General features: G+C 43.3%; 3 protein-coding genes across 5 annotated transcripts in view; 1 reads left to right on the forward strand and 2 right to left on the reverse strand.

Annotated features, from left to right (window-relative positions):
* Nucleotides 1-5,547: 5,547 nt before the first annotated feature.
* ZNF830 (zinc finger protein 830) lies at nt 5,548-34,061 on the reverse strand. The gene is made up of 10 exons (XM_069958260.1): nt 33,879-34,061; nt 30,128-30,223; nt 28,861-28,984; nt 27,492-27,531; nt 24,290-24,513; nt 20,816-20,897; nt 15,025-15,088; nt 13,248-13,328; nt 10,818-10,894; nt 5,548-6,944 (listed from the first exon to the last, which is right to left on the reverse strand). Exons 1-10 carry the CDS (start codon nt 33,999-34,001, stop codon nt 6,767-6,769), a joined length of 1,089 nt encoding a protein of 362 aa, XP_069814361.1. The 5' UTR covers nt 34,002-34,061; the 3' UTR covers nt 5,548-6,766.
* Nucleotides 34,062-46,297: 12,236 nt separating this feature from the next.
* Nucleotides 46,298-62,547, reverse strand: BAG1 (BAG cochaperone 1). 2 transcript variants are annotated; one of them, XM_069958264.1, is made up of 7 exons: nt 62,246-62,547; nt 56,896-57,024; nt 54,736-54,818; nt 52,863-52,976; nt 51,630-51,737; nt 49,906-49,968; nt 46,298-49,134 (listed from the first exon to the last, which is right to left on the reverse strand). In XM_069958264.1, the coding sequence occupies exons 2-7, from the start codon at nt 56,996-56,998 to the stop codon at nt 49,045-49,047; spliced, it is 561 nt and encodes a 186-aa protein (XP_069814365.1). In that variant the 5' UTR covers nt 56,999-57,024; nt 62,246-62,547; the 3' UTR covers nt 46,298-49,044. The 2 variants fall into 2 exon arrangements, with proteins under 2 accessions (XP_069814365.1, XP_069814364.1); XM_069958263.1 differs by having other exon boundaries at nt 62,148-62,547.
* Nucleotides 62,172-72,089, forward strand: part of LOC138783493 (uncharacterized) — a 58,204-nt gene continuing 48,286 nt past the window's right edge. The window contains exons 1-4 of one of the 2 annotated variants that reach the window (XM_069958262.1): nt 62,172-63,050; nt 66,720-66,776; nt 67,862-67,930; nt 70,808-70,838. In XM_069958262.1, coding sequence (XP_069814363.1) covers nt 66,735-66,776; nt 67,862-67,930; nt 70,808-70,838 — 142 coding nt within the window. In that variant the 5' untranslated portion in view covers nt 62,172-63,050; nt 66,720-66,734. The remainder of the gene's footprint in view (nt 63,051-66,719; nt 66,777-67,861; nt 67,931-70,807; nt 70,839-72,089) is intronic. The other variant, XM_069958261.1, reaches the window with a different exon arrangement.

The raw sequence follows: 72,089 nt of genomic DNA on the forward strand, positions 1-72,089 counted from the left end.
CCTGCAGGACATACAGCAGCTGATAAGTACTGGAAGACTTGAGATTTTTAAATACAAGTAAATTAGAAATCATCAGTTGATTTAAATGAATTTTCTTTGCTGAACTACCCCTTTAAAGGAGAAGTTATACAAATTACCAATATACACTTTTTACGGGAAATGCACATAAAGTGCTCTTTTCCCTGCACTTACTACTACATAAAGGCTTCACTTCCTGGATAAAATGGTGATGTCACGACCCGACTTCCAGAGCTGTGCGGGCTGTGGCTGCTGGAGAGGATGATGGCAGAGGGATGCTCAGTGTCCCTCCAGTGCCCTGTGTCCCTCTGCCATCATCCTCTCCAGCGGCCACAGCGCATACAGCTCTGGGAGTCGGGTTGTGACATCACCATTTTATCCAGGAAGTGAAGTGCAGGGGGAAAAGCACTTTATAAACATTTCCCGTAATAAGTGTATATTGGTGATTTGTATAACTTTTGGGGAGGCAATGCAATACTTCAATAAAAATTTTCGCCGCACTTCTCCTTTAATGTTCACAACACATTTACAGCTTCTGATGTATATGTCGGGGGAAGAACCCTACATTTATTTTAAACAGCGACTTTTGTCAGATGCCATTTAGCATTTGACAATAACCCATAAGGTATGTTTTTGTTTTTTTTTAATGGATATCAATGTGTGGAATATCATAATCTACTACTACTATATTCCGTGCCTGTTTTACCGATGAAGGCCAAAATTATATTCCTTTGACCTCTGTTCAACTAAGGCTGGGTTCACACTGCGTTTTTTGCAGTCTGTTTTTTTTTTATTTTTCATTACGAACCCGAACCTTGGCAGGTTCGCTCATCTTTAACCAAAACACATGCACACAAACGCATCTGCAGTGTAAACCCACCCTAACAGATCTGTATAGAAAAGCTTAGTGTGACAGTCAGGAGCTTTTCCCAGCATACACGTTGGTACTGAGACCAAAAACATGACTTCAACAACAGGCAATATTAGGATAACTGAAATAGAACGCCTTAAATTCAGAAAAACTGACCTGTTGGTGGGCCATGAGGACTGGGGGGAAAAAAAACTCCACTTCCTCATTTATTTCAGCACAGGCAGAGGGCTAGCTCTCTGTGTCAAGGATGTTCTTGAAGGGGGCTGGCTGTTTGATTCAGTGGTTAGCTAAGCCAGTCTCCTTCTCCAGCATAGTTAATGCACAGTAAGGGTATGTTCACACTGAGTAAAATAGGCGGAATTTCGTGGCGGACCTCTCCACCGCGGAATTCTGCCTGCCTCAGGGTGTCTCTATAGGAAAGCGCGCGCGCGCTCCTCTGCTACCGCCACTCTCCGCTCAAACATGTCATGTCACTTCTTTGAGCGGAAAGAGGACGCGGATGCGCGCGCGCCCTCCCATTCACTCACTATAGGACACGGAGCACGGCTGGACTCCACCGTATTTGCTCAGTGTGAACATACCCAAAATGTAGAAAGCTGGCATTGCTAATGAACCTAAACAGACAGCTGCCTTCAAGCAAACTTAACTCCTTCATGACCGAAGCTCATTGATGCACAGATGTCTGGGTCAAATTAAAGCAATATTCCTCCTCGCCTTCTAAGATCCACAACACTTATTTTTCCACCTACAGGGCTGGTTGGGGTGTCATTTGCACTATTATCACTAGTTTTTATTAGTATCATATTGGTGTAAAAGAAAAATTGATTACTGACGGGAAGGGGTTAAATTTATTTATCCGAAAGAAAAAGCAATCTGTATATATACGTTCCTACTGCACATACACCTGCAGTAGGAATGTATATATACATTCCTGACTGAGGGGCTGACTGATGTGTGTGGGACCGCTGCAGTGAGAGTGGTCCTGCACACATCAGTGTGTCCAGGGCCGGAGGTAATGAGAGGCAGCTGCAGTCCTGCAGCTGCGTCTCATTAACCCCTTAAACGCCACGATCTATAGCGATATATCGTTTAAGCTACTCAGTGACAGAACAAGCTTCTGTCACTGAGTGATCGGGACCCCCGCAGCAATGCTGCGAGGGTCCCGATAGCATGTACTGACGGGTGGGGGTAAGCCTCTTACCTCTGTCCTGTCGTTTGGCGAATCTGCTTTCAGGCAGATCATAGATCTCTGATAACACTGATCTATGCTATGGCATAGCAAACCCCTTATAACCCCCCCCCCCCCCATAAAAGTTTAAAATACCCCCTTGCCCATTATAAAAATATCAAAAATAAAAACATATTACATATTGTAGCGTGCAGAATTGTCCAATCTATTAAAATACAACATCATTGTTCCCACACGGTGAACAGGGTAAATGAGGGGAAAAAAACACACCAGAATTGCTGATTTTATTAAATTATATATCACAAAAAAATTATTAAAAAGCGATCACAAATTTTCTGTTACACCAATATGATATTAATAAAAACTAGAGATCATGGGGCAAAAATGGCACCCCGACCAGCCCTGTAAGTGGAAAAATAAAAGCGCTATGGCTCTTAGAAGTCGGGGAGGAACATTGCATTAATTTAAACCGGACATCCAGGCATCAAAGGGCTCTGTCTTGAAGGGGTTAAAAAAACAGCAATCCTGATTTTTCTTTTTCTTTTTTTGTTTATGCCGTTCACCATGCGGGATCAATATTGTTATATTTTAATAGATTGGACAATTCTGCACGCTACTATATATATATATGAAGTTTGTTTTTTACATATTTTTATAATGGGAAAGGAGGTAATTTAAACTTTTATTGGGGCTTATTTTATAAGGCAAGTATATATATACATACACACACACTATATATATATATATATATATATATATACATATATACACATACATACACTATATATATATATATATATATATATACATACATACACACACACATATACAGTGGGGAAAATAAGGATTTTAGTCAGTCCCCAATAGTGCAAGTTCTCCCACTTAATAAGATGAGAGGCGTCTGTAATTTACATCATAGGTAGACCTCAACTATGAGAGACAAAATGAGAAAACAAATCCTGAAAATCACATTGTCTGATTTTGTAAGAATTTATTTGCAAATTATGGTGGAAAATAAGTATTTGGTTACCTACAAACAATCAAGATTTCTGGCTCTCACAGACCTGTAACTTCTTCTTTAAGTCTCCTCTTTCCTCCACTCATTACCTGTAGTAATGGCACCTGTTTAAACTTGTTATCAGTATAAAAAGACACCTGTGCACACCCTCAAACAGTCAGACTCTAAACTCCACTATGGTGAAGACCAAAGAGCTGTCAAAGGACACCAGAAACAAAATTGTAACCCTGCACCAGGCTGGGAAGACTGAATCTGCAATAGGCAACCAGCTTGGAGTGAAGAAATCAACTGTGGGAGCAATAATTAGAAAATGGAAGAAATACAAGACCACTGATAATCTCCCTCGATCTGGGGCTCCACGCAAAATCTCACTCCGTGGGGTCAAAATGATCACAAGAACGGTGAGCAAAAATCCCACAACCACGCGGGGGGACCTAGTGAATGAACTGCAGAGAGCTGGGACCAATGTAACAAAGCCTACCATCAGTAACACTACTCCGCCAGGTCAGATCCTGCAGTGCTAGACGTGTCCCACTGCTTAAGCCAGTACATGTCCGGGCCCGTCTGAAGTTTGCTAGAGAGCATTTGGATGATCCAGAAGAGTATTGGGAGAATGTCCTATGGTCTGATGAAACCAAAGTGGAACTGTTTGGTAGAAACAAAACTTGTCGTGTTTGGAGGAAAAAGAACACTGAGTTGCATCCATCAAACACCATACCTACTGTAAAGCATGGGGGTGGAAACATCATGCTTAGGGGCTGTTTCTCTGCAAAGGGGCCAGGACGACTGATCCGGGTACATGAAAGAATGAATGGAGCCATGTATTGTGAGATTTTGAGTGCAAACCTCCTTCCATCAGCAAGGGTATTGAAGACGAAACGTGGCTGGGTCTTTCAACATGTCAATGATCCAAAGCACACCGCCTGGGCAACGAAGGAGTGGCTTCGTAAGAAGCATTTCAAGGTCCTGGAGTGGCCTAGCCAGTCTACAGATCTCAACCCTATAGAAAACCTTTGGAGGGAGTTGAAAGTCAGTGTTGCCAAGCGACAGCCCCAAAACATCACTGCTCTAAAGGAGATCTGCATGGAGGAATGGGCCAACATACCAACAACAGTGTGTGCCAACCTTGTGGAAACTTACAGAAAACATTTGACCTCTGTCATTGCCAACAAAGGATAAATAACAAAGTATTGAGATGAAATTTTGTTACTGACCAAATACTTATTTTCCACCATAATTTGCAAATAAATTCTTACAAAATCAGACAATGTGATTTTCTGGATTTGTTTTCTCATTTTGTCTCCCATAGTTGAGGTCTACATATGGTGTCAATTACAGGACTCTCTCATCTTTTTAAGTGGTGGAACTTGCACTATTGGAGACTAACTAAATACTTTTTTTCCCCCACTATATGTGTGTATATATATATATATATATATATATATATATATATATATATATATATATATATAGGCAACAGAACCACATATAGCCATATATTCCTATTTAAAATTATCTTATTTATTATCAATTTTATTAATTATTTAAATGGTATAGACAGACATGACACTTAGAATAGAGGGCAAAGTTCAATTCTGTTTTATTAGATCAGGGAATCTTCTTTCACCCAGTCCAATAATAGTTTGGAGAAGCTGGATGCCACCCTAGGGCTGTCAGGAAAATATGAATACACCCTATAGCTATATTCATGGTTTCCAGGACTCAGACTTCTCCAGACCCTGGAGTCAAATCCTGAGCGTTTGGTTTCAGAGGACCTTGCTTAACCAGAACAGTTCGGTGCATCCATTAAAGGGGTAGTGCGTCGCTCAGCAATTATTCACAGAATAACACACATTACAAAGTTATACAACTTTGTAATGTATGTTATGTCTGTGAATCGCCCCCTTCCCGTGTCCCCCCACCCCCGCACGTGTACCCGGAAGTGTGGTGCGATATACATACCTGAGGCGTGTCGACCCCCGTCTTCTGTCGATGCAATCTTCGAGAGGCTGGCCGACTCGCTGCAGCCGCCCCCCCTCTGCAGCGTCATCAGCTGCGATTGGCTGAGCATAACTGTGCTCAGCCAATCGCGGCTGAGCACAGTTGTGATGCGGCAAAGGGAGGCCAGCAGGAGCGGGTCGGCCGGCCTCCCGAAGATGACGTCTTTGAAGAAGATGGCTCCTTACTGGCACTCTGATATAAACCCTAGAATGGTGGATTGTTACAGTGATGCTTGACCTTCTGGAGGTTTCTCTCATCTGCACACAATGGCCCAAATACATCAATGCATCAGGATTTTTGTATCTGATGTCTGGCTGTAATCTGCCTAATAAGTATCTGTTTTGTTTTTTTTTTTTGTCTCAGACAGATTGAAATATCTGGGCCAATATTGCTGGAGCTTAGCCATAATAACTATTGGGTTCTTGGTCAATTCTCTTATCAAGGCCCTTCTCCTCCAATTACTTACTTTAGTGGGGTGGCCAGCTCTAGGAAGAGTCCTGTTTATTTCAAACTTCTTTCCATTTCCAAATCCTGTCCAGTACCACAGGTGACTCCAATCAAGGCGCAGAAATATCTCAGACATGATCAAGAGAAGTGGGAGGAGCCAGAGCTAAATTGTGTCATAGCAAAGGGGCTGAACACTTATGTTCATGCAAAATATATTTTTCTTTGTTAATAAATTCTCACATTTTTTTACATTCTCATTATGGCTAAGTATAGACTAGATTTTTTTTTAGCAGAAGGCCTTAACACAACAAAATGTGAACAATGTAAAAGGGTCTTAAGACTTTTCAAATACATTTTAGCTACTGAATTATTTATAAGTTAATATACTCACATACATGGAAATCAGTATGTTCACATAACCACTAGATTGTCGAGATACTTTAAGGGGGGGAAAAATATACTATTACATATTCTGCCAAGCTGGTGTAGGTCTTACAGGCTACGCAGTGCTTCCTAAGAAAAAGTATCCATTGCAGCTTCCCTCCAGAGGAAAAAGCGCTGGCTCTCTAGTGCCACCTAATGGAGGAAAATTCCCTGTGTGTCAATGGCAGGTGTTTGTCTATAACTACCACAACCTTTTACATGTACAGTATGCAAATTATATTAACATTTAAAAAAATAAATAGTAAGCTAATTGTTATAAGTTGTCATCTTTCAAATATTCTTGTGTCCTCAATTTTTTCTTTTTAGTATGATACCGTTACAATAAATATTGCAGTATTCCACAGGAAATGCATGCATATAGCAGTCCCAAATATTCAAACAAAATGTAATAATTGAAGCTCTATATCACTATACAAATATATTTAAGCATTTCAATAATTAATACCTGTACAAAATGGTTACAAAATATTTTAGGAAATAGAATAGTCCTAGAGCCAAAAAATTATACATCTGCCAAAATAGAGGGCAAAAAAAAAAAGAAGAAAAAAAAACCTGGAAGATACAGTAAAATTCTGAGTTTCTGAAATCAAAGATTTTAAAGAGATCTTTAGAAAGAAAAAAAAAATGCAACCAAAAATTCATAGTCTGGAATTACAAAAGCAGGAGTCTTTTTCATAGTAATCTGAAGGTATTTCAAATAGAAACTTTTGACTTTCATAAAGCAGAGGTGAATAGAACTATCTGTAATACACAGGACAATTAGGTCAAGAATTTTTGACTAAAGAAAAACACCCTTTTCACGCCAGCTCTGAGTGAGCATAGTTGGCAGAATATCCTCATCACTTCCAAAATCATCATCTTCATCTTTGCTGGATTTTCCTTTTACAGTGTCCATCAGTGTATTATGCAGAACATCCTTGCGGTTTCTTAGGTGTTCAATTCGACGATAGCACTCACTAGAAGACAAAGCAATAAAGAGTCTAAATTATCATGTTTTTACTGTAAATTTTTAAAATCATTGCATGGAAGCATGCAAAAAAAACGCTCATTTTTTTACACCACGGTCATACAAAACCAGTTTAAGGGTAGCTTCACACGTACTGTATCGCAGTGAATTTTCTGCTGCGGATCCGCAGCAGATTTGACTAAATGAATGAGCACAGCATCAAATCTGCACCATCAAATCTGCTACGGATCCGCAGAAGATTTTTCAGTGCAGCTCTGATGCTGTGTTCGTTCATTTAGTCAAATCTGCTGCGGATCTGCTACGGATCCGCAGCAGAAAATCCACTGCGATACAGTACGTGTGAAGCTACCCTAAAGTCATAACGCAAAAAAAAAAAAAAAAAAAAAGCATGTTTGATGCCTTATCAATGCACACAGTGAAGTCCACCTACTTTTCAATACACAGTGTGCATGGTTTATAATAACACATGCTCAAAAATGTACAATCTAAAAATGTGTTATTTATTCCTACCACTGTGTACAGCAGTCATGTCAAACTGTGGCCCGTGGTGCCATTAATTTTGGCCCGCCATGCAATCCAGAATTTGGATTACATCTGGCCCACCATTGCTACTATATAAGAGACTATAGTTGAAGTGCGCTATACAAATAAAAGACTATGGGGGAGCACTAGCTACTATATAAGACTATGGGGGAGGGCTGGGTTCTGTATAAGAGACTATGGTGGAGGGCTGGCTACTATATAAGAGATTATGGGGGAGGGCTGGCTACTATATAAGAGATTATGGGGGAGGGCTGGCTACTATATAAGACTATAGAGGAGGGCTGGCTACTATATAAGACTATAGAGGAGGGCTGGCTACTATATAAAACACTATGGGGGAGGGCTGACTACTATATAAGAGACTATGGGGGAGGGCTGGCTACTATATAAGACTATGGGGGAGGGCTGGCTACTATATAAGAGACTATTGGTGAGGACTGGCTACTATATAAGAGACTATTGAGGAGGGCTGGCTACTATATAAGACTATAGAGGAGGGCTGGCTACTATATAAGACTATAGAGGAGGGCTGGCTACTATATAAAACACTATGGGGGAGGGCTGGCTACTATATAAGACTATGGGGGAGGGCTGGCTACTATATAAGAGACTATTGGTGAGGACTGGCTACTATATAAGAGACTATTGAGGAGGGCTGGCTACTATATGAGACTATTGGTGAGGACTGGCTACTATATAAGAGACTATTGAGGAGGGCTGGCTACTATATAAGAGACTATTGAGGAGGGCTAGCTACTATATAAGAGACTATGGGGGAGGGCTGGCTACTATATAAGAGACTATGGGGGAGGCCTAGCTACTATATGAGACTATTGGGGAGGCCTAGCTACTGTGCTGTTCTTCCCTTATATTTACAGTTTTTCAGCTGTTATTCTATAGCTCTACATTCATTTTTATCGTCTATTTTATGCATTGTTTCCTATGCTGCCATTTGCTGGACAGAATTTGTATCTGCTCACTCTTGTTCTTTAAAGTTTTTCAAACTGGGTGTGCTTTCACAGGTCTGTCTCCTAGCATCCTGCTCTGAGGTACCATTTTGGTCCTCACTGTGAGACAGGGAGTACACTTGTTCTTGGGCTTGTAAAGGCATCAATTTCTGACCAGCAATAGCCTCAGCAATAGCCTAAGCAATATCTCAGAAGTATCTCAGCAGAAACATTAGTAACTACAGAAATAACTACAGTGTTGTATCATCCATTACGGCTGTATCCAAGTTTAATAAACCAAATCTTCATATCATTCATATCACTGTGTACTATATGAGTCTTCAGAAGCTGAGCTGGTGCTGGTCCGGTCTGCTCTACATTCTGGATACCAAGGTAGGGGAGTCTCACAATCAGCCAGTTACACCTTCATTCGCCTCATGTGGGGACAGAACAACTACTATATGGGACACTTGGGGGGCTGGCTACTATTTGGGCACTATTGGGAGGGCTGGCTAATACATGGGGCAATTCTGGTTGGGTTGGCTACTACATGGGGCAATTTTGGTTGGGTTGGCTACTACATGGGGTAATATTGGTTGGGTTGGCTACTACACGGGGTAATATTGGGGGGGGTTGGCTACTACACAGGGTAATATTGGGGGGGGTTGGCTACTACATGGGGTAATATTGGTTGGGTTGGGTACTACATGGGGTAATATTGGTTGGGTTGGCTACTACATGGGGTAATATTGGGGGTTTGGCTACTACATGGGGTAATAATGGGGGGGGTGGCTATTACATGGGTTGGGGTTTATTCATATCATAGCAATTTATCATGTAATTTATCATAGTGCACAGCGATGGGAGACGCACAAAACTGACAGTGCTTCAATAATTATCAAGGTTGGCCCGCGACTTTGTCCAATTTTTTTATTTTGGTCCACTGTGTATTTGAGTTTGACACCCCTGATGTAAAGGGAGGAGTCCATGGCAGTAAAAGCACTTAGGGGATCTCAGAGTAAACACTACAGCACATCCTCTAGGCATGCTGGGAAAGGAAGCATGAAGAGGAAGTGCAGCATGTAAACATAAGAGTTCAGAAGAATACAGAGCTATGTTGTGATCATGCATTCCTTCTTCCATATGTTTTTTTTGTCATATGCAGCCAAGGAAAACCAAGACAAGCTGATAGGGCAGGATAAAGCTAAAGGCCTTATTCACAAATCCAGTGATTTTTAGGGACCGTGATTTCAGTCCACTATCTAGGTCTGTGATCTGTGGAAAACCATCCGTGATTACATCTGTTTTTACCTCCATGTCATTTATTTTTGTTAATGATGTGCATTACATCACCCCAGCCCCAGTAGGTACTGACTGCACTATGTGTAGGCACGCCCCCCCCCAGTATGTATTCCATGCACCCCCAGTATATTTTCCACATGTAGGCTTCCCCTTCCACCTTGGACAGCCGCTGGCAGCACATCCCAACAGATGTAGCAGGGCTGATCCCTATGTCACATGTTACACAGAGAGACCTGGCAGCGCAACCCCACAAAGCCCAGTGTTCTCCTGGTTCCTTTGCACAAGAGTGACTTCATTCGTGCACTGGGGAGCCAGAAGAAGGAAGCAATGGGGGACTATGGTGTGTGTGTGTGTGTGTGTGTGTGTGTGTCTGTTATTCTGCTCCATAATATTTTTTTTGCAGCTCAAATTGACACACAGATCACTCGCAGATCCGTGATCACGGACAATTTACCAGGATGTGTGACTAAGGCCTAAGAGATTAGTTAAGTGTGACCTTACTTTAAGGGGTTGTCTGAGGTTAAGATCCCATGGTGATCAGCAAAATCAGCGCTTGTTTGCTGTGGCTTTACACTGCACAACTAATTAAGCAGCGGGGCTGCATAAATGAATCCTTTATCGTTCATGTGGCCATTTAAATAGCTATTGGCCGCACATCCCATTTACAAAGGGATGTATAGCTTTGTTTGAAAGCATGATAACTAAAAAATAATAATGAACGTAAATTGCAAAGTTGCTTTATATCACGTATATAAAGCCATAAAAACTTATTTAAAAAAAAAACAAACTTTTAACGCGTTTCAATCTTTTATGTTCTAAGTCACAGCATACAAGTTTGGCATTAGTTTGGTACATCAACTATAAGATGTGTTTTACAGTTGGACTAAATAAAAGGAAGCCCCTGATAAGGTCTCAGATCTCTATTTTCTTACTTCAAATTAATGCTTACTACAGTTGGTCTAAACACATTCCAGAGGAAGACAAAGCCCAAAAGATAAGGAGAGGAGCACATCGGTTGGTTGTTTTGTAAATTTAATTATTTCTTTAAAAAGTTTCATCAATATACTTACATTTGCTCATCAATTTCATCAATTTGACGATCCAAGCGACCTTCCTCATCCTCTTCTGCCACAATTGCTTCAGAAACCTAGACAAACAAATTCCACAAAATAATTTCATATAAGTCTTACCAATGACATATCCATGATTCTTATCTGACAGTATTAGTGGTTTTGTGTCCTTCCACAAGGCAGTAAGGAACAAAGATTAATATATAGCAGCATGTTTACCAGTTAAGACTCCTCTTTTTCTGTTCCTATTTTAAAGAGGTACTTCGGAGCACTATTCAGAGTCAGGTTCCTGCCCCCCCAATCCTACGTACTGTATGTTTGCTGTAGCACAGTGTGCGGTGACTGTGTTACAGCTACAGGCAACTTACTGAGTGTATACAAAAATATACAGTAAAAGATGGGGTTGGGACCCTGTTCTGTATAGTGCTGTGCAGCAGCACTTGATCAGATCAGGTGTCTGGGAACTGCAGGGCTGTGCCACCCCTTACTACTGCCACTCAACCAACATGTGTGTCTGTATATATATTACACACACACACACACACACATAAAAAAGTATGCATTTATTTTAATAAAGTTATATTATAAGGTAATTAATTAAAGCAGTATAAAAGCAATGTAATAGCAAAACAATAGCAAATAGCAAATAATGTAATAGCAATAATGTAATAGCAAATGAAAACATTATATATTATAAAGTACGATTAAAAACGTTGCGAGTGGGCTAGGTCCTGGCAGATCACTTTCACTACATACACACAGCGGTCTGAACGACCGCTGCGTGTATGTAATTCTGCCGGCCGCTTAACCCTTTCAGCTGCCGCCCGTCTCCCACTCCGCATACATTACCTGTCCTCGCTGCACGGGGTCCCGGCGTACTGCTCTCCCGCCCGGCCAATCAGTGGCTGCGGCAGGGCAACACACTGATTGGCCGGGCGGGAGAGCAGTACGCCGGGACCCGTGCAACGAGGACAGGTAATGTATACAGAGCGGTAGCCGGGAGGTAGCTGAAGGGGTTAAGCGGTCGGCAGAATTACATACATGCAGCGGTCGTTCAGACCGCTGTGTGTATGTAGTGAAAGTGATCTGCCAGGACCTAGCCGACTCGCAGCGTTATTAACGCTGCGAGTCTGTACGTGTAAAGCTACCCTAAGGGTATATTCACACGGGCGGGCTCGCAGCGAGATTCTCGCTGCGAGCCCGGCAGGTCCTGGCAGTTCCCATACACTACATACTTGCTGCGGTCTAAACGGCGTCTTGCTCTCCCGTCTGGCCAATCAGTGGCTGCGGCTGGGCAACACACTAATTGGCCGGACGGGAGAGCAGGACGCCGGACCCGTGCAGCAAGGACAGGTAAAGTATGCTTACAGCGGGGGAGCCGGCCGGGAGCAGAAGGGGTTAAGGGCGGCAGAATTACATACTCGCTGCGGTCGTTTAGACCGCAGCAAGTATGTAGTGTATGGGAACTGCCAGGACCTGCCGGGCTCGCAGCGAGAATCTAGCTGCGAGCCCGTCCGTGTGAATATACCCTAAGAGTATTTTCACACACTGGACAAACAGATCATGATCATTAATTCCGATCATAGGTAGTGATAAACATTGTTTGTATAGCATGTGAACATAGCTTAAAGCTTATAGCTTAAAGCTTATGTTATAACTCCATTATTTTAATATTAGCATCTAGCAACCCACAAGGGGTTATACTTAATCTTTTCCAATAATATACATATCAGTCCTCCCAGCTCCTGCTCTATAACATAACATTAGTAGCTTAGGGAGCATTTTCATGGTGATTGGTTCCCTTTAAGCTTCTTTATGTTGCACAGCAGGTAAGAGGGGCATGGTGTTCCCTCCTCTGTGCCACATTTGTCCCAAGTAACTCCTTTAAAGGATGCCTGAAGAAGTTTGTCTGTAAACCATGTGTGTTATAAGGCAAGCTAAAAATAACCGGAAGCTTTGAGTTACTTTCCATCCATAGTTAATTATAATTTTCTACTATTTTAGTGTTTGTATGGCATATTATTTTTACTATTATTTATAAGTCACAGCATGGAAATCGAGCAAAAACAGCATGACCCAAATCATATCCATGCTAATATTTTTAAATGGGTCATCTAAGAATTAAACTGCTTTGCCAATGTAGCCATGCTCTTCCTGCACTGTAAGCAAAAGGTTGGTTTGCTGGGAAAAGCCATTGCCAGCCATATGGCTATACACCTGCTATAATATTGGTATACACGAATATGGCATATGCAGAGTGGTTGTAATCATAAGGAAACTTTCAGAATATAAAAAAACAACTGTACAAACAAACAAACACAGGCTAATAGGTGAGGAAAATTAGGTTAAAAGTGCAATAAGCAAATAAAAACACAGTAAAGTAAAAGGTGAGGAAATGAGAGTGGGAATCCGTAGATAAATAGTACTTACAGTATTAACTTGACGCATTTCCTTCTGAAACTCTTCCCATTCTTTATCCAAGTGGTCTTTAGGGGCATCGACTTTTCTCACCTTAAAAGGAACATATTTATAAACTACATGCTGCTATCCCACATTTACTACTCTGAATACAAATTGTAAAATTTACAGCAAATTAAAGCGTAAATGTCATTTCAGGGTCATATTTTTTTTTAAAAAAACAATAAATATCTATAGTACAAGCAATTATAAGAAACTCTAATAGGTTTTATTTACCATTTACCAAAAGAATTTCCTTCTGTATTAAAAAAGCTGTTTTTCTAGCTCCCCCTTGACTTCAGAAGATGCAGGATTTCTGTGTCCATTATGTGTCTATGGAGAGGGGAGGGGCTGAGAGGAGTGAGTGAGTACGGAGGAGTCCTGTACAGCACAACACCCTGCAATCTTCTCTCAGCAAGTTCCTAGAAAACCGCTGACCTTTCTGACCTCTGAATCCAGCGTTTTAGGTGCCCAGACAATCTCCAAACAGCTGACCTTCATGTCTCTTCTTCCTGCTCCCTTATCTTCCCCGGCCCCTTCCCCCTTCATAGGGATATAATGGACACAGCAGAACCAGTCTTCACTTGCTTCTCTGCAATGAAGACGGATTTGCCTGATAATGCACAGACAAGAAGTGAGGGGGGGGGGGGGGAGAAATAGCTTTGTGAGTACAGAAAGAGACTTTTTCGCCTAATAAAACCTATTACAGAGTTTATCAAAATCGCTTATACTATTGATTTCTGCCATTCAGCTGGTACTGTTTGGTGATGAAAGTGCCAAGGGCTAATCCAGCTTCCAGAACAGGGCAGGCAAGTCACCTTCCGTGTAAAAGGGTAGTTCATCCAAACAAATTTCTTTCAGATCAACTAGTGTCAGAAAGTAACAGAGATTTGTAATTTACTTCTATTAAAAAGTCTCAAATCTTCCAATATTTATCAGTGGCTGTATGTCCTGCAGGAAGTGGTATGCCTTCCAGTCTGGAGAGCAGGACAGAGGTGGCAGCAGGAGCATTGTGTCAGACTGGAGAGAATACACCACTTCCTGCAAAACAAGACTTTCAGCAAATATTAGAAACTTGGAAGAGGGGTAGAAACTGTGTAAAACCATAGGGACTCTGTACTACCTCGACACTATTTTATACTTTTTTTTTAATTACAAAATATTTTACTACTTTTAAAAAGTAGTAAAATAAAATAGAAGTTGTAATCTTACTGACTTGATAAATATAGATAACATATCAGTTTTACCACACGGCAAGTGGCGTAAAGACGAACTCCCCAAACCATACCAAAGTTTTAAAAATAACTAGTTTCACCTCCTAAGACCTCATATAAGTTTGAGGCTTAAAAAAAAAAGAAAAAAAAAGATCTGAAACAGAAGTAGAAAAAAGCAAAAGTGCAAAAACAGAAAACTGTATGACATGAAGGGGTTAAACCTCAGGGTCTCAGACAGCCAAACTAGTTTAGCTTTACAGCACCATAGGTTCAAAACATGTTACTTTGCTCAAAATGTACTGCAGTATATTTCAGTACACCACATAACACATGGCAAGCTTACAGTGCACACTGCTAGGGCCTCCTCCATCAGGAATGATATGGCTCGTGACAGACTCCATATGCTGTGTATGCAATGAATGCTGCCAGGGGAGCCAGTACAGATTAAAATGAAATGAACCATTTTTGTTCTAAATGTGTTAATGATCCTATTTCGGCACTGGAGAGGACGTTGTAAAAAGAGAATGAACACTTGCCTTTGCATCAACTTCTGGGTCATCAAAGAATCCCTCAGGTAATGCTTCGGCTGTATTCTCTTTCCTGTTCAACGAAGACAGAGCAGTTAGCTGAAAACCAAATGCCAAAACACCACAACTCCCAGTGTCCTTTATGTGACATGTAGTATGATTTCTTTGTTTATTTTTAATTTTTTTTTTTTCTATAATCAAACTGACAAAAAAAAACATACTGTACTCTCACTAACAAATCACACATGACCAACTGGCTAGGAAGAAGAAAATTGTGGCTTCTAGGAGCACAAATTCCCAAATATTACGCTACCAGTTCTTGAGTAATTAGAAGTCCATTCATGCTGTCGTTTTGAGGGCAACAACTCTTATTCTCGCAACGTGTTTTGAGAAGAAAAGTTCCAGGAAAAAGCACAAGGACTTCCTAATGTGCTACACAAAGTGTACCTGTAATTAGGCAGCTTAGTTGTTCCTGCCACCGGTAGATCGGGTAACTAAGGCTACATTCACTTCAGGCGAGTTCCGTTTAGAAGCCCTATTAAAGGGGTAGTGCGGCGGTAAAGAATTATTCACAGAATAACACACATTACAAAGTTATACAACTTTGTAATGTTTGTTACGTCTGTGAATGGCCCCCTTCCCCATGTCCCACCACCCCCACCCGTGTACCCGGAAGTGTTGGTGCATTATACATTACCTGATCCGTGTTGCGCATGTCCTCCATCTTGTGCCAAACGTCATCTTCGGCCGGCCGAATCGCTGCCGCTGTCCCCCCCTCTGCCGCGTCATAACTGTGCTCAGCCGCGATTGGCTGAGCACAGTTATGCTCAGCTAACCGCCGCACTACCCCTTTAAGGGTGCCTTCACACTAGGGCTGGGCGGTATACCGCAAAAATACCGATACCGTCACTGGCGTCGGTTAACCGACCTCAACTCTGCCAGGACGGTATCTGCGGTATTCCCCCCATCCACCCGGCGGACGCATGCTCTGGTGCAGGGAGAGAGAGGGGTCCCGGGTGGAGAGGTGGAGGCGAGACAGCTGATGCTCCGGTTTACCTCCCGAGCCAGGACGCACATATACTGCTGCAGGGCAGGGGATGGAAGATCCTGCTGTGTGGGCTGGAGAGGAAGGCTGGAGATGTGACAGGCTGCGCACAGGCGGCAGCGTCCCCTCCAGTGTGAGCTCAGCGCTGCTGCTGCCGGGCGGCTCACTTCTCCTAGCTTCTCTGGAAGCTGCACGGTGAGCCCTGCCCCCCTCTCCCGCATATATAGTTGGGGTCAGGTATGGGTCGGCACCTCCATGCTTCACTGGCCACCGCACTCTGTCCCCGCACAGGAATTCTTGGAGCCCCGTTATGTTTTGTCAGTGCTGGAAGCGGCCGTGTGTGACGCTCAGTCTGGGACACAGATATATGTGCTACAGCACTGAGTGACAGGGGCCGAAGATTCCTGTGCGGGAGAGAGAGAGTGGTGCCTGGGGGAGGAAGGAAGTGTCCACCCCATACCTGACCTCTGCAGCCACTGAGTGACTGGGGGTAGATATGAGAGATAGATAGATAGATAGATAGGAGATCTCCTATCTATCTCCTATCTATCTATCTATCTATCTATCTCCTATCTATCTATCTATCTATCTCCTATCTATCTATCTATCTATCTCCTATCTATCTATCTATCTATCTCCTATCTATCTATCTATCTATCTCCTATCTATCTATCTATCTCCTATCTATCTATCTATCTCCTATCTATCTATCTATCTCCTATCTATCTATCTATCTCCTATCTATCTATCTATCTCCTATCTATCTATCTATCTCCTATCTATCTATCTCCTATCTATCTATCTCCTATCTATCTATCTCCTATCTATCTATCTATCTATCTAAATCACGGGAAAATAGTAGCAGCACTTCAAGAGAGGTAGAAGTCAAGACCTGGGACCGTATTTAAATAGTATAGGAAAATCCACAGCACTCCTAATGCAATTCAAGGTGCGATTTATTGAAAAAGCAAGTGCAGCATACAGACGCAACGTTTCAGCAGCTATTCGCCGCCATTTTCAAGCTTGAAAATGGTGGCGAATAGCTGCTGAAACGTTGCGTCTGTATGCTGCACTTGCTTTTTCAATAAATCGCACCTTGAATTGCATTAGGAGTGCTGTGGATTTTCCTATACTATCTGTCTCCTATCTGTCTATACATACACACACACACATATATATATATTATATATATATATATATATATATATATATATATATATATATATATATACATACATATACACACTGTATATATAGATAGATACATAGATAGATAAAGCAAACAATATAGGCAGCACACTAAACGAACTGTGGAGGCCAGCAGTCGAATACCAAGTCAGCTAGTAAAAAATACTCTGCAGCACTCTGATGGTAATACAAACGTGAATTTATTCCATATAACAATATGCAGCAAACTTCACAAGTAATATATACGATGTTTCGTCGTCTCCTACACCATTTTCAAGTGGCATTTGAAAATGGTGTAGGAGACGCCAAAACATATATTACTTGTGAAGTTTGCTGCACATTGTTATATGGAATAAATTCACGTTTGTATTACCATCGGAAAATAGGGTTTTCAAAGCGGGTGTGGCTTTTAAAAGGGGCGTGTCATAATTATCGTTCAATTTATCGTTACCGTGGCTACATGTACGATAAACCGCGATATTGATTTAGGCCATTATCGCCCAGCCCTACTTCACACCTACCGGATCCGCAGCGGATTTCACGCTGCGGATTCGCAGCGGATCCAGTCCCCACTCATTTCTATAGAGCACATACTCGCAGCGGGATTGACATCCCGCTTTGAGTATGTGCTTTAACCCCCTGTTGCCCGCAGCCCTGCCACCCGCAGCCGAGATCATACATTACCTGCTCTGGCGACGCGGCTGCATGTTGGGCCTGACATGCAGCAGCATCGCCAGAGAAGGTAATGTATGATCTCGGTGGCGGGGCTGCGGGCGGAAGGGCTGCGGGCAACAGGGGATTAAAGCACATACTCAAAGCGGGATGTCAATCCCGCTGCGAGTATGTGCTCTATAGAAATGAATGGGACTGGATCCGCAGCGGATCTCGCTACTGATCCGCAGCATGAGATCTGCTGCGGATCCGGTAGGTGTGAAGGCACCCTTGTGCACTGCACGCTGAGTAAGGCCCCATTTACACTACGGAATAGGCTCTGAGATTTCGGGCAGAAACCACCCACGCGGACTTGGCGCCGAATCCTGCCTTCAATCTCTCTGAACAGGGAGGGCTTGCACGCCTCCATCACCAAAGAGTACAGTATGAAATTATTCACAGTAGTCTGCCACATGTTCCTAAAACGCTAAACAGAAAATTAGAAGGCAACTACTACGGTTTCTCCATATTTTTCCCTTTATAAAAGATCTACAAAATAAAATAAATAAAATCAGCCTGAAAAATAAATTGTTGCTGCCCTGTGTTCTGCATTTGTGATTTTACATGTTGGAGTTACTACAAACCCACTTATATTTGCTGCCTTCCTTTTCTAGGAAAATGTTACCTACAGCAATTCAGAAGGTGAAATTTCACTTTGGGCATTCAGGCCCATAAAACCTATAGCCATGCAAGGCTTAAAGGGAACCTGTCACCCCCCCATGCTGGGGTGAAGGGCGCCCGACCCCCGGATACCTAACCCATCTTGCCCACTCCTGGAGCCTGTCCCAGGAAGGAGATATCCTTGTCGGAAATCCGGCGCGCACGCTGCACAGGTGAGTCTGATGCCCATAGAGAATAAATGGACCGGTCATTATCTATGGGCGTCGGACTCTTCTCTGCAGTGCTCGCGCCGGGCTTCCGACAAGGGTATCTCCGTCCCGGGACCGGCTCCAGTAGGGGGACTTGGCAAGATGGGGTAACTATCCAGGGCTCTAGTGGGGGGTCAGGCAGCCTTTACCCCAGCCTGGGGGTGACAGGTTCCCTTAAACAGAACATAACCTCATTCATGGTTAAAGTTGTAAAATTGCTCAGTCTACAGTATTAGTAGGTGTACTCACTGTATGTACTGACAGCAGCTCCCTGTGTACCTCATAGAGCTAAAACCACATTCCCCTCCTCCAGGCTGTGGTGAGTCTGTCCATAAGATGGCCGACACGGAGGAGCATGTGACCATGCCCCGCCCCCCAGTGTCTAACACTAAGCCTGTATATGCCTATGGTGGACAGTGGGGGCAGGGCATGGTCACATGCTCCTTCATGTCGGCCATCTTATGGACAGACTCACCAAAGAGCAGCGCAGCTTAGCCTGGAGGAGTAGAGTCTGATTTTAGGTCTTTGAGGTACACAGGGAGCGCCTGTCTGTAAGTGCTGTGAGAACACTTACTAATACTGTACACTGAGCAATTTTACTATAACCTGGCCAACCCCTTTACAACAAAATAACATGTAATAATGTAAGCTACATAGCAACTTTAAAGGGGGTATTGCCATCTCAACTAACATACTTAAATTTATGGGGCTCACAGAGTTAAAGTAACACTGTCACCTCCCTTTCTGTACTAGTGGTTTTCTGCACCATCACCAAGACTACATGCTGCACATTCCCAATCTACCTTTATAAAAGTTGTCCATATCTTCTTTACACCAAAAAAAACAGTTAACATCACCAGTGGATAGTGTCAGCAAGGCAGGGCTTCAAAGCCATTGAGTCCTCGCCTCAGTCTGATGCTGAACCTCACACCTCCCCAGTTGAATTGGGGGGAAAGTTCAAACTTCAGCAGAAGCGATCTAACACCTCAGAGAGGCAGGCGCAGTTAAGTCAGTGTATACGGTCCGGTCCTTGCTGCGCCTTTGCCACTACTAAGACACTACAAGCCAATTGTAATGATGTCGGATTGGCCCACCAATGCGAAGTCACTGTGGATCATAGAGTACAGCGCAGGACTGAGGCAGGGAGAGGAGACTGTGAAGAGCTGCCTTAGTGACACTGTCTACCAATGATATAAAGAGTTTTTCTCCTGCAAAAAGAATATATGGACAGCTTTTATAAAGGTTGATTGGGAATGTGCAGCATGTAATCTTAGTGATGGTGTAGAGAACCACTAGTACAGAAAGGAGGGGTGATAGTGTCACTTTAAATATTTTTGCAAATACATTCATTCAGCAAACTTGCCTTGTCCTCCTGACACACCACCATTTTCTTCCCATTGTTGAGAGCTTGTTTAGGTTATGACCACTCTGCTCTAAAAGCAGCAGTCTGGCTGCTGTGTGTGTGTGTGTGTATATGATACTATGTTTAAATATTTTATACAGTATATTTGCATTCTCTCAATGTATGTATTGTATATCTATCTATATATATATCTCTATATCTATATATATATTATCTATCTATATATATATATATATATATATATATATATATATAGAGAGAGAGAGAGAGAGAGAGAGAGATCTATATATCTATCTATATCTATATCTATCTATCTATAGATATACACACACACACACACACACACACACACATCAGCCAAACCACTGCATTGAGCAAAAACGTCAGAATTCCACAGCAGAGCTCTCCGTCTGAATTGGAGGGCTCGCACGCCTTCACTCCCCGCTCAAAGAATTGACAAATATATAATTGATTGGGGTGGGGGGGGACTGCTGGGACTGCTTAACAATTCACAAGAACCAAGGTCCTCTATCTGAATGGACCTACAGTTACATTTGCTCACTGCCCATTGAATAGATGGAGAGAATCTAACAGTTTAAAAGCTTGCACTTTGCAATATAATACCTTTCAATAGGTTTTTCTTGAATGTCTGCCTTCAATATGGACCCAGAATGAGAAACCACAGGCGTTTTGCTGTCGAAGAAATCTAAAAATAGAAGGTAGACATATTATACTTCATCTTGGTTTATTAGAACAAAGACTGTTACACTACTATCTTATTTTCTAAACAGAATGCTGAGAAAAATGACCCCACCACCTCTGGCTGTGCACCACTGTGCAAGGAAAATCACTGGCCTCTATTTTTAGGAATGGTGGATGTCACAGAACCCTAAGGCCTTATACACACGTTCCGTGGTTCACAGACGTGCCGCCTGGGAAAGGCCTGATGTGGCGTCACAACCGCAGCATATCATATTCGCAGCAATGTAATGAAGCAGCCGCTGTATATTAATCTCTGAGACAGTAATACACCTTTTACTAAGAAAACAGGAACATTGGGGAAGATTTATCAAACATGGTGTAAAGTGAAACTGGCTCAGTTGCCCCTAGCAACCAATCAGATTCCACTTTTTATTCCTCACATAGTGTTTGAAAAATGAAAGGTGGAATCTGATTGGTTGCTAGGGGCAACTGAGATAATTCTACTTTACACCAGTTTGATAAATCTCCCCCATTGTGTGCATTGTTTATAGCCAACAAGGCCCCAGTTAGCAATGGAGGAGGTAAAAGAAAAACAAAGAACATGTCCACCTTCACAACCAATAAATTGTTCCAAGGAATTTAAATTAAACATTCTGAAAAAATATTCTATCGATGTTTCTCCATGGTTATAGCCTACAAATATAGCTAATGTAGGCTGATCCTGTAGTTACACACCCTTTTATTTGTTAAAGCGAATGTACCAACGGTACATCACTTTTCTATTTTTACAATGAATAGACCAGCTCCGGGCAAGGGGATGCCGTTGCTGCAGTCCTTTTTTTGAACTGTGGGCCGGATCCTGCGCATGTCGCCGGTCTATTACTGAGCACCAGCAGGGCTTGAAACACTGGAGACGGGCCGGCCCGTCCCCAGTGGGTGGATCGGAGCTCCATGCTGTATTAAAAAAAAAAAAAAAAAAAAAAAAAAAAAGGACCACAGCATCAGCATCCCTGTGCTGGCGCTGGTCTATTAAAGGGGTAGTGCAGCGCTAAGAAATTATTCACAAAATAATACACATTACAAAGTTATACAACATTGTAATGTATGTTATTTATGTGAATGGCCCCCTTCCCGTGTCCCACCCCCCCCGCCCGTGTACCTGGAAGTGTAAAGCAGTATACATACCTGATCCGTGTCGACCGACCCCGTCAAAGACGTCATCTTCGGAAGGCCGGCCGACCCGCTCCTGCCGTCCCTCCTCTGCCACGTCATAACTGTGCTCAGCCACGATTGGCTGAGCACAGTTATGCTAAGCCAATCGCGGCCGAGTAGCTGATGATGCGGCCGCACTACCCCTTTAATAGTAGGAACAGAAACATTCGCTTTAACCGTCGTGGTGTTCTCCTGGTGTTTAATGAATCAGCCAATCAGCAGCTGAGCTGTATCAGTCAATCAGTGGCTGCAGCTGGGTCCAGCTCATCTGCTGTTTGGTTGAGCAGAGCATTCTGCAGTCTGATTATGAATGAATCCCCCCTACACCAGGAAGGAAGAGGGTCACTTAACCCCCTTCCTTGCTGGTATGGGTACAGTGTGAGATCAGTCTGGCCCCAGGGGGGTAAAGTATGGATGCAATCTGTAAAGATGTTGCATAGTGGAAGTACTGTAAGGAGCAGAACACCTGTCAAAATTATGGGTGTTCTGCTCCTGTCTTTTTTTGTTCACATAATGGTATCTAGAGGATTGCGTCGGATTCAGTGGACTATGTCAATGATCAGCAGATTTTTTTTTAATATATATAAAATGGTCAACAAAGGGTTTTGGCATGCATTACTAAGCCGGGGCTTAGTGTTAGCCAGTAAAATAGATAACGATGACCCCCCACCCCCATAATTACCCAGTTTCCCACCCCTACAAGGATACGGAAAAGAACCAGGTACCAGTAGTCCCTGGGTACCAGAAGGTGGCAGGCTGGTTTTATTAGGCTGGGGAGGGCCAAAATAAATTCCCCTTCTCACCCTGGTACTACTAGGCTGCTGCTGTTTGGTTTTTTACCTGCCTGGTTATGGAAATGGGGGGGAACCCTACACTTGCCACGCTAAACAATTTGGCTCCCATGGTGTAAAGTGAGGATGCATTGCATCTCTACTTATGCCCCTGGGGGCCACACTAATCTCACACTGCACCCATACCCAAGTTGGTGATTCTGCAAACACAGGGAGGGTAAGTTTAACACCAGTCCCCCAGAGAACAATCTGGCCAATAGAGGGTTAAAGGGGAACTCAGGGCAAAATTATTTTAAGATAAGTTATTGCCCTAAAAAGTTACTAACAGACACGTATTGTGGGAAACACACCTATAGTGCATTTTCCCTGCACTTACTACAGCATGGCGTGTTCAGGTCTCTGTATAGTTGGTGATGCCACGTCACAAACTGCCGACACCTGCTGCAGCGGTGGGACAGACTGCAGGCAGGAGTTGGCAGTTTTTGTGACGCAAGATCAACTTTACAGAATTGCAAAGATGGGATTTATTGTCAAATCTGGCCACTGCTGCATAATATCAGCCATGACCACACTGTAAAAACTACAGCAGTGCTGCTTAGCAAGTAAAAAAGAAAGCTGGTGCAAATCAGAAAAACATTTTAGTTTCAGATAGCAATGAAGCATCTGATTGTGAACCTTACATCATGCCTATTTATTCTATACAAACATAAAAATTCACAAACTTTGATGTAGGGAAGCGGCCACCCATTGTAGAGCAATCGTCAGCTTTCATTTATATAACCCATAGGTGGGGGGGGATAGCCACAATATTAGTGGTTGCATGCACTTGTTCTTTTATGGTAGCTTCACACACAACATACAAACATTCAGCAGATGTGGTTGGTAAATCTAGAATAACAGAATGTAAACCTGCCTGGCATAAACATATACTGTATCTATCCTAAGATAATAAGAAAGGAAATACTAAGAGAGCAGACTAGATTGACCCAGATGTCTTTTTCTGTCAACAATCTTCTATGTTTCTAACGTATCCGCAGGGGATTTCTCGTGTCGAATTCCGCTGCAGACAATTGCCTATTCACTTCAATGTGCTGACATACTTACAAAGGGATTGTCATTCCAATGCGAGTATGTCAAACTCAGCGCCATTAACCCCTGCGGGCGAGAAAGATACTGTATCGGGCCCCGGCACCTGCTTGCTTTGGGGTCTCCCAGCAGTCAGCTAATCAGTGCGCTACCGCTGCGAGTATGTCAGCCCATTGAAGTGAATAGGCAAGTATCGGCAGATGATTTCGCTGCAAATTTGCAGCGAGAAATCCACTGTAGATGCGTTGTGTGTGAAGCTACCCTTCAACCAATGTTAATAGATGTGGCTAACTCAGTTATGCAATACCTGGTGGAAGACCACTGTCCTGGGCTGTTGGTGGGGGAAGTGGAAGTTCCATCGAGTGCTGTGCAGAAGATGGCACATTTTCACCATCTTTTCCCTCTTTCTTATCATCTTCCGCATCTTCATCATCATCATAATCTCCTGCCAGTAATTTAATGCTTGGAACTTTCCCTGCAGGGTGTTTATGAGATGGTTGATCACCCGTTTCAAAGAAGCCAGGTGGAAGCCTAAAGGGACAAATACATTTTAGATGAGATTTTATATATTATATATATATATATATATACACACATACACACACACACACACACACCGTTCTAATCTTCTTACACCTAATAAGCTAAGTGCTAGACTTCCAAATATGCACTTGATGCCATTTTTATGTATCAAGGGTTGATATTTTTATATTAGGTCACAAGCCGCACAATTATTTACCTGCACATATCAAACTTTATGATCTCAAAAGCTAATATATTACAGCACTGTGTCAAATGCATAAAAGCTTATACTCAAAGCTTCACATATGCTGTATAGGCTACAACATTTTTGACTGCAAGTACGCAGTGCCTACATTGAAGTTCAATGGTTAGGAAGTAGGAACTATGAGCAAGAGAAAAGTGAATCTGTCAGCTGAAATTTACGTTCCAAACTGCAAAAAATAAAAGCATTTTTCTATATTCTAGAAGCACAGACAGATATGTGTCTCCTTGACTAATCAGCTAACAGCGTTAGTAGTTTCTCTTCAAGGAACTAAAGAATCTTGACAAGGACCATAGAGAGTGAAATGACAGAAGTATGGCAAGAAGAGTCAGAGTATAGCGGGGTGATCCCAGTATAAAATGGTGTATAAAATGGTTGGTACCCATTAACCTCTTCCCTGTCATTTATTCTGGGTCTTAATGCTCAAGTTATTTTTTTTTTCATTATTCTATGGTCGCCTTCTAAGTAGTAAAACTATTCTACTTTTTTATCAACATAGCTATATGGAGGGCTTATTTTTTGCAGGATAAGTTGTACTTTTTATTGATACCATTTTGTAAGACGTACAAATTTTTATTAAAATTCCAGGCATCCTAGTGTGTTTTTTTTTATAGTTTATTTTTTAATTGCGAGATGAATAATAAAACAATGTTATCGTTCAGGTCAGGTCGTAATGGATGGGGCAATACCTAATATGTGTGTGTGTGTGGGGGGGGGGGGGGGGGGGGGGTTATGTAGGGAAGGGGGGATTTTTCTATTACATCTTATTTTATATACTTTATTTTTTGTTTTTTTTTTCATGAAGGCAGTGCTCCCCGCAATTCCTGCATGGGGGCCCTACAATACATTATTCTAGGCTTGCCATGAAAAGGCGTTGGCCTAGTATAAGGACCTTTAATGACCACCGTAAAAGGGCATATTGGCGGTCATTAAGAGGTTAAAAGTGGGCCGAGGATGGACCAGACATATCAGGAAACCCTCTGCAGCTGCATTCACACGTATCGTGTACTGTACGTGAAACACAGGCAACACGGACATTAAATGCAAGTCCTGGACTGTTTTCACGGATGGCATGATGTATCCACATCACGCCAGCAGTGGGAAATCGCCATGGCTCTGTCATTACAGTGCTGCGGCGATTCTTAGAGTTTCCCCGCTGACGGAATGATGTTGATACATCATGCCGTGAAGGGAAACAGTCCAGGACTTGCATTCAGCGTCCGTGTCTTCCAAGTTTCACGGACAAAACACGGGATGTGTGAATACAGCCTCAGGCTCCCATTTCAATCTAGTGAAGTTGAAGAAAAAGAAGAGGACAGTAAGCTTGGTTGTTTGTGTAATCTCAGCCACTACTTTGTTTACTGCACCTGGTTGTGGTAGCTTAAATAACATTTTAAAAGGAATGTGCTATTGGAAAATTACTTCTTTAAATCATTAAATTGTGAAACATATATTATTAAGATTATTTTATTCTAATTCTACTATGTGTATGATATACACATATTAAATAATTTTAAAATCTTATAGTTTTCATGTTCACCACTCAGCCGTAAACTATGATGAGACTGCAGGTACTATTACACGGAACGATAATCGGCCCTATCTGGCCGATCATCGTTCAGTGTAATAAAGACAATGATCAGCCGATCGCGCACCGATACGTGTAATAGCGGTGCATGGCCGGCGCTGACGATATGCAAAGAGGAATACATACCTATCCAGGTTGCAGGGCTCCTCTTCCTCTGAGTTTCTCACCGGGTCCCGCACGCTTCGGCTTAACAGCGGCCTGTCTCAGATGACAGGCTGCTCGGCCAATCACAGGCCGGGACCGCAGCGACCAGTGATTGGCTGAGCGGCCTGTCAGCTGAGACAAGCCGCTGTGAAGCTGGAGCATGCGGGACCCGGTAAGAAGCACAGAGGAAGAGAAGCCCTGCAACCTGGATAGGTATGTATACAGTTTAAACAAAGGCTGCAAGGACATCGGTAACAATGTCCATGCAGCCTTGTTAAACGATTATAGGCCTGTGTAATAGGCCCAGTAAACGAGAGCTGATCTAGCAGATCGGCGCTTGTTTAGAGGTATTATCGGACCCTCATCGGCCCATGTAATACCACCCTGAGACTCCCTGTTCCGTACAGATAATTTCCAAGCAGTGTCTTTCTTATCAAGCCAGACAGAAGAACGGTAACAGGCGACACCAGTATATACTGTAGAATGACATCTATAAAGGTCACATAGCATTCCCAAAGGACTTTCTTATTCATCTGAATGGGACAGGTTCTGTTTATTGTTGGCTATGTTCATGGAGTTTGTTGGAAAGCATAAAAAAGTTTAGGCAAGATGACAGCCCCCAAATTAATGCACAAAAAAAATATATTAAAAAAATTACAATCAGAAAAAAGAAATATATTAAAAAAAAAACAACAACATTTCAGTACCCGACTCTGATCATTATAAAAAGAAAATAGATCTAAGTCTAGGTGAATTACAATTGAATGGGTACTCGTGACATCGGGTAAAAAGGGTAAGAAATTGTCCATCAAAGAGCACTGTGCAGAATAACGGCCTAAATGAAAAAATTGAACATCAGTCTAGTAACTATTACTTGTAATATTATTGCACTCCAGAAATACATTCAAGTCGTCTTTCCTCTAGATAAGGGGATGTCCCCTTGTTATAGATAGAAATCATGCATGGACCCCTAAAATCCTAAATGATTCTTACGTGGATGCTGTCGAAGGTGGTGAAGACTGATCTTCTGAATCTACAGAAAAAAAATATATAATGTATACATTTCACTCAAATTTCAAAAACTAAACAAGAAACAACGCAAAAATAATTAATAAAATATCTTAGAAGTTCTTCTCCTAATGTACTAATATCCAATATCAAAATACGTCATTTTAAAGAGGATAACTTTTTCTACAGCAGGTTAGTTTGTATTTCAATATGTTCTGTAATCCCCTTTTACAGTCACTTTTGAAGGACTAGAAGCGATCCCTATATGAAGTGATCCTCAAGCAGTTGTTAGCCACCGATTTCAGTGTAAAAATAAAAAATAAAAATTTAAAATCCAAAAAGTTTTTCAGTGTTTGATGTACAATTTTTTCCAGGAAACCTTTTTGACCTGAACCTTTTAGTATCACCAGCACTGGACCCCCAGAAGGGCTCCAGCATTGCTGGTGATACCGGAGAAATCACTGGTAAACCCCCAAGTTGGAACAAGAGATCGATCACTCCCCCTCCCCAGGAAGGTTCTTTAGCATTTGATGGCCAGCATCAGTGGCTCTATACAGATCCACCAATGCCTTTGCTTTAGGATAAGCCCCCCCCCCCTTGCCTTTGTGAGCAGGTGACCAACATCTGTCCAATGATGCTGGCCCTTGCTTGTCAACTAATACATTTAAAAAAAAAAACTAATCCTAAATACAGTAATAAGGGAGATTTCAGTTAGTTGCTGTCAATTCACCAAATACAACAAAAATTCTGTCCTTGTGAACACATCATCAGTCAGCGTCTGTTAGCAAGCTTCAGTCCATCACACTTGTTAGCGCCCATCCGTTGTAGTTGTTAGTGTCAAGACGTCACGGTCAGTCAGTTCGGTTGGCAGTGTCTGTGTCAGTTGTCAATCAGTCACCAACAGTTAGTTGTGTGTTATTAGGTATTGCATTTACTGCTAAGGCAGGACTTCACAATCAGACAGAGGGGATGTCTAAATTGGAGTTAATACTAGGGGTTGGTCCTCAATATGGTCTCACAAAAAAGCCTGAAGTGAGTTCATACTGGTCAACTGACATTTGTACCACTGTCTGTTATTACATTGTAACAACATGACACCCCGACCCCCACCCACCCAAGAAGAGCCTAGGTTTAAACGGCTAAATAAAAGTCAGGCTGGTCATCAACATCTTGGCCCAGAATATCTCTAGTTTGTAAACCCCCAAAAAGAGAATCACAAGGATAAGTATATGCGTTCCATAATAAAAAATGTGGATGTGCCAAAGCTGGCTGTCCCCCACAAAAGGTTAATACTAAACATTTGCATCAAGCCTGCTTTATAAGTACAACAGGCCAATGTAAAGCTATAATTTACCTTTGATACGCTTACTCTCCAAGTTCTCCAAAACTGAACCCTTCCTTTTAGTAGTCTGTGACAGGTGTGTGGGAGCCAACTGGGTGCTGTCTTTCACTTTAGTTCCTTTAAGTTCTGCAACTTTCTTGCAAAAAAATAAATAAAGAAAATGATACTTCACACAGTTCCTAAAAATATCTACTATAAGAAATGCATTTCTTATTTTTGCCAAAATGCCAAAAACCAATAAAATATTGAATAAAAAAAAAAAAGAAATGCATTTCTATTTCTCATGTCACACAATGAACAAAGACCATTTTCCCCACTAAACTTCCCCTTTAGCAGATCCACCGCAGCATAGAAACTGCATCCTATGAAATCAATACTCAAGCAGTACTGTCCTTGCATAGTCAAATCCATGCAGTCGTTTGGAAGTTGTGACCATATTATGAGAAAAGACATTATACTGCAGTACTTGTTTATATTGGAAGATGGGGGGACAAGATGGCTTAAACCAACAATGTGGTGTCTAGAGGATTCAGACCAGGAAGCTGGAAAAGCTGGAATACTTGCTTCCCCCCACTGCAGTCCTGATCATCGTGCTTCATGGCATTTAGTTTCTACAGGATCTGCACCTTCTTAGCCCTGTGATTGGCTGAGTGGGGAGCGAAACATCATTGAAAAGAAAAAAACCTGGATGAGGGGGGAGTCTGATTTTATCCCTATGAGGTACACAGAACCTCAGAAACTTTGGGTTTCCACAAATTCAAACGCTCAGCACTCAAATCCCGCTGCCAGCAAAACATGGATACAGCCTCTGTTTTTCAGGTCAATTAACAATTAGGTTTGGCACTCCGTTTAGGGTGAAGCATGCAGAAGGGAACAAATCCCACATAGATTGAAAAAGGCGCTGACAGAAGGTGTGAACTGAAACGCATCCTGTTCAATTTATGTTTCATGTTTTTAAGATGCAATAAATTTTCATTGGATACTGTTTTTCAGGCAGCTCTAGTGTTGCATCTAACTTATCAAGGCAGTGGGATGCAAATGTGCATTGTCCAGGTTAGTGAGAACCAGACCTTTTGGTAAGTTAGCTCATCTCTAGTAGAGACCCATTGTCTTACTGGTAAGACAATCAACAGTCAACTAATCTTTTGGGAAGACAATAGGCAAATTGGGAAGACAAAAAATTTTTTTTAAAATCACAGGAGGAATATTAATGAACTGTTCCATCAGATTTAGATACTGTTAAATATAAAAGAGGGTAAATGACAGGCACCAGTCTTACCTCTTTATGCTGCTTTCCTAGGATATGTGCTTGCCACAACAATTCATTTTTTATCTGTACATTACATACAGCACAGGATAACTGGCCAAGGCTGTTATATGTAGACAATGCATAGTTAAGGCTCATAACTGATATAGATAGATAGATAGATAGATAGATAGATAGATAGATAGATAGATAGATAGATAGATAATGGAACATTCTGTATCATTCTATGCTTGAATACAGTTTGATGATGGCACTGAAAAGCACATGCTAACAAGTTTTTGGGACAGACACAAAACAATGCATATTGAGGTAGATAGTTTCAGTGATATACACACTGTAGCACTATAAACCCCAGCTAACTTCAGCTTGCAAATTTGGATGAAGGTTGCATTTTAGCATCTATAATATAGCTCTCAATAGGAGACATTTTTGTGGCAAGAATGGCATCAGATCCCAGTCTAGACAGAGCTCCAGAGCTGCCATTTTGGTCTCCCTCTCTAGAAGTGTAGACTGATAATAGAAAATGTACTAACTCACCCCAGTGCCACAGTACTTGCTCCATGGATGTGTTTATAACTTTACTCAGTGAGTGCACACAAGTGACATTCAGGGCCTGGCTCCTAGCACAAAGCCCTATCTGGAGGCTGAGCCCCAAACATCACTGAAGCAGAAGACAGATGGTAGGATTACTAGAAGGTGAACAATGCTGCAGGATTTGGCCTGCCCAGCCCCACCTCCTAGACTCTTGCACCCACAGAATAAAGCCATCCATGGAGCAAGTACTGCATCACTGGCATGTCTCATTTACATTTCCTATTATCAGTGTGCCAGCGTCTGTTACCAATATCATGGTTATTACCTGATAGACTCCCTTTAATATATGCTGAGGTCATTTCTGAACATTTGCCATAGGTTACAATGACTGGTGCAGTCAAGGTGGCAGACATATAGTGGAACATGCATCCTTCATCTAAGCTGGTTTACTGCATGCATACACTGTGTCCTTCCCATGTAGAGGCTGGTTTAAAGCACATATAAACAAATACATGGCATATCCTATCTATGAAAGGGCGGGATTACAGCACATATACTGTATAGTAGGGCTGGGCGATTAATCGAATTAATTCGATTAATCGCCCAGACAGTTAGAATCGATTTGATTTTTTGTGAAAATCGTAAATTCGATTTTCACAAAAAATCATTGCGGGCGGCGCGGTAAAGTGTCGGGTCCGGAGAGAGTTGCAGGACGGCGCGGTGAGGTGCAGGGCCGGCGGTCAGGAGAGATGTGGTATCGGCGGCTCCAGCCTCTTCACAGAGCCGCGGCTGACCTCTCCCGCCCCTTACACGTTAGTGCCGCGCTGAGCTGCGTCCCGCTCTCTTCCTGTCACACGTGCAGGTCCTGTTCTGTGGAGGAGGCGGCAGGGATCGCAGCAGAAGGAGAGAACGTCGCTGCCCGCTGTACAGCTCCAGGACCCGCAGCGACGTTCTCTCCTTCTGCTGCGATCCCTGCCGCCTCCTCCACAGAACAGGACCTGCACGTGTGACAGTAAGAGAGCGGGACGCAGCTCAGCGCGGCACTAACGTGTAAGGGGCGGGAGAGGTCAGCCGCGGCTCTGTGAAGAGGCTGGAGCCGCCGGTACCACATCTCTCCTGACTGCCGGCCCTGCACCTCACCGCGCAGTCCTGACACTTTACCACGCCTGCCTAGTCCCCCTCAGCTGCCCCATACCCCCTCAGTGTCCCCTCAGCTGCCCCATACCCCCTCAGTGTCCCCTCAGCTGCCCCATACCCCCTCAGTGTCCCCTCAGCTGCCCCATACCCCCTCAGTGTCCCCTCAGCTGCCCCATACCCCCTCAGCGTCCCCTCAGCTGCCCCATACCCCCTCAGCTGCCCCATACCCCCTCAGTGTCCCCTCAGCTGCCCCATACCCCTGAGTGACCCCCAGCCGGCTTCATATCCCTCAGTGACCCCCAGCCTGCCCCATACCCCTCAGTGACCCCCAGCCTGCCCCATACCCCTCAGTGACCCCCAGCCTGCCCCATACCCCTCAGTGACCCCCAGCCTGCCTCATACCCCTCAGTGACCCCCAGCCTGCCTCATACCCCTCAGTGACCCCCAGCCTGCCCCATACCCCTCAGTGTCCCCTCAGCTGCCCCATACCCCTCAGTGACCCCCAGCCTGCCCCATACCCCTCAGTGACCCCCAGCCTGCCTCATACCCCTCAGTGACCCCCAGCCTGCCCCATACCCCTCAGTGACCCTTAGCCTGCCCCATACCCCTCAGTGACCCCCAGCCTGCCCCATACCCCTCAGTGACCCCCAGCCTGCCTCATACCCCTCAGTGACCCCCAGCCTGCCTCATACCCCTCAGTGACCCCCAGCCTGCCTCATACCCCTCAGTGACCCCCAGCCTGCCTCATACCCCTCAGTGACCCCCAGCCTGCCTCATACCCCTCAGTGACCCCCAGCCTGCCTCATACCCCTCAGTGACCCCCAGCCTGCCCCATACCCCTCAGTGACCCCCAGCCTGCCCCATACCCCTCAGTGACCCTTAGCCTGCTTCATACCCCTCAGTGACCCCCAGCCTGCCTCATACCCCTCAGTGACCCCCAGCCTGCCCCATACCCACTCAGTGACCCCCAGTCCACCTTATACCCCCTCAGTAGTACTACTACACCCATCATCTATACCTGTACTACTACCACACTCCTCATCTTTACCTGTACTATTACACCCCTTATCCACTATACCCTCACTACTACTCCCTACCTAGATGAAGGCACAAAGAAGATCGCCTATACTATATGGGGGCACAGAGTACATAGGGCACATATTTGGGAAAACTACTTATATGGGGCACACAATGTGTTTGTCTACTACATGGGGGCACAGGAGGAGCACTGTTACACTGGGAAACAATATAGTTGTCTCAAACGTCAATAAAATCGTATCTGATGCTGCAGGGAGAAAAATGTCCTATTTATTTAGCAAAAACAAAAAAATCGAGATTTAAATCGAGAATCGTCCAAAATTTTTTAAAAATCGAGATTTTATTTTTTGGCCATATCGCCCAGCCCTACTGTATAGTAGTACATGCAGTGTCCTATCTATGTAAGGGCGGGATTACAGCCCATATACTGTATAGTAGTACATGCAGTGTCCTATGTAAGGGCGGGATTACAGCACATATACTGTATAGTAGTACATGCAGTGTCCTATCTATGTAAGGGCGGGATTACAGCACATATACTGTATAGTAGTACATGCAGTGTCCTATGTAAGGGCTGGATTACAGCACATATACTGTATAGTAGTACATTCAGTGTCCTATCTATGTAAGGGCGGGATTACAGCACATATACTGTATAGTAGTACATGCAGTGTCCTATCTATGTAAGGGCGGGATTACAGCACATATACTGTATAGTAGTACATGCAGTGTCCTATCTATGTAAGGGCGGGATTACACTACTGCATGTATTCCTCCTACCTTTATGCTGGAGCACTGATCTGTATACACTAATCTCACTCTATAGTCAGCACACAGCCACATAAACCTGTATGTCACAGCATGAAGTATCCCTGAGGAATATTCGCTGGAGAAGATAGCACAGCGCCTGTACAGGAGAGGGAACAGGCGGCGGTGTCCATCGGGGTAAAAAGGGACCTGCCCAGTGTGAGAGGATGCGCTGTCAAAACACACACATATACACATACACACACATATACACACACACACTTTACGTTCCTATCGTCTCTCTAGGATATTTAGCCAGAGGGGACTCGATCCTCTTCTTGGCCGCAGTCTCTCTCTGCTTAGCCTTCATTAACCTCCTCAGCTCTTCTTGCTGGATTATTTTTTTCTTTCCTTTACCGGAGGCCGCCATGTTTCTCCTCCTTACTCGCGTCTCTGGTAAAGTACGTCACCTGCTGTCAGCGCTGTGTAATGACGTCACCACAGGCTGCGCATGCTCCATAGTCAGGGCGCGGGTCGCAGTTTATTCTCTGGCCGCCATGTTCTAGATTGATGGCGACTCTGTTCTCCACAGTTCTCTGCTGGGAGTACTGTATATGTACACCCCCGCTGTTATGTTTATACTCGGGCACAGCAAGCATGACATGAAGGCCATGTTCACATATGGATTCATCAAGCAAACAGAGCTCTGCTTTAACATATAGATGAGCTCTATTTTTGTGCCTTAAAATACACTATGGGGGAGATTTATCATGCAGGCTTATGGTAAAAATCCCAGTTGCCCATAGCTACCTATCACAGCTGTAAAGCGGTACTCCAGCACTTTTGCTATAGTGCTGCGCTTATGTAAAACATAAGAGACATGGTAATATTTTTCGTGCTTCCCCGATGCCCTCCTGCGGCATCTCTGGGTCCCCAGTTCATCACAGCGCCACTTCTAAGACAAACTTGTCTGCAGTGACAGCTCGCTCAGCCAATCACTGACTGAGACAGGACAGCACCTTGGCCAGTGATTGGCTGAGTGGCTGTGACAGCTCTGATGAGTTTATCTCAGCAGTGGCTGCTATGGGCAGGGGACCTAGAAACATTGCAGGAGAACCTCAGGAAACATGGATAGGTAAGGGCCTTATTACACAGAGCGATAATTGGCCTAATGGAGACAACGATCAACTGACGAAACGATCATTGACTGATCGTTTCTTTAGGTCCAGACCTAAAATCGACAGCCGATGACCTTCTGTAAGCGGTGCTTGCTTACTGAGCCCATACACTGCCTGATAATCTGGCAGCAAGAGCTACCTGTAAGTGATGCATGGCTGATGGCTGGTGATCTTAAAAGAAAAAATCCTATATACCTCTCCACGCACCTTGACGTCCTGCAAGCTTCGGCCCATTACTGCCATTGTGTGAAATCACAGGCAGCTCAGCCAGTCAACGAGATAGCGCCGTGGCCCAGGAGATTGGCGCTCGCTTACAGAAAGTCATCTGCCGTGTAGTAGGTCCCTAAGGATAAGATAGGGCTGGACGAGTAATCCAACTAATTTGTCCAGGGAGAGTGGGGGGGGGGGAGCGACAGTTTTGGTTATTTTTTTACAGAAAATCGCTAATTCAATTTAAAAAAAAAAAAAAAAAAATGCAGGAATCCTGTGCAGAGGATGATGAGACATCAATGTAGCATCATCCTCTTTTACTCTACTTGGGTTGCAGCATGAGTATAGGGTTAAACAGCTCATTTCTTTCTCTTTGGCTACTGACTTCTGCGCATTGGGTGGCTGCATATTCTTTTATCAGCCGGCAGCGAGATCCAAGGTCCTCAGTGCACTACACTGATAATGCTCAACCTCTGTGCTCAGGCTGCCCACTAGTGGGAAAGGACTGAGAAATGACTTTTTCTAATCCCGGATAACCCCTTTAAATATGTTCAAGGACTAACTAAGGTTCAAGCGTAGTGTTTGTAATAAAAACTGAACTTGACACTGACACATCTGTTCAATTACATGCAGTGGCTTCTCTTCTTCTCTGTATGAAATGCCAGTGAAGTTTTCTGGCTTGGCTATCCTGAAGATTTCTACAGCCAAGACTTCTCTTTGCAGGATCTACCAGACAAACATTTTAGGCTCCTTGCTGCAGCATCATCCACATCTATATACAAATTCCCCAAGGGTATTGCTTCACACAGTAATCTTGCTACCTCTGTGCCCCCATATAGGCAGTTAGGCCCAGTTTGTAACTCCCCCCTTTGTAACATCCCCATATAAAGGCCCCCCTTGTAACATCCCTATATAAAATAGCTCCCCCCCCCCCCCGTAACATCCCCATATAAAGGCCCCCCTTGTTACATCCCTATATAAAATAGCTCCCCCCCGTAACATCCCCATATAAAGGCCCCCCTTGTAACATCCCTATATAAAATAGCTCCCCACCCCGTAACATCCCCATATAAAGCCCCCCCTTGTAACATCCCTATATAAAATAGGGGGGGCCTTATATTGGGATGTTACGGGGGAGGGCCTTTATATGGGGATGTTACAAGGGGGGGCTTTATATGGGGGTGTTACAAGGGGGGGCTGTATATGGGGATGTTACAAGGGGGGCTTTATATGGGGGTGTTACAAGGGGGGGGCTGTATATGGGGATGTTACAAGGGGGGGTTTCTATGGAGATGTTACAAGGGGGGGGGGGCTATTTTATATAGGGATGTTACAAGGGGGGCCTTTATATGGGGATGTTACAAAGGGGGCAGTTACAAACTGGGCCTAACTGCCTATATGGGGGCACAGAGGTAGCAAGATTACTGTGTGAAGCAATACCCTTGGGGAGTTTGTATATAGATGTGGATGATGCTGCAGCAAGGAGCCTAAAATGTTTGTCTGGTAGATCCTGCAAAGAGAAGTCTTGGCTGTAGAAATCTTCAGGATAGCCAAGCCAGAAAACTTCACTGGCATTTCATACAGAGAAGAAGAGAAGTCACTGCATGTAATTGAACTATGGTCACTCCATTTATAATCATTCTTTTCATTACCAGCTTTTCATTACCAGTGTCACAACACCAGCCGCAGTACCGCCATCCATATCAATCAGTCAGTGCAGGCAGGGGCAGGAGGTGCAGCTGTAGCTTGACTCCGCCTCTGTGACACTTCTGCTGGTAATGAAATGGAGAATTATAAAAGTTTACATTGGACTAAAGGTCCTGTCTTTTATACTGTATCTCCCCCGTACTTTTCTACAGCTCTGTACTTGGTATGGACCTCACAGGCTCCCTTTAAGGGCATGTTCATACATAATCTATTGCGGATTTGATGCTGCTGAAATACATAAATATGCACCATCAAATCCACAGTAGATTATGTTTTATCCTTATTTTTATGTGTTAATGGTGGGGTTCACATATTTCAGGAAGTAGTGAGGAACATGGCGAATTAAAGCAGAATTGCAGTATGTATAGTACACTGCTATACTTCAGGGAGGATATGTTGTGTGGGCTGCTGAGGTTCGAGTGCCAGGGCTGATTTTAAGTCCCAGTCCGGCCCTGATTGCTTAGCTATCTAACCTAGTTTTGAAACAACCAAAAATACTTTTGTTTGGGGGGTTTTGTTCTGTATTTTGTGGTTGTACTTCCTGGTTGAGCAGTTGCACACAATAATACAGGTTCATCACAGTCCTCCACCCTGCCCATTCCCCGCCCAAAGCTGTTGAAGAACTTCAAGGGGTATATTTATCAAACATGGTGTAAAGTGAAACTGGCTCAGGTGCCCCTAGCAACCAATTAGATTCCACCTTTTATTTTCCAAAGAGTCTGTGAGGAAAAGTGGAATCTGATTGGTTGCTAGGGGCAACTGAGCCAATTTTACTTTACACCATGTTTGTTAAATCTTTCCCCTACTCTGTGTCCACATATTGCAATTTAATAGTGTTACTGAATTAATTGCAGTACTGCATTATTTCATTGTGGTCCCACTTACACAGCATACTATATTCTCTGCCTGTAACACCACACAGTACGCTGTATTCTCTACCTGTAACACCACACAGCACAGTGTATTCTCTACCTGTAACACCACACAGCACGCTGTATTCTCTACCTGTAACACCACACAGCACGCTGTAGTCTCTACCTGTAACACCACACAGCACTCTGTATTCTCTACCTGTAACACCACACAGCACACTCTATTCTCTACCTGTAACACCACACAGCACAATGTATTCTCTACCTGTAACATCACACAGCACACTGTATTCTCTACCTGTAACACCACACAGCACGCTGTATTCTCTACCTATAACACCACACAGCGCGCTGTATTCTCTACCTGTAACACCACACAGCACGCTGTATTCTCTACCTGTAACACCACACAGCACACTGTATTCTCTACCTGTAACACCACACAGTGCACTGTATTCTCTACCTATAACACCACACAGCACGCTGTATTCTCTACCTGTAATACCACACAGCACGCTGTATTCTCTACCTGTAACACCACACAGCACGCTGTATTCTCTACCTGTAACACCACACAGCACGCTGTATTATCTACCTGTAACACCACACAGCATGCTGTATTCTCTACCTGTAACACCACACAGCACGCTGTATTCTCTACCTGTAACACCACACAGCGCACTGTATTCTCTATCTGTAACACCACACAGCACGCTGTATTCTCTACCTGTAACACCACACAGCACGCTGTATTCTCTACCTGTAACACCACACAGCACGCTGTATTCTCTACCTGTAACACCACACAGCATGCTGTATTCTCTATCTGTAACTCCACAGGTAGAGAATTTTTTTTTTTTTGACCAGCTGCCGGCACCCCAATTTTGGCTAATTTATTTATTGAGGCTGTGCCTACCAATACTTTTTCTATATTGTATTCTCTACCTGTAACACCCCACGGCACGCTGTATTCTCTACCTGTAACACCACACAGCACACTGTATTCTCTACCTGTAACACCACACAGCATGCTGTATTCTCTACCTGTAACTCCACAAAGCATACTGTATTCTCTACCTGTAGCACCACACAGCACGCTGTATTCTCTGCCTGTAACACCACACAGCACACTGTATTTTCTACCTGTAACACCACACAGCACGCTGTATTCTCTACCTCTAACACCACACAGCACACTTTATTCTCTACCTGTAACACCACACAGTGCACTGTATTCTCTACCTATAACACCACACAGCACGCTGTATTCTCTACCTGTAATACCACACAGCACGCTGTATTCTCTACCTGTAACACCACACAGCACGCTGTATTCTCTACCTGTAACACCACACAGCACGCTGTATTATCTACCTGTACCACCACACAGCATGCTGTATTCTCTACCTGTAACACCACACAGCACGCTGTATTCTCTACCTGTAACACCACACAGCGCACTGTATTCTCTATCTGTAACACCACACAGCACGCTGTATTCTCTACCTGTAACACCACACAGCACGCTGTATTCTCTACCTGTAACACCACACAGCACGCTGTATTCTCTACCTGTAACACCACACAGCATGCTGTATTCTCTACCTGTAACTCCACAGGTAGAGAATTTTTTTTTTTTTTGACCAGCTGCCGGCACCCCGATTTTGGCTAATTTATTTATTGAGGCTGTGCCCACCAATACTTTTTCTATATTGTATTCTCTACCTGTAACACCCCACGGCACGCTGTATTCTCTACCTGTAACACCACACAGCACACTGTATTCTCTACCTGTAACACCACACAGCACGCTGTATTGTCTACCTGTAACACCATACAGCACAATGTATTCTCTACCTGTAACACCACACAGCATGCTGTATTCTCTACCTGTAACATCACACAGCACACTGTATTCTCTACCTGTAAAACCACACAGCACGCTGTATTTTCTACCTGTAACACTTACAAAGCTTACTGTATCCTCTACCTGTAACACTACACATGATTCTGTATTCTCTACCTGTAACACCACACAGCACGCTGTATTTTTTACCTGTAACACCACACAGCACTCTGTTACTACCTGTGACACTACACAGTATGCTTTATTCTCTACCTGTAACACCCACCCAGCTCACTGTATTCTCTACCTGTAAGACCTGTATGTCCACATATTGCAATTTAATAGTGTTACTGAATTAATTGCAGTACTGCATTATTTCATTGTGGTCCCACTTACACAGCATACTATATTCTCTGCCTATAACACCACACAGCACGCTGTATTTTCTACCTGTAACACCACACAGCATACTATATTCTCTGACTGTAACAGCACACAGCACGCTGTATTCTCTACCTGTAACACCACACAGCACGCTGTATTCTCTACCTGTAACACCACACAGCACGCTGTATTCTCTACCTGTAACACCACACAGTACGCTGTATTCTCTACCTGTAACACCACACAGCACGCTGTATTCTCTACCTGTAACACCACACAGCATGCTGTAGTCTCTACTTGTAACACCACACAGCACGCTGTATTCTCTACCTGTAACACCACACAGTACGCTGTATTCTCTACCTGTAACACCACACAGCATGCTGTATTCTCTACCTGTAACTCCACAGGTAGAGAATTTTTTTTTTTGACCAGCTGCCAGGGCTGATTTTAAGTCCCAGTCCGGCCCTGATTGCTTAGCTATCTAACCTAGTTTTGAAACAACCAAAAATACTTTTGTTTGGGGGGTTTTGTTCTGTATTTTGTGGTTGTACTTCCTGGTTGAGCAGTTGCACACAATAATACAGGTTCATCACAGTCCTCCACCCTGCCCATTCCCCACCCAAAGCTGTTGCAGAACTTCAAGGGGTATATTTATCAAACATGGTGTAAAGTGAAACTGGCTCAGGTGCCCCTAGCAACCAATTAGATTCCACCTTTTATTTTCCAAAGAGTCTGTGAGGAAAAGTGGAATCTGATTGGTTGCTAGGGGCAACTGAGCCAATTTTACTTTACACCATGTTTGTTAAATCTTTCCCCTAGTCTGTGTCCACATATTGCAATTTAATAGTGTTACTGAATTAATTGCAGTACTGCATTATTTCATTGTGGTCCCACTTACACAGCATACTATATTCTCTGCCTGTAACACCACACAGTACGCTGTATTCTCTACCTGTAACACCACACAGCACACTGTATTCTCTACCTGTAACACCACACAGCACGCTGTATTCTCTACCTGTAACACCACACAGCACGCTGTATTCTCTACCTGTAACACCACACAGCACGCTATATTCTCTACCTGTAACACCACACAGCACACTGTATTCTCTACCTGTAACACCACACAGCACGCTGTATTCTCTACCTATAACACTACACAGCGCGCTGTATTCTCTACCTATAACACCACACAACACACTGTATTCTCTACCTGTAACACCACACAGCACGCTATATTCTCTACCTGTAACACCACACAGCACACTGTATTCTCTACCTGTAACACCACACAGCACTCTGTATTCTCTACCTGTAACACCACACAGCACACTCTATTCTCTACCTGTAACACCACACAGCACAATGTATTCTCTACCTGTAACATCACACAACACACTGTATTCTCTACCTGTAACACCACACAGCACGCTGTATTCTCTACCTATAACACCACACAGCGCGCTGTATTCTCTACCTGTAACACCACACAGCATGCTGTATACTCTACCTGTAACTCCACAGGTAGAGAATTTTTTTTTTTTGACCAGCTGCCGGCACCCCGATTTTGGCTAATTTATTTATTGAGGCTGTGCCCACCAATACTTTTTCTATATTGTATTCTCTACCTGTAACACCCCACGGCACGCTGTATTCTCTACTTGTAACACCACACAGCACACTGTATTCTCTACCTGTAACACCACACAGCATGCTGTATTCTCTACCTGTAACTCCACAAAGCACACTGTATTCTCTACCTGTGGCACCACACAGCACGCTGTATTCTCTACCTATATAACCACACAGCACACTGTATTCTCTACCTGTAACACCACACAGCACACTGTATTCTCTACCTGTAAAACCACATAGCACACTGTATTTTCTACCTGTAACACCTACAAAGCTTACTGTATCCTCTACCTGTAACACTACACATGATTCTGTATTCTCTACCTGTAACACCACACAGCACGCTGTATTTTTTACCTGTAACACCACACAGCACTCTGTTACTACCTGTGACACTACACAGTATGCTTTATTCTCTACCTGTAACACCCACCCAGCTCACTGTATTCTCTATCTGTAAGACCTGTATGTCCACATATTGCAATTTAATAGTGTTACTGAATTAATTGCAGTACTGCATTATTTCATTGTGGTCCCACTTACACAGCATACTATATTCTCTGCCTATAACACCACACAGTACGCTGTATTCTCTACCTGTAACACCACACAGCACGCTGTATTCTCTACCTGTAACACCACACAGCACGCTGTATTCTCTACCTGTAACACCACACAGCACGCTGTATTCTCTACCTGTAACACCACACAGCACGCTGTATTCTCTACCTGTAACACCACACAGCACGCTGTATTCTCTACCTGTAACACCACACAGCACACTATATTCTCTACCTGTAACACCACACAGCACACTGTATTCTCTACCTGTAACACCACACAGCACGCTGTATTCTCTACCCATAACACCACACAGCGCGCTGTATTCTCTACCTATAACACCACACAGCACGCTGTATTCTCTACCTGTAACACCACACAGCACGCTGTATTCTCTACCTGTAACACCACACAGCACGCTGTATTCTCTACCTGTAACACCACACAGCACGCTGTATTCTCTACCTGTAACACCACACAGCACGCTGTATTCTCTACCTGTAACACCACACAGCACGCTGTATTCTCTACCTGTAACACCACACAGCACACTGTATTCTCTACCTGTAAAACCACACAGCACGCTGTATTTTCTACCTGTAACACCTACAAAGCTTACTGTATCCTCTACCTGTAACACTACACATGATTCTGTATTCTCTACCTATAACACCACACAGCACGCTGTATTTTTTACCTGTAACACCACACAGCACTCTGTTACTACCTGTGACACTACACAGTATGCTTTATTCTCTACCTGTAACACCCACCCAGCTCACTGTATTCTCTACCTGTAAGACCTGTATGTCCACATATTGCAATTTAATAGTGTTACTGAATTAATTGCAGTACTGCATTATTTCATTGTGGTCCCACTTACACAGCATACTATATTCTCTGCCTATAACACCACACAGTACGCTGTATTCTCTACCTGTAACACCACACAGCATACTATATTCTCTGCCTGTAACACAACACAGCACGCTGTATTCTCTACCTGTAACACCACACAGCACGCTGTATTCTCTACCTGTAACACCACACAGCACGCTGTATTCTCTACCTGTAACACCACACAGCACGCTGTATTCTCTACCTGTAACACCACACAACACGCTATATTCTCTACCTGTAACACCACACAGCACTGTATTCTCTACCTGTAACACCACACAGCACGCTGTATTCTCTACCCATAACACCACACAGCGCGCTGTATTCTCTACCTATAACACCACACAGCACACTGTATTCTCTACCTGTAACACCACACAGCACACTGTATTCTCTACCTGTAACACCACACAGCACGCTGTATTCTCTACCTGTAACACCACACAGCACGCTGTATTCTCTACCTGTAACACCACGCTATATTCTCTACCTGTAGCACCACACAGCACACTGTATTCTCTACCTGTAACACCACACAGCACGCTGTATTCTCTACCCATAACACCACACAGCGCGCTGTATTCTCTACCTATAACACCACACAGCACACTGTATTCTCTACCTGTAACACCACACAGCACGCTGTATTCTCTACCCATAACACCACACAGCACGCTGTATTCTCTACCTGTAACACCACACAGCACACTGTATTCTCTACCTGTAACACCACACAGCACACTGTATTCTCTACCTGTAACACCACACAGCACACTGTTACTACCTGACACCACACAGTATGCTGTATTCTCTACCTGTAACACCACACGGCACGCTGTATTCTCTACCTGTAACACCATACAGCACAATGTAATCTCTACCTCTAACACCACACAGCACGCTGTATTTTCTACCTGTAACACCTACAAAGCTTACTGTATCCTCTTCCTGTAACACTACACATGATTCTGTATTCTCTACCTGTAACACCACACAGCACGCTGTATTTTTTACCTGTAACACCACACAGCAAGTTTTCCCATAACAAATTATTGAAATGCAGAAAATTGGTTCCACATCCCAAAAATAATGATTTTTTTATTCTGAATAACAGGTAAAACTAATGAAACAAACATTTAGAAACAGCTGAATATGTCATATTATAAGTTATTGCACAGTAAAGCAATCAGCATGTGGTGTATAATGTATAGTAAGCGCATAAACCTGAAAACACAGCAGCCGTTTGTACAGGATGGAACTGCAGATCCCCATAATGCAGTAGTGTAGTACAACAGTCTAGCATAGAGAAGCAGGGCTGCTGTCAGAGGTTTGTGTGGTCACATGACAGCAATGGTGAAGGGGTGTGTTCAGCATGGACCAATCAGGAAGTAAGAATCAGAGCTGTGCAAGAGGACAGTGACAGAAACTTTTCTATACAGCAGTGTGTATTGCTGAGTGTAAGTGCAGGCCTATTATAGCAGCAGTGTGTATAGCTGAGTGTAAGCGCAGGCACATTATAGCAGAAATGGAGAGGATGGGAAACAAAAGGGCTAACAGAGACTGCAGGAAGCATGAAGGAATGAGCAGGATATATGTGGGCACATAAATGCAGCACACTCTGTCTGAGAGCTATGTAGAGATTACCTCCACAGTCCTGTCCCCTGATGCAAGCCCTAGCCTGAAGTGGATCTGCTATGATTTGGAAGGTAAGGGAGACTTCCTGGGTCAGAGAACTGTGCTGAATCATTTCATTTTGTTACTGCATCCTTTTTGTGAAGACGCGGCAGTACTGCGATGAAACTTAAACATGCAGATTTCACTGCAGATTTCTGCACAATCAGTGAAGTTGCAGCACCTGCTTCTTTTACTCCTTGCCTGCTCAGGTGTGGGCTGGAGGGCTGGTCAAAGATGGAAAACAAGATGGGAGACTAGATCCAGCCAAGCCTTCTGGGACATCACACCCTGCACCCTTTCAAGTCTGCATGATCAGCCTGTGCTCAGAAACAGGTGCTCTAATGTTTAGCCCGCTCACTGTAGTGTAGGGTGAGCGGGCTGAACATCAGAACACAGAGAAAGAGCAGTAATGAATTTTCCTTACAGTCAGTCAGTGTGTGAGTGTGTCAGTCAGTGTGTGTGTGTGTGTGTGTGTGAGTGTCAGTCAGTGTGTGTGTGTCAGTCAATGTCTGTATCAGTAATGTGTGTTTGTGTATGTTAGTGGTGTCTTAAATGATTGTGCATAGTGTATGGATAGATGAGGGTCCCGCTGAGGCTCTGTCGCCCAAGGGCCCACAAAAACCTGGAGCCGTCCCTGCTCAGAAAACAAAATCAATGAGAGAGGCATGTAAACTCTGTCTCTTGAGGGGGGAGAGCAGAGGGAACAGGAGACAAAGTGGTTTGGCACAGAGGCCAATTTTTTTTACTTCATTGACGTCAATCAACTACCAGTGTGCTTTCCCTATCTGGAGTTCCTCTTTAATTCTTTGGTTCAAATCTCCTGATGGAAAACCAGGAGTGGACTAAAAACACAGAAAGGCTCTGTCCATACAATGCCGAAATTTAGTTGATGGCTACCATTTAATGGCAAGTAAAAGTGCCTCCTTGTGTTTTCAAGCTCATCTGCTTGCACTACTCATCTATGTAGTTTGTTGAAACAGTCCCTTTTTAAATAAAAACAAATGGATTCTAATAAAACATCAAAGATAATTTATTTTTTTCAATACATTGCCAAATACAGAGACAACTACATAGAGCCTTGAATAAATGTTGTAGAACATGCAATATTTTACAAAAAAAAATATTACTCTGCAGAACACATTTAAATTAACAGCAGTTTTAATTTACAAACTAGAATGCGGGCATGTTTATAAATTATGCTTACATTACTGATCAGACTTCACCAAGTGAATGCATATATTTTTGAGTCATCCGAAGAAAAGTCTTTATTTAAAGGGATTGAGTCTAACTGGCATCATGTATGTACACCTACATAATGAACAGAGTAGTCCCTTTAAAGTGGCACTATCAGCCTCACAAGCTCATTACCTTCTAACTGCAGTGTTGTGAATCATTCTTTTTTACTCCCCCACATTCTGGAGATATGCTCTAATTGCCCCTATGCTAATCAGCATTTGGGGCGTTGCCTGACGGCCCGGGGCACCAGCTCTTCCCGCCCAGCCTAGCCACTCCCGTGCAACCCACTATGCATATATGAATATGCATACTTGGCGGCCCGGAGCAACCCCCTCGGCCCGCCCAGCACGCCCTCTCCCGTGCTGCTATGCATATATAAATATGCATAGTGGGCGGCACGGGAGGGGGCGTGCTGGGCGACCGAGGGGGTTGCTCCGGGCCGCCCATTATGCATATTCATATATGCATTATATGCATAGTGAGCGGCCAAGAGCAACCCCCTCAGCCCACCCCCTCCCGTGCTGCCCAGCCCACTCCCTCCCGTGCTGCCCAGCCCACCCCCTCCAGTGCCCCTAACTATGCATATATGAACATGCATAGTGCCCAGCACGGGAGGGGCCTTGCTGGGCGGGCTGAAGGGGTTGCTCCGGGCCACCCACTATGCATATTCATATATGCATAGTGAGCGGCGCAGGAGGGGGTGGGCTGGGAAGGCTGAGATGGTGTTCCAGGCCGTCGGGCGACATTCCAAATGCTCTTAAGCACCTGATTAGCCTAGGGGCAATTAGAACATATCTCCAGAATTAGAACATATCTCCAGGAGAAAAAAAGAATGAATGATTCACAGCCCTGCAGTTAGAAGGTAATGAGCTTGAGGGGCATATCAGCAGGTTCATTGGGCATAACCTGCTGATAGTGCCACTTTAACAATAAAATACAGTAAAAATTATCTTATGACAAAAAAAGATGACATAAGTAAAGCATGTGATCTTGAACTAAAAGGTGCTCAGAACCTTATGGCGTTGCTCAGAGATTTCTGTTTCTCAAACCAGTTTGAAGGCCTGTTGTGTTAGATTTACAGTAACTGAAATTACCGGCAGTGCCAAAAGGGTTTGATATTATTTACAAGATAATTTTGATCTTTGGAGCTAGCAGCAAAGACTTAAAGGGAACCAACAGCACTATTATTGCAATGATGGCCGTTGGAACATGCTAAACCACGGCCGTTGTTTGGTACTGAAACCAATGGCCGTAATTTTGAGTATCGAATAATGGCTGTTGAAAAACTGTGAGTAAACATAGCCTTAAGCCATGTTCATACATGGCAAAACAACAGCCACTGTCTGAGAAGTTATCCTAGCCTATAGTGTAGTATCGGCCAGGTGAACATCACTTCATCTCAATTGGAATGCGGGCACATTAGGGTGTGCTCGCACTCAAATTAGCCATAGCACACAATGTAAAGTACGGCTGGGGGTGCTGTCAAAATAAAAAAGCAAGCTTACTCACCTGCCATCCCCCCCCCCCCACAGGTGCCATTCCAGCTACTTCCTCTGATGTTTCCTTCCTGCCGAAAATGCCGGCTCTGTCCAACAATAGCTGAGGCAAGTCACTGCTGCAGCAAGTCATTGGCGTAGTGGGCAATTCATGCAGGAATGAAACATCAAAGAAAGTGGGGAGCTTTCATCATTGTAAACAGCAGTGTAAGGGAATAGGGGCATTGGTTGATTTTCAAGGGGCCTTGGTTCATTTTCAAGGCACCAAATTGCGCTATAAAATTTTACTGTGGCCAGAATACCCCTTTAAAAGTTTTTTTTTTATACACCAGACACCTTTCGTTATGTCCTATTAGGGAACAGTAAAGGGAAAGATTCCATGATTGAGACTTTTTGGCCACTGCTTAGTGAAAGTTTTAGGTATAGGTGTAGGTCTATATTCAGGGGTTTTAGTTACCCCAATAAAAAGGGGTTCCTATAGGAGGGCCGTCATTCTCTTTAAGGGTTTATAGAATTCAATTCATTTTTTAATAAGTCCTCTCCATTTGGTACCATATCCAATATATAAATGACTTTCTTTGCCTAAAGTGACAATTCTCTTGCCATGTCATATGACACCTAGCATGCCTAGCTTATGGCCTAGGGGGCTGAGAATCCTAGCCTGGGTGTCTAGGACATCACTACTGATATACAGGCTGTAGGGAGGTTTCTGAGTCATTGTCTGGCTGTAGCATTGATTTGTGGTATACAAACAAATCACTTTTCTAACCATGTACATAAATCCAGCAGGGAGGACTGCAGCAGCAGCCTGTGGTAGGGCTAAAACAGATGAGTATAGATGTTTTTCAAACACACAAAACAAGCAGTAGGAATTTTTTAAATAACTCAGACAACCCATTTAATGGAAAAAAACAATGGTAGTCCTTTTTTCCTGCCATGTTAAATGTATAGTTGAAAAGAGCTCACGCTACCAAGCCACGATATAGAAGGGCCTATGCAGAGTGATCATTTCCTGTCCGCATAGCATGTCAGTGGAAGTTTTGAATTATAGAACAGCAACAGGCATCGGGCAGCCTGGAGACTGGCAGCAGTGAAGAGGGATGTGTAAGTATAAATATTTATGTGCTCCGCAGAATCTTTATTTTCAGTAAGAATTAGACAACCACTTTAAGGCGCTACACAGGCCATTTAAGAGCCCTTCCTAACAACCCAAGGAGGTAAAAAGCATTATTTTGTACAAGTTTGTATATACATTATAGTACTTGAATTCCAAGTTAAAGTACCATTGCACTTGTTTTGTGAGAGAAAAGTAACATGAATGATTTGCAGGTTTTTCCTAACCTTTCTGATAAAACTGTGCTGATCAAAGCATAGTTTCTATGTCCCCCAGTACATATACTATTCCCACAAGTAGGAGGTTGGGCCACATAGAGATGTATACGTCTCTTATTGACCAGAATAGGCACAGGCCTCAGTGGATGCTTTTTACAAGAATAAGTGTGTGTAGGGGAAGAAAACCCCAGTGGCTTAAGTACATTAGGAAAGTTCTCAACATCATTCATGCTGCTGGTTTGTAAAGGTAATATTGTGTGGTCTTAAACAGAAAGTTGAAGCAGGTCTCACCCAGGAAAAAATATAGCAATACTTCTAACAGCAATTATAAAGTAATGCAAACTAGGTATATGCTCCAATGTAAAGAGCAAATCTCCTTGACAATAATTGCTCATAGAGCAACTCCTACTATAGTTGCACATTTTCATGATGATTTCTACTTGGACAGAGCCAGATTCTTGCACTGAAGTTTGTCCATCTCTTGGCTGATATTTCCTTCCACTGTGTCACACTGAGCAAGGAGACCCTATAAAATAGTGAAGAAAAGCAATTGTCATTGTTTATCCTGGCACAGATCCCACATCTATCACTCTTTGAAAGAAGGTTGTCCATACCTGGACAAGGACATTAGAAAACCCAACTTTATCCAAGCATTATTTGGACTGCATTACTCCAAAATTCCACACCAATTTCTTGGAACATGGATTTGAAGGGGTATGATTATAGTATTTACCTAAAATTGCATATTAATATATATATATATATATATATATATATATATATATATATAAATTTATAAAACTAAACAATATTTCTCACAATATTGTTGCTATCACAACTAACTAGTAGTAATCCATTTTTAAGTTGTTATTTTTTATGGTTAAAAAAAACCAAAGCCTCCACAAAGGGAAACATATTAGCACCAACAGTTCACTGATTCAGTCATGGAGGGTTGACCCAACAGTATCACAAGATCATAGAGCGGCGATAGGAAGAATAAATTATCACGAAGAGAGAAGGGCGATTCTTGTCTAGACTAAGCATTAATTGCTCTCAATGTTCAACTTAAACGGTGCTATTCTGGAGATCTCCATGTTGTCTGCTCGTGGTCATAATAGTACACTGTTGTCCTGATAACTGAGCAGCTCGGTAATGAGACTTCTAGGAGTCTGTACAGAAAACCTTCTAACCATTACTACTGATGACCACAGATAACAGGGGAATTTTATTTGTTTGTCATTTTCCTGGCTTCCATGCCATCATCCATAGTTAGATTACAAGAATTTTTTTTTCTTACCTGTACTTTTTTCACCAGTCCTTTTCTTTTCATTCTACAGTCACTGAAATTTTCTGGCATAGTCTGAGAGGCAACACTTGAATTAATATTTCTAAATTATGTTTTGCAGTTAAAGAAGAAACAATAAATCATGATGATTTGGATTAAAGGGTAACCACTGTTTTAAAAACATCTGACATGTCATGGTGACACGTTGCAGGTTTTGTTTATTGGAGGTCCGGATACTGAAAACAACGATGACTGCTGAAACAAAGGGGGTAGAAGAAGTGCTCAACACAATGCTTTGCCTGTTTGTTTCTGCTCAGAACTGCTCAGCTCTCCCTGAAGAGCAGAAGAAGATGCGTACAGATTTACTTTATGTCTCAAGTGTGTCACAGTACCAAAAATTTGTTAAAACGCTAGTTACCTTTTAAAAGTATAGTATGAATCAAATCAAAGTATACAAGCATTATAAAAAAACAAAAAACTCTGTCAGTCCTATTAGGGTGAATGGAACTGTATATGCCTCACTGTTACCCCATTGGAAAGCACTAGTGCTCCAAGTAACGTGGCCCCAGTGATAACACAATAATTACCTATTCATACGATAGTTCGCAAATGTAGCCTTGGCTGCTTTCCACCAGAAACAGTAGCACTCCTGTCCTCAGTCTGTCCTGCAGCTCAGTTCTACTGAAGTGAAAGGAGCTGAATTGTAACACTCCACACAACCTGGGGACAGGGGTGGTGTTGTTTTGCTTGTTAAAGGGGTACTCTGGAGAGTTGTTTTTTTTTTGTTAGTACATTGTTGTAATAAAAAAAAGTATACCTTTGTTGCATTAAAAAAAATTATATTTTTTCTACACCACTCAATTTTTGTTGGGGCAAGACGGGTCCCTCTGTTTGTGTTGAGATCTGCAGGGCTGTCTAAGCTCTGATCAAAAGCTGCAGCACAACCTTATTGATGCAGAACAGGCCCAAATCCACCCTCCTGCCTCCTCATGAATATTTATCCGGTGCTCTGCCGTTATGAGTGATGTGAGTGACATCACTACAGAGCTGTTTGAATATTCATGAAGAGTGGTGGGTAGATCTGTGCACCAGGGCCTGTAGTACCACCTCCAGTGCACCACACCTCCTAATTAATATATTAATAAAAAACAGGATTGCAGGAAAATGGTGCTGCAGATAGAGATAAAAAATGTACTTCTTCCTCTGCCCTATAGGAACATAACAGACAGCTCTGGTGGTGGTTTATCACTCCAAAACAAAAGGGCACGGGCAGTGAAAATCCATCATGCTCCATCCCGATATTATCTATTTATGAAGATTTGGTAGACCCAATACACCTTGCTGACAAGTTTGGCTGACATTAGTGTAAAGTTTGTGCATGTGTGTGGGAAGGAGGCTTAGGGGGCACTGCTGGTGCCAAGAGATGACCCCCATCCCACAAGTGTAATAGCATACACTCCAAACTATGTCTATGTCCTCTATAAGTCACCGATAACTCCTTTAATTAACAAGCCTGTGTCTCAAACCAGACGAAGCTGTAGTCTTAGTCACAGCAACTACTAAGAGTGTGGCAAAGTGCCTGATAAACTATGGAGGATGAGCTGCCCCTTTAAACAGCTAATCAGTGGGAGTGCCAAGTTGGACACCCCCCTCCGCTAAGAATATTCAGGGCCTATTCTAAGGATGACACCTTTTAACTTATTAGTTGGTGTTTCAGACCGGAAAAAAAGCCTTACCATGGAATCTATCTGTTCCAGGATTTTCATGAACTGCTCCACAGTTGTCTTTATCCTTTTGTCAAGCTTACCAAGAGCTTCAACTTGAAGACTTTTACTAAGAAAACCCTGTAGAGAAAATGAAAATAATTTCACCAGGTAGTACAGAGGTGGTCTCATCAGGCAAATCTCTATGACTCTATTAGTCCTATAGACAAAGAGCAGGGAGAGATGTGCTCTGCCACATGCTCCTCTTTCTGTTCTTTCTAGCAATCAGACCGTGACTAATCAAAACTTTTGATATGGCTTTAGGAAGTGTCACAATTTTTTTTAAAGAGACAGGTACAGTTTAAAAAGCTGTTGTCTAAAAAATAAGCATATTGATTTGTGTTTTTTTTGTGATTGAGAAGCAAGGAGCCTTTGATTGATGTATCTGCTCTTTTAAAGTAAGCACTGATGCTCCATCACATGCCTTTCCTAAGCGAAAGTAAGGGGGAAATGTGAATCAGAAGTGGAATCGAAAGCAGATTCGTAACAAATCCTCTTTTAACGAATTTCAGAAGGTACACCCATCTCCACTGGTGATGTTAAAAAAATGTATAGCCCATCTTGAGAAACCAAATATCTTCATTAACACTTTCCAGGAAGTCTAAATAGCCTTTAAAGGGGTGATCCAGCGCTAAAAAAGCATGGCCACTTCTCCCCCTCTCTTATCTCCAGTTCAGGTGTGGTTTGCAATTAAGCTCCATTTACTTCAATGGAATGGAGTTTAAAATCCCACCCAATCTGGAGACAAGAGAGGGAGAAAAGTGGCCATGTTTTTGTAGGGCTGGATAACCCCTTTAACACAAGGTGATTGTTACTGGCTTAAGAGGAAAATTATTGATTAGTGATAAACCAATGAACAAGCATACACTCGTTCATTTTCTCTTAATCACATCTCAGCAGCACATCTCATGTAAAATATGATGTGCTGCCAACAATAATAGAAGTGAAGGGCAACAGCAGCAATTCCGCAATTGGGCAATGTTACGGGATCCTTTTAACAAGCAACAAATATTGTCTTTGTATCAGGCAGCGGTGTGCCTGTGTAAAAAGTAAAATATAGCTTTGTGCTGCTACTTAAATCTCTTCGTTTGACAGAACAACACTAATTATGTACCATATTAAGGTTCACTTCTCCTGGTGCTAAAGCTCATTGCTTTTTCCCCACAAAAAGTATATGGTTATAACACAACATAGGTTTAACATAACCTTCTGGATGCCTGATAATTCCTTGTTAACATCTTCTAGCTTGCTTGCTATTTGTTCAACAGATTTTTCCAAATCTTTAAGCTTCTTTAATTCAGATTCCTCCTCTGGACAATTCTGTTGATAATATGTACATATTATAACCATGGAAAAAACTAAGCAAAACATGAAATGTTCCAGGTGAACTCCAACAATAGCAGTTTGAGATTTTTACAATATAAAACTTTAAAATAACTTTAATACAGTATATATAAATATCACATTATTTACATGGGGTATGTGTAGTTTGCACTTCTAGACATTTGACACTTCTGGTATTGGGGAAAAATTTTCTCTAACCAAAATTACAGAATAGGAGAAAAATTAAACACATTATTACAATTCTATGCAGTAACTTACAATAATGTTGCCCTATAAAATTTCACATCAAATAGTAATTTCTCTAATGATGCATGATGACTTTATGAAAACACTACAAAAATGAGTAAGGCGGTGGTTGACCATTTGTTCCTGGCAGCAGAGAGACTGTAATACCCCTTATTACAGCCACACAATGTAAAATTAAAGTGTGAAAACTTCCCCAGCAGCAAAAGGGTTAAAATATGGTCATGTTTCTGCAACTTTGTAACATACATGAGAATCACAAGTCTATTTTACTATATTTTAGTGACACCTACTTGTTGTCTGGATCATCCCTCTGGGGATACGAATTTTCCACCTACTGCTGTAGGGACAGTACACTTACCACTGTACCACAGCTCCCTATAGTTTCATGTTTTTTGTTTATGAGGTAGCTCCTTCCCAATGCGGGAAACAAGCGGACATAAAGTTTATATAAGTCATTTTCTTGTCTTTAGCGATATAATTTGCATTTTATCCTTCCTATTAAGTGTTACTAACGTAATCCCCCGATGCTACTATGCCACAAGCTACTATGAGTCGGGTAAGTTTTTATTTATGACACCCAATCATGGAGCAGCTAATGCAGCTCCTGGGCTTTTTTTTAATATCTGTATGTATATAAATAACCCTGTCACTACTGTATACTTGGACCTGACAAAGAGGGTGAACTAGCAGATCCCGTACTGTCAGTTTGAATAGGATTACATACTCACAGTGCAATTTTAGTTCCGTTGGGAGTATGTAAACGCCATCCCCCTTAACCCCGGTCAGCCCGGTGAATACTTTACCAGTCCGCACTCCGGCTTGCTTCTGTGGCTCCCAGCATCCTGATGTCCCGCTCAGCTAATCAGTGTCTGAACAGCGCACTGATTGGCTGAGCGGGACATCAGGAGGCCGAGAGCCACAGAAGCAAGCAGGAGTGCGGACTGGTAAAGTATTCAGCGGTCCACTGTAGGTTAAGAGGGATGGCGTTTACATACTTGCAGTGGAATTAAAATTCCGCTGCGAGTATGTAATCCTATTCAAACTGACAGTACGGGAATCGGATTTCGCTGCGAACTGGCAGAAAGAAATCCGCTCTGATTCCATTTTGTGTGTACCCACCCTAAAATATAGCTCCAATGAAAGGGTTTAATAATCATAGTGGAAATGGAAGTCTATGGTTCCCTGGACCTCTGTTGATTCTTTGAAGGGACAGAGTTCCCTGCACAATAAAACTTCAAGCTATCTACTCTGCAGAAGAAAACTGAAGGGATGTTGCTCAATTTTTTGTTCGGCAGAGGTTATAGACAGTGGAGCCCCATGTTTAGAATGTTATGTCTAGCAATATAGCATACTGGTAGGAATTTTTTTTTTTTTTGTTCAATGTACTCACTCCATAGAAACAGAAGATATCCATTACAGTAATACTCACTATTTTACTACCAGACATACTAAACCAATATGCAAGTAAGGTGACACAATCTAAATTTACCTTCTTTCCAATGAGCATTACTTTACAGCCATTCTTGATACCCATCGATGAAAGTGTCTGATCCATTTCCTTAAGTGATTTCCCTGCATGGAAAACAATGCACAATTAAATACAAAACTAATTTTTTTTTTACTGCCTAGTCTACCTGTTTAATCTACACGTAACTGACAATATACTTAAAAAGAAGGCACTGTATATAAACAGAGGGGCCCAAATTAATTGTTGCCAGATCTCCATCTGTGTGTGAATACTTTTCCTCATATAGGCCTTATTTCCACGTTTCATGAACACGCCCATAAATATGGACGGTGTGCATCGGAACTCCTAGCATCATGTATCATTATGGCGCTGGGAGCTCCAAAACAGTTTTAACCTTTGTAGTACTGTACTGACACAACCATTTAGTGACATGCTTTACAGCCAGGCTCATGGAAATAGATGACAATAAACAGAGTCTGTCCTCTTGAGATGAATGTGAGATATTACTGAGCATGATCTGTGACCCTTTGCACAGGGAGCTGCTATTGTCTTGTATTGATGCTATCAATCTACTGATGTCACCTGACGCTGTAATGCTAAGCACATCACTTTACAGCAGCCTCCTCTTGTCACCAGACAGAACAGGAAGTCTTAACTTAGTTTTAGTCCCAGTGATAAGAATGAAAACTGCAAGATCTCAGGATTATTTTAGAATATAAATACTAACATAGATAATGTGGAGAAAAAAAAACATCACCAAAAATTCTTAAAAATAGGTTAAGCATAAAAAATTATTTGATCAATAAGTCATTTTCTGATGACACATTCCCTATAAGCACATTGGGTGTCTGGGAAGGCTTTCATAAAAACCCTGACCTTGCCAGACCTATACTGCACTTGCTCACTGTTGTTCTCTGTTATCAGTCATTATTAGACATTCTTGACCTACCTGAAAGGAGTTGGCCACTTTATAGTAAAATTGTTCAGTGTACAGTATTAGTAGGTGTACTCACAGCCTTTACTGACAGTGGCTCCCTGTGTACCTCATAGAGCAGACTTCCCTCCTTCAGGCTGTGCTGTCCTTCTCTGTGGTAAGTCAGTACATAAGATGGCCGACATGGAGGAGCATGTGACCATGCCCCGCCCCCAAGTATATGCCTATGTGAACACAGGGGAAGGGGTATGGTCAAATGCTCCTCCCCATCAGCCATCTTATGGACACACTCACCACAGAACAGGGCACTACAGCGAGTACAGTTACTAATACTATAAAGGGGTTGGCCACTTTAGAGTAAAATAGCTCAGTGTATAGTATTAGTAAGTGTACTCACTGTATATACTGACAGCAGCTCCCTGTGTACCTCATAGAGCTAAAATCAGACTCCCCTTCACCAGGCTGGGCTGCCCTGCTCTGTTTTGTTTCAGTCCATAAAATGGCTGACATGGAGGAGCATGTGACCATGCCCCGCCCCCCAGTGTCCACCACTGAGCCTGTATGTGTCTATGGAGGACACAGGGGACAGGGCATGGTCACATGCTCCTCCATGTCAGCCATTTTATGGACTGAAACAAAACAGAGCAGGGCAGCCCAGCCTGGTGAAGTGGAGTCTGATTTGAGCTCTTTGAAGTAAATAGGGAGCTGCTGTCACTATATACAGTAAGTACACTTACTAATACTTTGTACTGACCTATTTTACTATAAAGTGGCCAACCCCTTTAAAGGGTGTGATGAAATATTGAACTTTACAAGAACTGATCTGCTTTCATATCCCTCGGGTTGCCGGCATTGTGTAGAGTGAGGATACCACCTGGGGACCACCTGGAAAACATGGATACAACCATGGCTGTATCCATGTTTTCCAAGCAGTATCCTCCCTCTGCACTGGGTCGGAGATGGCAGCCAGAGGGATATAAGCGCAGATCAGTTCTGCTTCGTACGAAGCAAAACAAATCTGCTTCGCTCATCTCTATAGAAGACCTTTTCTGTTGCACTAATAACCCAGTTTCGCAGGAGTGTAATGTGCACTGATTGTGGGTTGAATTACCTAAACTATTGTAATCATAGTGATCTGTGATGCTGTTAGTTCAGGTCATCACACCCAAACAAAGCCAATGAACACACAAAAAGACAAAACTTTATACTCTGGGTACATTTTCTAGTATAGGATAAAAGTAATGTACCTTTGTATATGAGTTTCTGAGAGGCAAGGGGCACCCCTGTGATTTTCTCCACACACAATGCCATGTCCTCAACAGTAGGCTCATCGTTCTCCTCTTTGGCCATAACTTGAAGTTTGTGCTTTTCACTTCCTGGAATAAAAAGTCTAATTATTTGTAGCCAAACTATAATCAGGTCAGGATGTAATGTGGATGCAAAAAATGTGGCTGTATTATGGCCATATGGGTCCAGCAAAAAATCTTTTTTCCTTTCACAGAATTAAAAAAAACAAAGATTAATGCAAGTCAGCATTCGGTAATGGCTAGCTGGTGTATAAAAAGCTGCATTATTAAGTTCCTAATGTTTCCTTCAGAGAATAGGCATGTTCTCCTAATCCTGAACAAACCTTTAAAACACATTATCATGTAACTGTACATGGTCATGCACTTAAGGGTGTATAGAGTTTGCTTGGGAATCAAGCCTGCTCCATACAGAGCCTCCCAGCTGCCATCAGCAGCTGCAGGATGCCCCTCAGAGAAATTCCCTTGCTGGCCATTTAACCAGTAAGATGCAGCTGTCAAAACTGACAGCAGAATTTTTTTTACATTTCATTAGTAGTTCAGTGGTCTGGTTCAGTTCCACAGAATAAGATTGCATGGTGCCTATCCATTGGCAGTACAGCCTAAGTCCTCTTTAAGGCCTCCTGGAGCTGCTTGACTTGCCAATTGATTCAGCCTGCCTACAGCAGGCTACAGCAATCTCGTCCTAAGTTAATGAATCAGTGTAGTATATACTGTATGTACTGCATGTATTGCTTATAGAGGGGACCAAAAAAGTGTTGAAAATGTTTTTGTTTTTGTTAATATAAATCGATCATTTCCATAATAAAAGCTTAAAGTGTACCCACAATCTGACCCCCCCCCCCCCTTAAACCGCTTGTACCTTTGGATAGCTGCTTTTCATTCAAGACCTGTCCTGGGGTCCGTTTGGCAGGTGATGCAGTTATTGTTCTAAAAAACAACTTTTAAACTGGCAGCCCCGTGCCCTACGGGAGTGGCCTAGATTGTGTATGCATAAGGCTGACACAACCTCTTTGTCCCTCCTCCCCACCCTCCTCATCATTAGGAATGCTTTAGGCAGATTGCCTACTATAAGGGTCCGTTTACACAGAAAAATTATCGGACAGATTATCTGCCAAAGATTTAAAGCCAAAGCCAGGAATAGATTTGAAACGTTGAGAAATCTCAGGCTTTCCTTCATTACCTGATCTCTGTTTATAGTCCATTCCTGGCTTTGGCTTTAAATCTTTGGGAGATAATCTGTCAGATAATCTTTCCGTGTAAATGGACCCTTATGCTGCCTTTACACAAAACAATAATTGGCCTGATTGTACGATTAACGATGTCGGAGTAACAATTTTTTTTTCATAACGATCAGCGTTTAGACGGTACGATAAATCGTACGGAAAAATCATTTTGCGATCGCGCGCCTGCAGCCCGGCCCGCCCCTCCGCTCACAGCCCAGCCCTCCGCTCGCAGCCCGGCCCCACGGTCAACCGCAGCCCCCTGCGCCGCCCTCCTCTTCAGCACTGATTGGCTGAAGGGGAGCCGTTTTAAATTTCCGGCTCCCCTCTTCAGCCAATAAATGCAAGGCAGCACTGATTGGCTCCTCTTCAGCCAATCAGTGCACTAAAGAGGGGAGTCGGGGATGTCGAAGACCTGCTACGCGGAGCAGGTAACGTATGGTCACTGCGGGGGAGATCGGAGCGGCGGGGGGGGGGGGGCGATCGGAGCGGCGGCAGCAGGGGTGGCGATCAGAGCGGCGGCGGGGGTGGCGATCGAGCCGGCGCAGGGGGCTGCGGATGAGCGGGGGGCCGGGCTGCGATCGTTATCGCGCAAATTTGCACGATAATCGTTACGTGTAAACGCACCATTAGTCAGCTGTGTCAGCCCGGCACATGGGCTGGATCGTTAAGACACCTGTGTAAATGTTCAGCATGGAGAAAATGTTCCAGTGGCATTCCTAATGATGAAGAGGGTGAGGTGCAAAGTGGTGGGCACAGATATTCCAAGCCACGCCCGTAGGGCACGGGGCTGTAAGTTTAAAAGTTGTTTTTTATGACAATAACTGCATTACCTGCCGAACGGACCGCAGGACAGATCTTGGATTAAAAGCAGCTATCTAAAGGTACAAGTGGTTTGGGGGGGGGGGTCAAACTGTGGGTACAGAGTCGCTTTAAATCTTCTTTTTCCTATTTTTCAAAAAAATAAATAAATAAATAAATGTACAAAACTATTAAATTTACACATTCTGGACCCTGCATGGTAAATGGTGCTAGTGCAAAAAAAAGGATCAATGGACCGATATACTCCCTTAGGCTGAGCGCAGATGACTGGTTCCAATACACGCTTAGATGGTATCGCAGTAATGATGTCACTATATATTCCAGTTTATGGATGTCATATACAGTGACATCATTACTGCGATACCATCTAAGTGTGTATTGGAACCAGTCATCTACGCTTAGCCTAAGGGGGTATATCGGTCCATTGATCCCTGCCAGGATCATCTCTTGGAAACTTTGTACTACTGCATACATACCAGTAGAAGCGTTGTGTAGAGTTGTGCCTATAATTTAGCACAATCTATTCAGGTGAGTTGTATAACCTTCACCTCCCTACTGATTCTACCAGAAGAACGCCCGCAATATTGCACCAGGGAGCGCCCCTGTCTCTCTTTTCTTTTTTAAAATAGCTGATGATCACATCTCAGAAAAAATAGAATGAAAAGTGATCAAAAAGTCACATATATGCAAAAGTGGTAACAATAAAAATGACAGATTATGGCGCAAAAATGAGCCCTTACAGCCCCGCAGACTGAAAAATAAAAAAGTTAAGTCAGAATAGGGCAATTTTAAGAACATTAATTTACATTTTTTAAAGTAGTAAAATAAAAAGGTATGTGAATTGGGCATCATTGTAATCGTAGTGACCTGAAAGAATATATATAACATGTCAGTTTTACCACACTGTGAATCACATAAAAAGACCCCAAGTGACAAAAATGGTGTGTTTGCGTTTTATCTCTAAGGCTGCGTTCACACTACGTATATTTCAGTCAGTATATTTCAGTCAGTATTGCAACCAAAACCGGGAGTGGATTGAAAACACAGAAAGGCTCTGTCCACACAATGTTGAAATTGAGTGGATGGCCGCCATATAACAGTAAATAACGGCCATTATTTCAATATAACAGCCGTTGTTCTAAAATAACAGCAAATATTTGCCATTAAATGGCGGCCATCCACTCAATTTCAACATTGTGTGAACAGATCCTTTCTGTGTTTTTAATCCACTCCTGGTTTTGGTTGCAATACTGACTGAAATATAGGTAGTGTGAACGCAGCCTAAAAGAGATTGAAACCTTCCGTTCATTGTCACCCACTTCTCCTGATTCCACATCTCTCTGAAAAACACCTTCCATGATGTATGTGTGTGTCTGGGAGGGGGGGGGGGGAGGGGGCTAAGTTCCGATCATGTAATGTCAAATAGCTAGTGTCTCTACTGTTGCAGACACTGTGCAGCTACTGGACATTGCAACTACAACACAGGTCTTTGAGGATTCGGCGGATTTCACTGGGGAACTCAACGTCACATCCACTGTGATACTGTATGTGCAAAACTGGCCTTATGCTGGTTTCACTTACGGCTGTTTTTTTTGTGTCAAAGCCAGCAGTATGTTCACATGGGATGGAAAATATAAAGGAAGGTCTTGTACGTCTCTTTCCCGTTCTCTTCTGATTTTGGCAAAAAAAACTGCAGTGGCAGTTTTCCTAAAAACTACCATTTGTAAAACCAGCATAAAGGGAACCAATCAGCATGGTTGTGCTGACATGATTCCTTGCAGCACAGTTTAGATCTACTGTGCAGATCCCCGAGGCTAGCAGCTGCAGCCTTACAGGGGTGGCAACTAGTCATTGGGGCGGGAGCTGCCTGTGACTAGTCAGGGCTCTCTGCCTGTCAGCTTGCAGTGCAGGGATGATTGACTGAATGATAGAGAGTCTCCCTGCCCAGATGACTAGTTGCAAAAGGAGTTTTATTCTGGCACACAGGGCCAGGACTGGGGTAGTCCTGGCCCTGTGTGCCAGAATAAAACTCCTTTTTCTCAAATGTAAAGCTACCACTGCAGATGCTGCTGGTATGCTAGGAGAGCTGCACAGTAGATCTTTAGGGTGCAACTGGGAGCCCTATGAGCACAATCTTATCGGTTCCCTTTAAAAGTGTACTCCAGTCCTTAAAAAGACTGTACCACCAGGCCCAGGCTGAAGCAATGGAGGCGGGCCGACCCACCCTTAGTGGGAGGAAACCCTAGCCCCTCTATGATGTGACTCCATTAGAATCAATGGAACCCTATCATAGAGGGGCGGGGGTTTCCTCCCGCTAAGGGTGGATCGGCCCGCCTCCAGTGCTTCAGCCTGGGCCTGGTGGTACAGTCAATTTAAAATGTATTTTTTATATATTGTTGCCCTGCATCATCTTTGGGTCCCCTGCCGGAAGTGGTGGCAGGAGCGGTCAGGACCGACTTGTCTCGGCAGTGACAGCTTGCTCAGCCAATCACTGGCCATAATGTGTTCCTGCTTCAGTCAGTGATTGGCTGAGTGGTCTATCACTGCTGAGATGAGTCCGTCTCATATGCTCCTACCGCCAGTTCCAGCGAGGGACCCAAAAACCCTGCAGGACCACTTCAGGGGAGCACAGTTAGGTAAGAATAGGCTCTTTATTATGTTCTATAAAGGGCAGGAAAAAATATATATATTTATATATACACACAGATATATATTGCTGCTAGAGAACCCCTTTAAGGAGAGAGATTATAGGCAATACATATCTGATGCAGCATGATGAGAATTACAATCATGACGACGATAACCGATACAAGCGGACTAATTTAAATGAAATGTCTGTCACTGCATTATGTAGTCTGAGACCAGCAGGGGGGCACCAACAACTAGCTGTCCTATACCCAGCCTTTCCCTTTGATGGGAGTTATAGTTTCTCCCCAGGCAGGGGGAACACTGGCCTATGCTTCGGCTGGGGGGTAACTCATAAGCTTGGGGTATGTCACCTAATAGACAGGAGGGGGACACTGCGGGCCACCTGCCTCTATGGCTGCACAGAAGCTTCCCTCCACATTGCCCTATAGCCGCCCGGCACGGCAGCTGACTACACATGCACTGGCTTCTAACGGGCCGCCCCCGGGCAATGCGATATATTACCGTGTGTGATGGTGACAACCAAGCCGTCGTTAGAGCCCATGACTGTCACCGCACAACACTCCGCTACAAGTAACGCTGCGGCTTGCTGTCACGCTTACTTCCTATGCCGGGAAACGTCAGTTCCGGCTTCTCGCAGTCAGACTATAACGCGTCCATATGTAATATTGGGGGGGAGGGGGGTTTTCCCGCCACTGACGCCGTCGTGTTCCGAGCCCATCAGTGTCACTGAGTTCTATTAGCAAGTTGTATTCTCATGCGGTCCCTTTATGTGACTCTTCACAAATGTTTGCGTGGCAAGGGCTGCCCACGCCATGTCGCGGTTTTCAGCAATGAAAAATATTACTTTGCATTCACATTGACTAGTACGACGTACAGAACAGTCTATATGAGAGGGCGGCTAGACTATTTTACTACATAAGACAAAACCAGGCTAAACATAGCACAAGGCGGAACTAGAACACTAAGGATTCCTGGTCCACCACCTCAAAGTGCCCCCATCGAAGCCGGAAACGAATAGTAATACTGCACAGGAAAGACGTCATCCCCACTGGCCACAAGAGGTCGCTTTCTCATTCAATGACTTTGTCCGCAGAACGACCTTTCCACAAGCGTATTAGTCAACAACGAATAGGGGTCTCCGGAAAAATGGCGACCCAAATTCTAAACTAGAGACATAATAGTAGATACCTAGAAGTCGAAGATAATTTTCTTGAAGTGGAAACGATGGTCCCGCAATGTGATTGTCAGCTGCTGGTCGAGCGATAATAACACACACAAGCGCAGCCCCATGGAGATTATGTTTTTTTCTTCCTCTGCCTCTGTTGTCTCCAGATGAGTGTGTATTGTGGTCTTTGAGAGAGACTGCCGGGTCCTTGGAGCTCTTGGGCTTCGCTCTCATACTTGGTGAGTAGTGTAGGAAGTGTGTCCACACGGCACGGTACCTGCTGCATGTGCGATAGGAGACCGTAAGGTTTATAGACGGACAGGTGTGCTGGAGTAATCTGTAGATCCTCTGGTGTTAGAAAACTACAACTCCCAGCATGCCTAAGCAGCCTTTGGCCCAAGAGAAGTATCCTTAGTTGGTGGAGATGAGGAGCATGATTAAGGGCCTTATATCTGTACCCTAACTTATTATTTGTTATTAATACTGTCTCAGGAAATGCAAAGTCTTACTTATAACATATGATTGTTTTCAGGCATGTGCAGTTATAAGATTTTAATTCTACAAATTTATTTCCAAGGAAAAGCCTTCATGGGGAAAAAAATGTAAAAGAAAAAATGTGTGTAAAGGTTTTTTTTTTTCTGATACATTATCACACTAGAATTGGACTTCACCCAAGCCATAGCCATGTGTCAAAAGATCACCTCATATCTCGCTGACACAAAGAAGGTGGCCATTGATTTAAGAGAACAGGAAAAATGGCTGCCCCCATAATCATGTCTACAATATAGAAATGTATCATTAAAGGTGAAGTCCTGTGAACATTTTTATTATTGTATTGCCCCCCAAAAGTTATACAAATCACCAATATACACTTATTACGGGAAATGCTTATAGAGTGCCTTCACACCTACCGGATCCACAGCGGACTGCGAGATTAGTATAATTCACCCCTATGATAGCACATACTGGCAGCGGGATTGACATCCCGCTGTGAATATGTGCTTAAAGCCCCGCCAAACACATCCCCCCCCCCCCCCATCCGCGGCCTCATCAGCCTATCCCCGGCCTCATCAGCCTATCCCCGTCGCATCCAGCAGCCTGCCGCCGCCCGCATCCTGCAGCCCGCCACCGAGAGCATACATTACCTGATCTGAGCAGGACTGGAGCCAGCAGCCTCACTGCAGCCGCGCTGCCGAGCAGGTACTGTATGCTCTCGGCTGCAGGATGCGGCCAGGGATGGGGGGATGCGGGCTGCTGGATGGGGATGGGGGATGCGGCGGCAGGGCTGCGGACAGCGGGGGTTTAAAGCACATATTCGCAGAGGGAGTATGTGCTATAATAAGGGTGAATAATACTGGATCTGCTGCAGCTGATCTTGCTGCAAATCCGCAGAAGTGAGATCCGCTGCGGATCCGGTATTTGTGAAGGCACCCATAAAGTGCTTTTTTTCTCTGCACTTACTACTGCATCAAGGCTTCACTTCCTGGATAACATGGTGATGTCACGACCCGACTCCCAGAGCTGTGCAGGCTGTGGCTGCTGGGGAGCATGATGGCAGGGGGACACAAGACACTGGAGGGACACTGAGCATCCCTCTGCTATCATCCCCTCCAGCAGCCACAGCCCGCACAGCTCTGGCAGTCGGGTCGTGACATCACCATGTTATCCAGGAAGTGAAGCCTTGATGCAGTAGTAAGTGCATTTCCCGTAATAAGTGTATATTGGTGATTTGTATAACTTTTGGGGGTCATTCAATACTTTAATAAAAATTTTCACCGGACTTCTCCTTTAAAGCGTAACTGTCATTTCAGGGCCATTTTTCTGAAAACATTAAATATCAACAGTTCAAGCGATTTTAAGAAACTCTGTAATAGGTTTTATGTACTAAAAGAGTTTCCTTCTGTACTGAAAAAGCAATCTCCCAGCCTCCCCCCTCACTGCAGAAGCAGCAGGATTTCTGTGTCCATTATGTGGCTATGGAGAGGGGAGGGGCTGTTAGGAGTGACTGAGCACGGAGTATTTCTGCAAAGCACAACACCCTGCAATCTTCTCTCAGTAAGTTCATAGATAAGCACTGACCTTTCTGACCCCAGAATCCTGCGGTTTAGGTGCCCAGAGAGTCTACAAACAGCTGACCTTCATGTCACCTCTTCCTGCTCCCTCATCTCCCTCAGCCCCTCACCCCTTCATAGGCTTACAATGGAGAGAGCAGAGCCCGTCTTCACTGGCTTCTCTGTAATGAAGACGTGTTTGCCTGATAATGCACAGATAAGAAGTCGGGGGGGGGGGGAGGCTGGGAGATTGCTTCTTGAGTACAGAAGGAGGCTTTTTTGGCTGATGAAACCTATTACAGAGTTTCTTAAAATCGCTTATACTACTGATTTCTGCAATAAAAAAAAATATGACAGTTACGCTTTAAATCAAATGAGAAAACATGTCAGGGAATCTGTGAGGTAGGTCCCTGGGCCCTGACAAATCAAAATAACAGAATCCCGGTATTGTTTTCTCCAATTCTATGCGATGCTGCAGAGCTGAAAAGTAATTTTATTTGCGGCAGCCATGACTGATTTTCCAGTCACAGAAAATAGTTACAGCCATGCTCTCCTGCCCATACACTGGGGATTGACAGCCTGGTCTCATCAACCCTTTCTGGCTGGTGTAAGTGGGTGAGCGCAGTTGGAGGATCAGCATTAAACGAGTTATTTAGCTCCACAAAAACATGGCCACTTCCAGAGACAACACAACTTTTGTCTCTAGTTTAGGTGAGGTTTGTAATTAAAGGGGTAGTGCGGCGGTAAAGAATTATTCACAGACTAACACACATTTCAAAGTTACACAACTTTGTAATGTATGTTATGTCTGTGAATGGCCCCCTTCCCCGTGTCCCACCACCCCCACCCGTGTACCCGGAAGTGTGGTGCGCTATACTCACCTGTCACGTGCCGACACCCGTCTTCGATCTTCAGCGAGTGACATCTTCTTCGGGCGGCCGGCGAACAGCTTCGACTGTCCTGAATGCCGGCCACCCTCTGCAGCGTCATCCGATGCTCAGCCGCGATTGGCTGAGCATAACTGTGCTCAGCCAATCGCGGCTGAGCACAGTTGTGACGCGGCGGAGGGGGGACGGGCGGCAGCGACTCGGCCGTCTGTCCGAAGATGACGTTTGGCACAAGATGGCGGACAGCCCTCGACACGGATCAGGTAATGTATAATGCAACAACACTTCCGGGTACACGGGTGAGGGTGGTGGGACACGGGGAAGGGGGCGATTCACAGACATAACATACATTACAAAGTTGTATAACTTTGTAATGTATGTTATTCTGTGAATAATTTCTGAGCGCCGCACTACCCCTTTAAACTCCATTCACTTCAGTGGAACTAAGTTGCTAAACCCAGCCTAAACTGGATACAAGAGTGGTGCTGCCTCTGGAAGAAAGTGGCCATGTTTTTGTAGCGCTGGGTAACTCCTTTAAACTGCTGACCTGTCAGAGCCTGGGGCTGGCATGTGAAGGCCCCAAGAACCTGTCAGATACCTTATACTGCCCATGACACAGGCATGGGCACCCTCTGTTTATCTTCACCTCTGTTCCGTGAAAGGATGGGTCACCCAGCGGTCAGAACATGGCCTGAAGATGTCAAAGCTATGCTGTCTTTGCTTCATATTCTTTCACTCTAATGGAGTAAACTTTTTCACCAGTATAGTGAGTGCTGCCATGATCATCTAGTGGTTGGGGGGGGGCGTGGTTTATGGTGGAGTCATTTATAGGAGGACAAGGCCGTTCTCTCAGCATTGTGATAGTTTTATACTACAGAAAAACAGACTTATGTCACTATGTCTCAGTAAAATATTTAAAACAGTTACTGTACATTAACGTGTTGTTTTTTGTTTTTTTTATTTCTTTAAGGGTGGAAGAATAAGGATGGACGAACAAAGTCCAGAAGAACCAGCTTTTTTTTGCCATGTAAGACTTAATAAGTTTATAAATATTCTGTAACTTCCATACAATTTCTTTAGCTGTTTATTTTTAATAAACGCACTATTTAAAGGAATACAAAATCATTACCTTCAAATGTAAGAGGGGGGTCATAAGTAAGTGGTAGCCTGGTCATTAACATTTCTGTGTATGGGTTGATGACCCTTAAAGGGGTAGTGCTGCGTTAAACTTTAATTCACAAAATAACACACATTACAAAGTTATACAACTTTGTAATGTGTGTTATGTATGTGAATGGCCCCCTCCCCTGTGTTTCCCCCCACCTACGCTAGGCCCGGAAGTGTGGTGCATTATACATACCTCATTCATGTTGATCCCTGGTGTCACAGATTTTCTGCTGTATAATGGTAAGCTCTGTTTATAGATTGATTGTATAGTGCAAAGCAGTAGTCTTTATTTAAAGGGGTAAAGTCCTATTTAAAGGGGTTGTCCAGCGAAAATCTTTTTCTTTCAAATCAACTGATGTCAGAAAGTTGTATAGGTTTGTAATTTTACTTCTATTAAAAAAATCTCAAGTCTTCCCATACTTGTCAGCCTCTGTATGTCCTGCAGGAAATGTTGTTTTATTTTCAGTCTGCCACAGTGCTCTGCTGACATCTCTGGCCAAAACATGAACTGTCCAAAGCAGGAGAGGTTTTCTATGGGGATTTATATTAAACCGAGACCTGTCTCGGCCAGAGATGTCAGCAGAGAGCATTGTGTCTGACTGAAAACAGAATAAGTGCAGCAGTGTTCTTATTTTGCTAATGTTCACTGATTAGCCATAACATTGAAAGCATAATTCTGCAGAAACAGCTCGTGATAAAGCATGGATTCATCAAGATCCCTTAACCTGTGGCCCTCCAGCTGTTGTAACACTACTTTTCCCAACATGCCTTAACAGCAGAAGTTTAAGCTGTTCAAGCATGGTTGGAATTGTAGTTTTTCAGCTGCAACTCCACTTGTTTCCTTTCTGTGCCTTAAACTATCTATATTACTGTTGACTATGTGAATGTTACTTATAATTTGTAATGTGTGTTTGTTTTTGTTTTTTAATTCCTTTTATTGTATAGCTATGTCAAGTTTCGTGTGCTTCAGCACTAAATCTTCAAAGTCACTTTTTGGGCGTCAAGCACAAGAAGGTGAGAACTTTTAATGGTTAACAAATTTTGTTGGTTGTTCATTTTGTACTTTAGGTTTGTTTGTTGAAATAGGGCATATATTGTATTTCAAATTTACTCTTAGCATTCACGTTAAAGGGAGCCTCCAAAATAATTTGAATAAAATCAATGAAAAATATTTCTTTGCTTGCTAAAGAGGAACTTTCACTTTTTCTGACCTATTTTAGTATATAATCTTATTCCGCATAATATAATGATTCTGGAGTATCTTTTTAGGGTCCAACAATTTTATTGAAATAATTTGGGGGAGATTTATGAAAGGGTGTAAATATACACCTGGTGTAAACTGCCCACAGCACCCAATCACAGCTCCTCTTTTATTCTACCAGTGCTGAAAGCTGAGCTGTGATTGGTTGCTGTGGGCAGTTTACACCTGGTGTATATTTACACCCTTTCATAAATCTCCCCCTTTGTGTTTACAATAAATGGTAGTAGAGCAAAATGAGTTGGAGAGGCTGCATAATCTAGCCATACAGTAGGAAGGAAGTGAAGCGCTTCGTTCCTATCAGCCTGCAGCCTGATGAGCAAAATCCTGATAGGGGCGAAGCAACAGCATTATTAGGTTGTCAACAATTGCTTGATCAGCCAGCATCAGGGATCTCCATTTAGCCACTATATGAATTTTGGTGACCGTGAGAACATATTGGAGTAACTTATGTTGTTTAAATTAGGTGAAGGGAGTGCGGAGAGCCTTTTGGGAAGGGAGGAGAGTCCGGAGGAGAGTTTTGCCAATATTCAATCCCAGAAGCTTGAGTGCACGGGGCAGGTCCACCAAGTATGTAATGTATTGCCAATATCGAGCAACCGAGGAAGCGGGTCAGGGGTACATGCTGGTGGAATTTATGCGTGAGGACCCTATGTAGTACCTTCATTGAGCATTCCATAAGGGTTACTTCACAGCTTCCTTATGTGGTCTGTTTGCAGCAGTGGTAAGTGTAGGAGTGAGATCCATTTCCCATTTGACAATGAAGGCAAGTTTGGTCATGCGGAAGGTGGGAGTTGAGGGTAGACTACAGTCCTGAGATTTATTCCTTTCGCAGTTGGGTCTGAATGGCAGATATGCAGTGGTGAGTAGGTGCTGGTGCTACCTTGCCATTGGAGAATTTGAGGATATGGTAGATTTGGTGTAATTTGAACAGTTCTGAAGGTGGTATAGGGTGATCTTGATGGAACCTAAAGGGATTAATGTGGAGGATTGTGTGTACTTCTTGAGTGATCAGATGGTTTTCTATCTACCACCGAAATTCAAAAGGAGAGTCTGGTGTATCTATCTATCTATTTTTTTTTTTTTTTTTAATAGGAACGGTACAATGTAGAGTTCTGCTATTCCTACTTAACATTTATGAACAAATTGGCAGCTAGGTATTACTGATTAACATTCTTATATTACCCTAGTTGTCGGTTTATTCATGAATTTTTAGAAAGGTATAACAGGAAAGGCACAAGGCAGAGTCTGCAGTAAAGGTTCATCAGCAGTTTTATGGGAAAGCAAGGATTTCCTACAACGGACATATCAGAAGTGGTGATAGTTCCTCTTTAAATGGGTATTTATACTTTAGACACTTACAGCATTTCCACATGTTGAACTCTCTCTGTTCACTTTGTGTGGGAGTTACAGAAACAGCAAGGTGCTCTGTAGATTTTATACTAGTGAATAGAGACAGACACACACTTAGAAATACATGACCACTTTTATCCAGAAACAGCGCCTCTCCTGACCTTAGTTTGGGTGTGGTTTTGTAGCTTGGTTTCATTGAAGTGAATGGAGCTAAATTGTAAGGCACCCCTAACCCACTACCGCTATGACAGAGGCAGTGACCTCAGTGTTGTTTTCCCTGAAATGAGGCAGCCAGGGGTCACAGGCTTCATCTCTTTTTCTTCCAGAGCACCACTAAACACAGTGGCCATTTTCCCACTGCTGACACAGTGTGACCAACATTATTCATTTTTTTTATTCATTATAAAAGACTTCCTAATTAGGAAGTACAGTGGATATTAGAGGGTTTTAAAGTGTTGCTGTCATTTTGAAAAACTTTTGAGATGTCATAGAAAAATGCCAAAAGTTTTTATCGGTCCAGGTCTGAGTGTTTAACCTATACCGATCGCTAGACCAAGCCAAGAGGAGACTGCGCTAAGCACTGTCCTCTCCCTGCTCTGTGTCTCGTGATCAGTAGGGCTCCGTCTGATTGTCTATGTAAGTGGAGCCTGACTAATATTGTGTGCCAGAGCAGTGAGCAGATGCGCTACATCGTGGTCCTCTCCCCGCTCATTGTTATGATTGATATTTTTCTGATGAGTGTTTAGACCCGGACCGATGCGGATCCCTGCCCTGTACACTCTATGGGCAGACAAACTCGCAGCAGGATGGACATCCCGCTAAGAGTTTGTCAGTAGCCCGCCCCATTAACCCCCTGCCGCCAGAGCCTATACTTCACCTGGTCCCCACTCTGGCTTGCTTTGAGGGTTCCCAGCACGTCCCGCTCGACCAATCAGTGCACTGCCCCGCCGCAGCGCACTGATTGGCTGAGCGGAACGGGAGTATACCGGGAGCCCCAAAGCAAGCCGGAGCGGGGAGCAGGTGAAGTATACACTCCGGCGGCAGGGGGTAAATGGGCCGGGCTGCTGACAAACTCTTAGCGGGATGTCCATCCTGCTGCGAGTTTTTCTGCCTATAGGACGTACAGGGGTCTCGTTGCGCATCCGTTACGTGTGAATGCACACTTTAATGTTTTGGGGTTTTTTTGGTTTGTTTTTTGTAAGCTTTTCCTTCAGTTTTAGACTATTATTATTTTAGACTTTCTGATGTAATTGCTGCTTTTACCTCCTTTACACTATTAGGTAGAAGAGGCTATCAGATGTAATATAACAGGTAAGTACAAAACCTTACTTAACTGCACTGTAAACATGCTAAATCTCAATGCTTTAGAATGTGCAGTTTCTTGATGGCTTTTTTTTTTCTTGCCTCTTTCTTTGACATTATTACTGTCCACAGACAGCTCCAAGCTCAGGAGCTGTAAGGGAAATGCTTTGTTGGTCTATTTAAGTCAATGGGTTTAAAAACAATTACAGTGGGGAAAATTGAAGTACAGTGGTGCCTTGGATTACGAGCATAATTCGTTCCGGAACTGCACTTGTAATTCAAATTACTCTTAAACCAAAGCAGATTTTTCCATAAAAAATCATTGAAATGCAGAAAATTGGTTTCACAGCCAAATGTAAAACAAATGAAAAAAAAAAAAAAAAACATAAACAGCTGCATATGTTATATTATAAGTTACTGTACAGTATAGCCAAGCAGCAAGTCGAGTACCATGTAAAGTAAGTGCATAAACCTGAAAAACAGCAGCAGTTTGTAGATACAGGATAGAACTGTAGATCCCCATAATGCAGTAGCGTAGTACGACAGAGGTCTATGTGGTCACATGACAGCAATGGTGAAGGGGCGTGTGTTCAGCATGGTCCAATCAGGAAGTGAGAATCAGAGTTGTGCAGGAGGACAGTGACAGAAACTTTTCTATACAGCAGTGCGAATGGCTGAGTGTAAGTGCAGGCAGATTATAGCAGCAGTGTGTGTAGCTGTATGTAAGTGCAGGCACATTATAGCAGGATGGGAAACACAAGGGCTGACAGACTGCAGGGAGCATGAAGGAATGAGCAGGGCATATGTGGCCACATAAATGCAGCACTCTTTGTCCGGGAGAGATGGGGTTACAACTATGAAGGCATTACCTCCACAATCCTGTCCCCTGATGCAAGCCCCAGCCTGGTGGGGATCTGTCATAGTTAAGAAGGTGAGGGAGACTTCCTGGGTTAAAGTACAAGGCTGCAGACCATGCCCCTCCCCCACTCGCCTTCCCACCCAGTACAGGGAGCTCTTAAACCAAGTTACAATTTTGAAAAACTGTGAGCTCTTCTTGCAAAACACTCTCAATCCAAGTTACTCTTAAACCAAAGTACCACTGTATTTGATACACTGCTGATTTTGTGAGTTTCCTCTCCTAGAAAGAATGGAGAGGTCTGTAATTTTTTCTTAGGTACACTTCTCTTTTTTATGATTTTATAAATTAATTTGCATTTTATTGCATGAAAATAAGTATTTGATCACTGGCAAATCAGCAAG

The sequence above is a fragment of the Dendropsophus ebraccatus genome, chromosome 2 (genome assembly GCF_027789765.1).
Source record: "Dendropsophus ebraccatus isolate aDenEbr1 chromosome 2, aDenEbr1.pat, whole genome shotgun sequence".
Classification (NCBI taxonomy): domain Eukaryota; kingdom Metazoa; phylum Chordata; class Amphibia; order Anura; family Hylidae; genus Dendropsophus; species Dendropsophus ebraccatus.

Excerpts from the sequence above, each read along its gene's own strand:
- ZNF830 (XM_069958260.1), bottom strand. The coding sequence starts at position 34,001 with ATGGCGGCCTCCGGTAAAGGAAAGAAAAAAATAATCCAGCAAGAAGAG. Across the intron at positions 20,898-24,289 it reads GGACAGTGGTCTTCCACCAG|ATTTCTTCGACAGCAAAACG; the intron begins GTATTGCATAAC and ends TTCTATTTTTAG. Across the intron at positions 13,329-15,024 it reads ACCCAGAAGTTGATGCAAAG|GTGAGAAAAGTCGATGCCCC; the intron begins GCAAGTGTTCAT and ends GTTCCTTTTAAG.
- BAG1 (XM_069958263.1), bottom strand. The coding sequence starts at position 62,187 with ATGGGCTCTAACGACGGCTTGGTTGTCACCATCACACACG. Across the intron at positions 52,977-54,735 it reads TAATGCTCATTGGAAAGAAG|AATTGTCCAGAGGAGGAATC; the intron begins GTAAATTTAGAT and ends TATTATCAACAG. Across the intron at positions 49,135-49,905 it reads GACTGGTGAAAAAAGTACAG|GGTCTCCTTGCTCAGTGTGA; the intron begins GTAAGAAAAAAA and ends ACTATTTTATAG.